Below are 57,619 nucleotides of genomic sequence, written 5' to 3'. Positions count from 1 at the left end.
CCTCGTCAAAGCACACACTGCGAATGCATGCCAGTGACTTCCAGGCTCCATACACAAAGATCGGGCAGCGGTGGAATCAATAGATTACTTAGATTTCCGAAATCGACCAAGAAGGTACATTTTCTTGGACGGGGGTACGCTCCGGTAAAGAAGACGTCCGTCTGTCCGGTAGCGGCGCCGACGGAGACGGATCCGCACCGTGTCAGACAGTCAGTGGGTCTCCCCGAGGAGGAAAAAAGGACCCTTTGTTTGTATCTCAGATTCTGACTGACGATCTTGCAAACTCGCTTTGCAACGGATGAGATTGGTCTCAGTCACTGACACCAGGTGTTTGTGGTGCCCTTGTCCTTAGTCCCTGCTTTCCGATTCATTGCTCGTGTCGGCACCGCAGACGAGGAGAAGCTACGGGGAGGTTGTATTCACTGGTGACCTGGGTTTGGCGATTTATGTTTGCTGGGTTGGAGAGAGTGATGCTGAAGCAACAAGTGAGGGAAAGAGGGAAGAAGAGGAGTAGGAAGCAATTGGAAGGTGTGTGTGTGTGTGTTTTTTTATAGTGTTTTGTGTTCTGTAGGATGTGTTGGATTTTGAATGCGTTTTTTGGCTGGTTTGATGAGATTGTTGGTCAATTGGGACAGTGCGGTGTCTCGAAAGGAGATGAGGTTGGATCGGTGTAGTTGGTGCGTTTGGAACGTTGAGTTGGGAGAAGGTAAACTAACTTCACACACATGAGCCTTGAGGGAGAAACCTTTGTGGGTGAACGCCTAGCGGATTCTGGTTTTTTTAATCCTCAGGTGGAGGTTTTGAGTGGGATGAAATTGAAGTATTAGAGATCTGTAAGATTAGATGGGATGATGGTCTGGATCGTCCCATCATGGTGCTCGAGAAATGAATTCACGGCCTTGAAGCGTTTCAGTTTGGGGGTTTTAAAGGGGGTCTATGTGAAAAGAATATCGACCACTCATGAAGCATTTTTTCTTTTGGTCGGTTTTGCAAGAATGCTCCTAGACTAGGGATATGTAATTTACCTCGTTGTGTAGCAGATCAAATGTTGGCGTCCGAATGTAGCGTGGGCATTTCTGATATGAGAATGGTTTAAAGCATGTGTTGATGTATAATCCTGTCAATACAAAAATATCGTCTCTGAATTAACATACTTAAGCCTAGTTACGAGGGTAAAGTCTTTTTCTTCAGATTTCTTCATCCTTGGGCCTCCCTGGGGCCTTTCAGAGTATGCATTTCTGGAACTTTGAGGTGTGACATGGTGTTTTCTATTCGAACAGGCGATACAGTGACCTGTAAATTAAAATGAAGCAACGATTTGCGTCCAGGGACAGGTTAGGTAGCACTCTGAGCTAATGCATTCAGAGTCATGAAGAAAAGACCGTATGGATACTCTCGTCGGAGATGGAGATCTGGAGTGTGCATGTTATTAGGTCTACCTCTCATTATCGTAGCGTTGGTGAAGCTTCAAGGCTTGGTGCAGCGCGATGTAATGGAATCCCCTCCAATTAGGGACCCTTTGAAACCAAAGCTAGCATTCCTTTTTTTGGCTCGGCATGTCATGCCTTTGGATATTCTATGGGAGCATTTCTTTGAGGTATAGCCGTTTCATTAAATTGGTTTTAGGGGAGCTGTTGGTCGAATTGGTCGATGATCGTCACAATTTTTGTTTACATCGTTGGAAATTTCTTTTCATATGTGTGGATAGTTTCGCTACTCTCTGCTAATAAGATGGGCATAGTTATGTTGCCACAATACGTGCTAGAATTTACCTGTCTGGTCATCGTGATTTGTCAACAAGTTCTTAATGGAATTCGCAGAGATCTCGAGATCACGAATTCAATATATACATTCATGCAAGACCTGGATTTTCTTACACCGAAGAAAATACTCAGTGCAGCTCGTTTATCAATCGTCAGCTGAATAACTCTATCCAGGTACGAACCGTAATATAATCTCTGCTGATGTACATGGTTTTGTATACGGAATTTGGAACTCATCTGCATTCGAGGTAGGAAATCAATTCTAGATACTTGCTTATCTTTTTACTAGCTTATGTTAACCGTTGTCTGGCTCGTTCCCGAGTTAGGTTTCTGTGTGCCACTAATGGTCTGCATTGAAGTTTTGTAATTCGCAAGCAATGGTTTGGCAGGTAGTATGGGGAGAGGCGACCATGATACAGGCAGAGCGACTGTTGATAGCAGAAGCTTTAAAGAACCCCTTGAACGAGCGCTTCTTCCTTCTCTCTGACAGGTTGCTGTAATCATCTTTGATGCTTTCATGTGTGTTTGGAATTTAGACGATTTCAACCATCTAACCACACAAAATCGTTGCCAGAGAAAACGTGCCCGCTGTACACTAGCATGCGACGAAGCGTTGAATATAATACATATCGAACCGTGTTGAAAGCGGTGTCGGAAACCTTGATCGCGATGTTTTAGGTGTTGATACGAAGGCTCTTGGTTTGAGCTCTGGGTTCAGTAGTATGTGGGTTTGTAATTACTACATAGTCGATGATTGGTGCTTGATCTTTTCTAGGAAAGTAGCTCACCCTGTAGCAGGCAGTGGATTGTGAATGGAGCGACTCCCGAGAAGTCGAATAAGATGGAGTCTTTCAAAAGTAATACACTAGGAAAATAAGTCTGATTTGAGGTCTCGACTAATGCTGGAAATTATTCAATGTTTGGTGCAGCTGCATACCACTTTACAATTTTGACTACGTCTACAATTATGTGATGGCGTCTCAAAAAAGCTTTGTGGACAGGTAATCTGATGGTTCGCTCTCAATCTGGGTCCCTTGTCAAATCTTTAACCAAAGTGCTGTTTTGTCCTCGATTCAGTCATACACGGCTCAAGTTCAGTAAGTGATGTTGACTGGGATGGGGAACAGTTTTGTTGATTACTCCGACGAGCAGTACAACATCAACATGGAGTCGGTTATCCCACATGAGAATTGGCGTAAAGGATCTCAGGTATCAAAAACTTTTTAAAGAAATTTGATTCTAGTGTCCGAAGCAATCTGTCGTGCTTGCACTTCACTCTTTCGACACGTAGAGCTTAACAAGCAGCTGGCTTCCAAGTAGCTAGTCAGGTAGTTTGATTGGAGTAATGTGAGCATGTTTCTTCTTTTAGCAGGTTTGTTGATATAGATTGTTGGTGTGGTTTAGAATCGGTGTCAAATAGACTGAAGAAAACCTGTTTGGTATTCGAAGTATTTATATATTCTGTTGGTCTAGACTCAATTTATTTTAATCTACCTTCAAGATTTCTTGTTGAATAGCTGCCTTTTCATTTCATCTTGTATCATTACGTTTGTTTATTTTATGGATGATGAATTCGTTGATGCATGCAGTGGTTTGTTTTGACTCGAAAGCATGCTGAAGCTGTAGTAGCAGATTCCACGGTGTTTCAAATGTTTAACCAGCATTGCAAGGTTTTGTCCTTCTTACATTACTGTGTTATTTTATGCACTCTTGGTATCATCTGTCTTTCCTCTATAGTCTTCTAAGCCTGAACAGTTATTTATTTATTTATTTATTTATTTGCTATTGTCGTGGCTTAGTTTGTTTTAGGGCCAACTGTACAAACGTGATCACTTGCAGTGATAGTGAGTTATCACAATATTATCGCCGCTGTGGCAGCGGGTTTAAGAGTGGATAAATGGTTGGCTGGATGCAGAAAGTGGTTCTACCAGACAATTGGGTGGATGATCCTTCGGTAAGACCCTGCTCACAGATATTTACTAATGGTTAAGCAGTTGAAACTGTGGCTTACAATGCACTTTCTAGTCTCTTTGAGAATGTCTTCAAGTTCGCTGACAATTATCTGTTTTCCTCTCATAGCTAAACGCGACAAAGAAGCCTCACAACTGTATACCCGACGAGCATTATATTCAGACTCTTTTTGCGGTGAGTGTTCCTGTCTTTCTCTGGGCATCTGGGTAGCTTTTATGTTTCTTACGGAACCAGTTCTCTTATTGTGTGGCTTACAGCAAGCCATTGAGCCCGTGGAGGACTGTGCATGAGAAGACTAGAGTTGCTAGGAGTTTTAAAGAAATCTTTTTAATAAACCCATATTTACCTCGCAACAGTTTGTCACATTGTACGGCACATGAGGAGTGTGATTTTCCTGTGTTTATGCTTTGTTTATCAGCACAACGATTTTCTTGCCAAGTACGTACGTGAAGTATGATTGTTGGAGGAAAAATTTCTGGGTTTAGATGGAAGGTTTGGAAGCGGAAACAGAACGGCGTACGTTAACTTTCAGCAAATGGGAGAATCATGTGAAAGACGTGGGCCGAGAAGGATGGCATCCTGTTACTTACAATTTTCAAGATTCTACCCTTGAGGCCATTAGAAGTATTCAGGTATGTGGCTCAGTCATACATCAGTTCAAATTCTCATCACCCTTGAAGCCTCTTGAAGCTAGATCGGTTTTGAAAACATTTCGGAGACGAGAATTTTGTGTCGTCACTCACCCTAGTGGTGAGCGAAGCCTCACTGGGGTCCTGTAAATGCAGGCTTTACGTAGCATCCGGTACGAAACCGAGTCACGAACAGAGTGGTGCAAAGCAGGAGGCGAAGACAAGCCTTGCTTTCTGTTTGCTAGAAAGTTTACACGGGCTGCTGGATTTCGCCTTCTGGACCTAGTTTCTAGCTATGAAAAAGGACTAGCATCCTGAGCGCTTCAGGCTGCACACAAGTGCGTCCAAACTTGTGTCGTAGCTTCCTAATTCAAACGCTATTTAGGATGGGGCCCAGTTGGAAGATGTGCAACCTTGGGACAGTGAACTCTTCTTTTCCACTCAATACCTTCACAGGAACAAGGTGCTTCATTCCCTGATGTTGGTTGCCTATCTTATAGACAGAACCTTGTGGCTTTGAACATCCTGCACAGCTTCAGGATCTGTAGCTGCTTGGACTTGACAATTTTGTGCAGGAATGGTTCATTCATGTCTGATACAGCGTACACCTTTTTGGGTATCTGATCAACTTTGGGTGCACTGCAGCCATTCATGTATCTGCTTTGGCAAGGAAAATGAAATGCATACAAGATTTTCATCTTCTATTGTAAGAGGTTGACTCGACATCTGATGTTATTAAATTTCAGAATATCCTTGCAATTTCTGTTCATTTGAGAGCTCAATTACTTATCTCCGTCTCATCTTAGCGTCCTAATTTTCAACAACTATACAGAAATAAGGTGGTCTATTGCATGCTTTGAAAAGCTATTTGACCTGGTCACATAATTGATTTGTATGGCAGACTGCTCAACTATGTCAATGCTTTGTTAATACAATAGTGCTGTAATGAATACAATTTTATAAACCACTTTCTTGTGTACATGTGATGTATAGAATTACAATGTAAGAAACAGATCAAAGACTTGATATATATATATATATATATATATTTTTTGTCGAAGATGCTGTCAAGGATATTGTTTGACATTTCAATGTAGAAATCACTACTTATGTACTAATCGAAAAATATATAAATTTCAAAAAAGGAATCAAAGATAAGAATCAAATGGCTTAAAACTTACAAATGTTTATACTTCATATAAAAAGGTAAAAGTTTGTTCTCCAAGCTTCCACCAATTAGTTACTTTTAGAAGAATATTCTAAAAATATATTCTAAAAGTAGTAATAATAATCATATTTAAAATATATATATATATATATATATATATATATTGTAAGTTTTTATTGAAAGTTATTAGTATATAACTTATAAAAATCACATACATGTCTTCAGATTATTTGTAAAGTATTCTGCATTTTGATCAAATCTGAGTTAATTTTGATCAAACCGTAACTTAACAACTTTGTTAAAGTAAATAAAAGACATGAAAAAAAGAAAAAAAATAACAATCTCTTATAAAATTGATATAATTATTTTACTTATATTTCAATTAAATAGAAACTACCGCATCCAAAATTTCTTTGAAAAAGCATTATATATATTGTTAAGAATATTTTCAAAACATTTCAAAAAAAAAGAAAAAAAGAAAACTCTAATGATGGATTTACATGATCATCACTTTCAGATATTCATTTTCAGATACCTTTATTCACCTAACCCATACAATTCATAAACTATATTTTTTTAGAGAATCAAGGAACATAATGGGAAACCAAACCCACTACAATGGGGGCAACAAAGCATGTGTTGGGAACACAAATCCAAGTGCCCGAAATTGTCTGCCCCAAAAAAGTAAAAGGTAAGAGGGGACCGTGTTCCCATGGGCCGATCAGTCGGAGTTGTCCCACGAAGCTTGCAGCTCAAGCCTTTCTTTCGCAATGCCCCCGAATGAAAGCGTCCAGTTCGAATTTGCAACATTTGCCGAGTGCGGGAGATCGTTGTGCACAAGTTAGTTAGTTGACATTGTGCCCAGCAAGCTCAATTTCTCACTTGTAGTCCTTGTCGTCGTTGGATGCATGAATCAAGCCGGTTTTGCTCACATTGCCCCTGTGTGTGGAGCACAGTTTTGGGCCATGGAGCTGTAGGAGAATTCCTTGCATCGTTTCTCTGGGTTTTTCTGAGTTGTTTGGGCCTTTTGGGTGGGAGAAGGATGTTGCGAATCCGGGCTTAGATTTTAGGGTTTTTGGATGTTGCGCGCATTAGCCAGCGTTGTGAGAGTGACAATGCCTCCGCGACATGCTGTGGAGTATGCCAAGTCGGAACGGTCTCAGTGCAAGTCGTGTGGCGAGAGAATCGCTAAAGGTGTCGTTCGCCTCGCTTCCATCACCTGGGTTAAAGGATACAGCACTCCCCATTGGTACGCTCTCATGGTTCTTGCCTCTGTGAATTGCAAAAACTTGTTCTACTTTTTTTTTTGTTTTTTTTCCCCCCTTTCCCCTGTGTTATTGCTCTTTGTGGTTTAATTGGAATCTCAATCACGGTGATTTTAGCGACGCATCTTGCGTATCCTGCTTGCATCCCTTGTCAAGATTTTTTTGTGTGGTATTTCGTGAATGAGGCTTGAGCCAAACATGGGTGTTGCACCTTTTTGCTGGGGTTAGTTCCATACTCGATCAAGGGAATGATTTTTTGTGTGTGTGTATGTGTTGAATTACGTATTTCTATTCGTCCTGAATTTGTGAATTTATGCATGTCATTTAATTCGATTACACTCGGATGATAGTGTTTTCATCTGTTCAAACGTGGTGATGCACGTTTTTGGCTTGTATTCGAGTGACCAGGCTCGTGCAAAACTTATTTACTTATTTTTTTATTTATCTTCCTGTCAAATTTCATTTTAGCGATGATTGCTTCATGCGGATTTGACCAAGAAGTGAAAACGTCATGTCACTCTTCTTCGGTCACCGTTTATCATATAAGCTGTTTGTTTTATGTAGGAGCACAATGTTTCTACTAAACGGCTTGAGATCCTATTGAGGCACATCAGTTGCGTACCCTGTGAAGTTGGTCCTGTGGGTATAAGCATTTGACTTGTGTTGTGGAACATGTTTGGGAGTACAGGCATCACCCTGATTGTTATCTGGCCACTAAGAGCAATGCAGCATTAGTGGCATTGGCTGTGGATGAGAACAAGCTAGATGGATTTCCTACTCTGAAAGTGAGCATTATCTATTTCCTTTTCATCTTGTATGCATCTCCTCTTTTCGACTTGAAGTGAAGACACGTCGTGGTTCTGGTTGTGAGAGCAGCCCAACGTTTAGTATGGTTGATTTAGATCTTTTCCAAGTTTCAAATCTTAGGTTTTAGGCGTGGTCAACATATAGCTAAAAGTGTGCAAGGGGAGGATGATTGAATTCTCAAGAACAAGCACATGTGTTGTAATGCAGGCCTCAGATCAAGCTGCGTTGAAAGCTTTGACTGGACCTGTTGATGTTGAAGAAACCCGTGATGGAGAGCCTTCTGAAAGCAGAAGCATTAAGAGCATGAAAGATTCATCGGGCTCTGCTTTGGAAGTGTCTGTGCAAGGGGAAACATCTCAGGTGATGATTTTGCTTCCGTTTCCTACTGGATTCACGAGGATCTGAACTTTTCCCATAAACACTTGGAATTTCTGGATAGCTGAAATCACATGATTGGGAGTAACGTACCCCAACATAGTCATCATGTCGAGCAGATATTGTGGATTGTAATTTTAAAAACGACTCTTTAGACAGGAAATTTAGAGCTGACATTGGAAGGTTGCATCTGGGATACCGGCTTCAAGTGTTGTAACTCTGAAGCCGGACACTATGTGTACAATTTTACTTTATGAAGAGTGCTGAAATTCTATGCAACACGTGATATGAATCAGGCCGTCACTGGGAGTCCCGACAGGAAGAGAAAAGTGTCTCCAGGTATTGCAGCAAAAATGAATCAAATTGAGAAAGAGCAGGTACTATTTTTACTGTGTTTGTCTTGTTTCATATGGTGACTTTCAAAATGCTTTTAGTTAATTCTAGAGGAAATTCCTGAAATCGCCAAAAAGAGGTTTCATCACCGTCGTGAAGTTTTGCATACGTAGGCTCTGAACGGTTACCACTGTCGAGGAGTAGGTCTTGGCTTTACAATTTTTAAACGCTACTTGCTTAGGTGTTGACTTGAAACTGCCGTGCTTTTGAGCTACAAATATTCTCACAGTATTGTCTAAAAGTTCATTTTCGTCCGATGAAATAGTTTCAGTCTGCTATTAAGTGTAGAAACTTGTATCTCGAGAATTTGGGATCGGTTTTGCGGGTCGACTTTGCTATATTGCATCGCATCCTTTCTTGCCTAGTGTACAATTGTGTATACTAATCATCTAGAAAGAACGACTTTTACTTTCGAATAAATTATAATTGATTGGTTCTCTTCGAATCAACCATGGTGTTCTGTAGATCCTACGCTACGATCGAAAGAAATGGGAGACTATTCTTAATGGATTTAGTCCATCCAAGCTTGCAAATGTTTACAAGGCACAAATTTCCCTTTGATTTCTTATCTTCTTTGAATTGCAAGTTCTTGCTTATAGAAGTTACTTTGAAATGTTTAACCTAAGGCTCATTGTTTTCTTATTGTATCTTGAAATTCAAACCCTGTTTGCATCATCTTACATTTCTAATCATAGTATTTTTCTGGGGCCCTAGATACCGGAACTGATCTTTAAATTTTGATTGATTGCAACAGGATGCAAAGCTACCGCTTGGTTGGAAGTCCTTCTCTTCTGTTATTCTCCATGAGGTAAGCTATTTCTTCAATCATGTCAGTGTTGTGCAAAACATTTGGAAGCTGACATTGTGCTCATAGATAGAAGAGGTTGCTTCCGAACTTGGTCCTAATAGTATTTTGCATCTTCTAAGTTTTTATTCGCCCCGCCCATGGTTCCATCTGTTGGATTGGTTTGGATGTCAGGCGGAAGGTTTGCAGCCATCTGAGAAGATAGCGGCATTTGACTTTGATGGGTGTCTCGCTAATACACATGTTCGCAGGTGCGTCTTTCGGTCGTAATTTAGTTAATGAACAATATTCTCCTATCATGCAAGCATCCATCGTGTTGATAATACTTAGACTGGTAGCCTCAGCGTAACACTGTTATTTTCTCTGGGGTCCGCCTACTTTCCATGGTTGTTTTCTGGTTGTGTTTTTACCAGCAAGGTTTAATTTTTATCATACCGATTGCTTCAGTAGTGATGGTTCATTGTTTGGCTCAAAGAATGTACTGACATATTTCTTTTGGTTCTTTTATAGGTCAGGAGCTGATGCTTGGAAACTTATGTACCCTTCAATACCGAAGATACTTCAGGGCTACCATCGTGACGGTTATAAGCTAGTGTGTGATTAAGATTCAATATGAAGGAAATTCAACCCTGCTACAGTATAAAGAAATGTTTTTACCGTTTGCAAAATTTCTTTGTTGATACTTTGTGCTAATCACTTTTAAAATCGGTCTCGTTCATACATTTTTCAGGTTGTTTTTACAAATGAGTCTAATATTGAGCGATGGACCAAATCACGACAGAAAGCTGTAGACTCCAAAGTCGGTCGCCTGGAAGCTTTCATCAATGTTGTAGAAGTCCCCATGCACGTAAGATGTTTTCAAGAGGCGTGTTCCTTGGCACTGAAATACTCTTCATGTCTTTGTTTTACAATGAATTCCAACTGTGCAATCTCTTTTGGAAAGATAAAAGATTTTGCATAATGAACCCCATTAGGTGGTTATATTCTTTTATGAATAAGAAACAGTTCCATTTTCGAAAGAGCGAAACGATCATTAGATTAATATGTATATACTTGGATCGCAGGTGTTTATATCATGTGGTAAAGAGGGGAGTGGGGATGCTTGCCGAAAGCCCTCGCCAGGTATGTGGCACCTTCTAGAACGTCACCTGAATGGTGGAGTACCAATCAACAAAGAAAGGTTTCCTTCCTTATCTCCCTTCAGTCATAAGCCCTGCTTTTGTGTCAGTGTAATATAAAATTTTGTTTTCTTCGTTCGAAGGTGTCTGCCATGTTTTCACTATAGCTATTATAGTTCTGCAACCATCCTGCATTCAGGCTCAAAGCAGTGATCAATAAACATTACCGAGCTTATCAAGCTCCAGTCTACTCATTTGAATTATGTTTTTTATTGCACGGTGGCAGTTCCTTTTACGTTGGAGATGCTGCAGGACGCAAAAGTGATCACAGTGCGGCTGACTTAGGTTTCGCCCAGGTTAGCCCGCCTTAAGCCATCCTTTTTTAAGTATTGTGGCTATTGAAGATACGCATCTCACTGTACGTCAGTTCTTTCGCTGCGGTGGGGTGTGCATGCTACTTAAACTCGTACCCCCTATTAGACATAAGAATGTGTGAATCACTTCCGTGAAACATCGTGATTCACGCTTGTTTCACATTCGGTGCAGTTTTCATGTTTTAGTCATTCTGCCTGCATTTCATCGCCAAACATTGTTGGTTTCTTAATCGACCTGCCGTTCATTTGAGTTGACGTTAGGTTGTTGGTGAGTGCAGGCAGTGGGCTTGAAGTTTTATGTACCAGAGGAGGTGTTTGAATGAGGTCCTTGAATGCGGTGATCATTCGCTAGGTGCCGGATCATGATCTATATTTCTTTTATAATTTTAGTTTTAACATATATATATATATATATATTATAATATTTTTTTAGTTAATTCTTATTCAAATTACTAATCTCGATAAATTAGTATTTTAATCTGTTTTTTTAATCAATGCAAATATTTTAAAAATTTAGATTTGTTGTTGTTGTTGTTTTTTTTTTTTCAAAATCGAATTTGTATCAACTTCATGTCTTGTATTTATAATTGAATTTTATTAGAAAATAATAATTATATTGTCAATAATTTTATTTTATATAGAATCTTACATGTTTAAATTTGTATAATCATTTCCATTAATACATATTACCACAAGAAGAATATTATTACAAGTAGTATAGTTTTTATTTTTATTATTTTGAGTTAAAACAAGCAAAGTATTGTTCCATGTATATTTATCTAACAAGTATCTTTAAATATACATGTACACTCATAAAAATTAAAGAAAATTAGTGATTAATACAACTAATCCTATTATAACTTCTATACTTCATTTGTATTCTAGCTATTGTTCCAGTTCAGAAATGTTCTGTAATTCATAAGCATTTATAATATATATATATATATATTTTATACATATGTAATGAATCTATTGCTTATGTTAAAAGAGAAAAGAAGAACAAGCATCTTAGAGCCTTAAAAAGTTCATGTACACTCTATTCACTTCATAATAAACTTCATAGAATATCTTTTTAGACATAATCAAAACAAAAGTAAAATTTGCCAAATGAGGATAGTAAATTGTGAACATTCTCTTAACATTCTATTATTGCTGCAAACTTGGTGTTTCTAATTGTTTAGCTTTGCGATATGGAAGGGATATGGTATAATTAGAAAAATGCCAACTTCTACTACACAATAATTGTACATGTGAAGGATGTAGATGTTACATCTTATGGTATTTCAAGTTTTTGATGCCTTGCACATTTGTTATGTCAATCCAAGTGGAATTTTATAGCAATGGTGTGTATAATGGATGATTGACCATCCTTAAAATATCCAACTTATATAGCAAGTAAAGACAATGTGATGCAGTTCATACAACTCATTCATGCACTTCTTTTGCTTCCAAAGTATTTTCTTATCTTGTTGCTATGGAAGGAGCTTTTATCAAAAGAAGGAAAGCTTGGCCTATATGAAGACTAAGATAGAGGATATATTTGTGAGAAGAAAATAGATTCAAAAGATGCAAGTTGTTGGAAAGTGGTTTTCAATTCTTAAAAGTATTTAGGACATTTAAAATGTGTTATAAGTATATTTTATTTATTTAATTTAGAAAGTGGAGTTGTAACATTTCAATTGGCATGAGCTTTTTCATTCGAATGCTTTGGTCATAGATAAATTAGTCAATAAAGCTTTGGATGTAATAATTAGCTTGAATATTATAAATAAATATTTTACTAAATAAAATAAAATAAAATAAAATATTTATTTATCAATTTTTTGTATATATAAAATAAGTGGCAAATACAACTTTATATGTATATAATTTAGATGTTAAATAATTAAAGATATTCCAACTATATACCAAATACACATCAAATTTTAAGGTCATCAAATCCATTTTATAATTATATTAAATTTGAGCTTTATAATATATCAAGTATAGTCAAAGATATAAGGTGGCCTAATTTATTTGACAATAATATCAAATTGAAACACTAAAAAAATATATAATGTAGTCAAAGGCATAAAGTTATTTAATCCATTTGATTAATTTTTTAGCAATTATATTAACTTAGGAGAATAAGATATAAAAAGATATAATAAAAGATATATAATTGTTTAGCTCATAAAATAATAATTTTAAGCTTAAATACTAGAATGTACCAAGTGTATTTAAAGATATAAGATTATTTAATTTATTTAGCAATAATATTTGATTAGAGTACCAACATATATTTAATATAGTCAAATTTGTAAGATTACACAATTAATTTGGCAATGATGTCAATTTTGAGTACTTGAAAGTATTAAGACTAGTCAAAGATATAAGATTGTTTAGTTCATTTGGTAATAATGTCAAGCTTAAGCACCTAGATATATCAAATATAGTCAATAATGTAAGGTTGCCAAATTCATTTGGCAATGTTATTAAGCTTAAGCATTTAGATATATTAAATATAATCAAAGATATAAGGTTGCCTTAGTGACTTGGTAATAATGTTAAGTTTGAGTACTTAAATATATCAAGTGTAGTTAAAGATGTAAGTTTGCTTAGTTTATTTGGTAATGATGTCAAGCTTGAGTACTCAGATATGTTAAGTATAGTCAAAGATGTAATATTTTTAAGTTCATTTGGCAATGATGTCAAGCTTGAGCACTCAGGTATATTAAATATAATCAAAGATATAAGACTACATAGTTCATTTGGCAATAATTTCAACCTTGAGCAAGAAGATATATCAAATGTAATCAATAATATAAGGTTGCTTAATTCAATGATGTCAAGTTTGTGCAATAGAATATTTTAAATGTAGTAAAAGATATAAGGTTGCCTAATTCATTTAGCAATGATGTCAAGCTTGAGCAAAAAGATATATCAAGTATAGTCAAAGATGTAATATTGTCTAATTCATTTGGCAATGATATCAAGTTTGAGTATGAAGATATATAAAAAATGGTCAAAGATATAAAATGATATAGTTTATTTAGTAATAATATAAAGCTATGATATAGAAATATCTCAGATGTTCTTAAAGTTATAAGGTTGTCCAGATTGTTTGGCAATGATGTCAATCTTTTGCACTAAGATATTTTAAGCATAGTCAAAAATGTAAGATTGCCTAATTCACTTGATAATAATATTAAGCTATTGCATCCAAATATATCAATTATAATTAATGTTGTAAGATTGCTTAATTTATTTAATAAGGATGTCAAGCTTAATCAATGAAATATTCTAAATACAATAAAAGATATAAGCTTGACTAATTTATTTCATAATGATGTCAAATTTAAATAATGAAATATATCAAATATAGTCAAAGATGTAAGATTGCTTAGTTTATTTAGCAATGATATCAAGCTTGAGTATTTAGATATATTAAGTATAATCAAAGATACAAAATTATTTAATTCACTTAGCAATGATGTCAAGCTTGAGTACTTAGATATATTAAGTTTAGTCAAAGTTGTAAGGTTGCCTAATTCATTTGGCAATGATGTCAAGCTTGAGCACTCAAATATATTAAGTGTAGTAAAAGATATAAGTTTGTGTAATTCATTTGGTAATAATATTAATCTTAAGCACAAAGATATTTTAAGTATAGTCAAAGACGTAAGGTTATCTGATTTATTTAGAAATGGTATTGAGTTTAAGCATCCAAATATTTTAAGTGTTGTCAAAGATGGAAGGTTGCTTAATTCATTTGGCAATGATGTCAAGCTTTTGCACCAAGATATATTAAGCTTAATGAAAGATATAAGGTTACTTAATTTATTTGATAATAATATGAAGTTTGTATAATAGAATATTTTAAGCATAGTGAAAGATATAAGGTTGTCTAGTTCATTTGGCAATGATGTGAAACTTATAGACTTAAATATATTAATTATAGTCAAAGATGTAGGATTGCCTAGTTCATTTGGCAATGATGTCAAGCTTTTGTACCAAGATATATCAAGCATATTCAAAGATGTAAGGTTGTTTAGTTCATTTGGTAATGATATCAAACTCAAGCAATTAGATATTTTAAGTTTAGTCAAAGTTGTTAGATTATGTGATATAATAGAAATAAGTATCATTAATGGTTGTTGTCCTAAATTAAGCATAGTTAAAGTTTTGAGATTTTCAAATACATTTGAAAGTGAGTTGAAGCTTAAATACTCAAATAAGCCAAATATGATAAAAGAAGTATAGTTGTTAATTCTATTTAGCAATGATGTTAGTCCTATGTACTAAAATAAATCAAGTGCCATCAAAGATGTTAGGTTGTTCAATTCAATTGGCAATGGTATTATTTTTATACATCCAAATAAATTCAATGTATGCAAAGACATAAAGTTTCACATTTCTTTTGGTAATAATATCAATTTTAAGCACAAAGACATATCAATTATAGCCAAAGATGTAAGATTGCTTAGCTCATTTGACAATGATGTCAAGTTTATACACCCTGATATATCATGTATAGTCAAAGATATAAGATTGCTTAATTCATTTGGTAATGATGTCAAGCTTTGGTATTGATATATATATTTAATACTTTTAAAGTAGTAATTCTTTCTAATCATTTTGGTATTACTTTTAAATGCAAACATTCTTTAATATTAAGATTTATTAATGATAACATACTTTGCATTTTATTTAATAATATAAGTAAGTTTATACATTCTTGTATGTCATGGTCCAATAATATAGTAATTTATAAATAGATTCTAAAAACTTTTCTAGAAAATCACAATTTTTTATAACCAAGACATTCAAATTCTTGCAATTTGTCTAAATCTCTTTTATATTTAACATTTGTCGTACTTTTTCAAATGAGCTTTTGTAGAATCGTCTTGAATTTGATATGATCAGTATAAGATATTTTAATTTAAAACATTTTTTTATCAATAAATTTAAAGTTCTAAATGATTCATTAAATTCACATAAATATTTTTCATTAATATCATAGCTCAATAATCAAATAGAAGAAAAACAATTACTTTCAACTTTGTCAAGTATATTGTTGTTTTGATTAGTATAAATTAGTCCTTCGAATTATTTAATAACACCATACAAATAAATAAATAATTTTAAAAAATATATTTTTAAAATATTAAGTATATAAAATCTTTTTTTTAATAATATTGTTGCAAAAAAATAAAAATATATAATAAAATATTATCTCATTATTGTCAAAAATAGCATCTTTTATCCTTAAATATTTATTATTATAAAACTTTTTGGTCTTATAAGTGCCATTTAAATAAGAATAATATATAGTATCTGATTTGATGATTTGTGAATTGGTTGTATATTCATATTTCAAATTTGCATATGAATATATTCTTCTTGAACTTCAACAATCTTGCAACCCATACCTTGTAGTTGATCATGCATTCTTAAAAACTCTTTCTTTATCTATCTTCACTAATGACTTTTGAATCAATGTATCTAATATAAAATCTTCTTTTGATTTTTTTTTTTTTTAGTCCATATTTGTAATGTTCTTTCTTTCAACATATTTTATAGATATACATCATTACTAAATATATGTATATATATATATATATATATATATATATACATATATATCCAAAAATATATTCTTTTCAACATCTTTTAAATTGTCAAAGATTATTCTTAAAATATTCCAAATCTTATAGTTACTATGATCCTTATTTCTATCTAAATATCTTCTTCTTTTTAATCTTTGTAAGGCTTGCTTCTAATATCTTATCCTATTCTATCTCCTTAAAAATGCATCCATCACTTTTAAATTCAAAGCCAAGCCATTACATGCTTTTACAATTTTTTTGCATATGTTAAATAGTTCACTACCTAACTTTTCTTGATATCTACATGAATAAGTGCTGAAAAATTCTAAACTTAAAACTTCATTAAGATCTTCTATATTTATTTTGTAAATCATCATAGAACATTTTTCCATTGATTTCTAACTTCAAGTTATTATAATCAATATGCTACCATTACTAGTACATAAAACATCCATAGGTATAACTTCAATTTAATTTTGATCCTTCACATTATTTAGGATTAATTGATCTTCTTTTTAATAAATAATAATTTTAACATTTCTTGTGCTTCATTTAGATTTTTTGATTTTTTTTCAACTTTAAATTATCCTAATATGTTGTAAGAAACTAAATATATTATAATAAATAATCATCATTATGACATATTTAATTTGTATATAAATAATATTAAAATAATCAAATTAATTCTATACTTTCTATATATAAATATTCAAGAGAGCTTTATCATTGGTGATGTATAGTATGTTTATTTTGGATATATGTTTTGGTTCATGTTGTTCCAACTTCCATCAAAAGATGGTAGTTTAACTAAAAATTGTCCAATTAAAATCTTCTTATTCGATATGATGAATTTTTTACAAATATTTGCAAAGTTTAGGCAATATGAAGGATTCTCATTCCAACACTCTTGAATGAACTTGTTCAATTCATGACAATTTGAAAGAAGCTTTGGTCTTTCATCTCTTTGCATTCTTTCCAATATCTCTTTCATAGAATAAATACTAACAAATGGATCTTTTTTTGAAAGAATCTAAGAACAAACTATTGCAAATGAAAAGAAATTTGATTTAAAAAGACACATCTTTGTTCTTTAAATTTTTTTTCTTAGTGCCTTTGAAACCATGTATTGTATACTACCATAGGCATATCTATTTTCACTAAATTTTGGATGTCTTCCAACATTCACCTTAGACATGCCAAAATCTATCAACTTTATTATAGCATGTTGAATAAGATTGTTTATTATTTTATTCTTGATAATATTGACTTATATATTATTAGACTTTAGATCTTGATGTGCAATTTTCATGTTATACAAGTGACATATGCCTTTTATAATTTGACAAATAATATCAATATTAAATATAAGTGACATTGATTTTATTTCTTTCAACATATGATTCAAACTTATATGTTTCAATTCTATTTCCAAATATAATTCTTGATTTGTATCATATTGTTTAAGTATTTTTCTAATTTTATTATTTTCAGGATTTATAGAAAAGAAATATTTGATTATGTTGGGATGGTTGAAACTAGCTAGAATGATTATTTCTTTGATAAAAGCAACATCCAACTTTTTAGTTGCATACAAAAGCCCCTACTAATTAGATTTATAAACTTTTCCAAAATTTCCTTCACCTAAGAATTGCATGATTTGCAAAGGTTTCATATTCATTGAAAGTTCTATTATGTCTAATTCTTCATCTTCTATGCGGCACAAATTCTTCAATCTTTGTAATAAATAATTTGCTAATTCAAACTATGTAAAGTTATTATTTCCAATTGCATGATTCAACTTGTCACATAAGCTTTTATCATCACCTTTTACTTCATCAAAGGTAGCAAAATCAAAGATAGTAGATGAAAAGCCTTAAAATTTGTTTAGATTATTCTTCAAAATTATATCGCTTACTATATCATAGCAATACTTCAAATTTCTAAGCAATTCTTAAAAAATCTCTTTATTCTTCACTTTGAAGATAGCTACTTGGCACCAATTACATTTTCTATAATTCTTTATCAATAAATAAGTTTTCTTTACTATAAGAAACAATTCACAAAATATAAGTCCACACTTCAAACCATTGTTGCTATGAGTTATTAGATGTTGAAAGACATCCATAACAAGATGAAGTTTCTTGCAAATACTTGTATATTGATTTTTATTGAATATATCTTTTTTTTTCAACAAATTCTTTATCTCTCCAACATAGATTTCACATTATTTTCAAATGTCTTTATTAATCTCTTGCATTTTTGTAGAAGTTCTAAAGTTTTAAATATGACTATCATATTGGTTCAAAAATCTTAAAAACACTTGTCTTTGAAAATCCCTCAAAAACCTCCAAACCATTAGCAAATACTTAGTAAATAATTTCCAAAAATTTACTATATTGTAATATAGTCGCAAGCACAAGTATCCAAATTTTTCTTTACAACTATACAACCAATACAATACATTAGCTCTAATTTATGTCTTTATTGTTCATACCTGCAAATTCTAATAAGGAGAACTAAATTCTCTTGTTATAAAATTTGGAATGATATGAATTATTTACTTTCAATATTCTTAACAATGATTTAAGACTTCAATCCTAATTTACAATAATTGCATTCTTCAAAGCACTCATCAAACATTCTTTATAATCTTAGTCTATTATATATTTTTCTAATTTTTTATTATAGTATCTATCTCTTATGTCATGTAACAATTCCAAAGTAATAAATCAATCATATAATTACATAGCTAAATAACTAATATGAATCCATGATCTTTGAAATTATATTCACAAAGTTAATACCTAATACAATTATAAAAAGATAACATTAGCCAAAAATTATCACAATATGATATTGTACAAACCAAAAGTCCTATCCATATTAATCTATACAATGATAATCTAACAAACATATTTTTCTTTACATACAATTCTTACAGTAATAATACTATTTTTTCTAGAATCTATAAGCTAAAATAAACCCCCATAGTAGTAGTTTATTCTAATTTACCACTATTAGTTCTTTAAGTATTCTATTAATTTGATCTTAATGCTTAAGTTCTAATAAATCCCTTCTTAATCTCTCTAGGTAAGTATATTGAACACAAGAACATTCATACACTATACATACCACATAAAAACTCAAAAATTCTCATGTCTTACAGAAATTAATTCTAGATTTTTACTAATTTTTTTATCTCTTATTTAAGTTTTTACCAAAGATTCCTTAAAACTTGTTGAAATACCTCCATTTAATACTAGAACAATCCACAACCAACCATGCATACAATATAAATTAATCATAAGCTTCCAATCCTTCCATAATTTATTTTTACAAACCTTCAATTAATTTCCATCGAAAGACAACTTGCAAATGAGTTTTCATCCGGGAATGATTTTTCATCCACGAATGACAACTCATACACGCAACTATCTCATCCACTTTTATTTCATCCATTCAAAAGTTCATCCGTGATTAAAATTCATCCAATTGGATTTCCGTCAAACTTTTACCTAACCTAGTTCAATTCTAACCTGGATTCATTTAGCTCCTAAACTCCATCCAAGTAGGTTGCCTTCACCTTGTGAGTCTTTCCGAAGACTGATGGACCTCGAAGATGTATGAGCAACAATTCTAGTCCACCACGAGGAACACTCCCTGTCAATGGTTGCAGTCCAATCCTCTGAAACAACAATGATTTGTTGTCTTTAAGTGTAGAAGTATATATTAGTCTGTAATCTTCCCACTCAACCATCCTGCTCGGAGTCCTTCCTGTACTTCGGAGAGAGGGCAACCAATCCTCACGTTTACTCCAAGGCAGCGTGGATTGGAGCTTGGTCGACTTTTACCACAATGCAAGTGTCGACGGTGACCACTGACTAGTTCTACGGCTATCCTAATATTCGACGGGGAACATGTGATCTCTAACCCTCAGGGACTTTCTGTTAGCGAGGGCACACAGAATCTAACTAACTCCTTGACATGAGCAGCTCACATGTAGGATTCACAGCATCCCTACGAGGATCTTCTCATTCAAAGGATGAGATCGGTAAATGTCTAGACTCTAGATTCTCGCCACTGCTTCACGTACAAGGTATCGACAACGAGGAGGGTAGACAATCGACTAAGCTAACCATTTAGGCCTTGGTCGATCCACTTCACCCCTGCACCGATCGCTCACTGCTTCCAGCGATGAGCACAACGGCATTGGAAACTCCAAAAATTAAATAAGAACACTTAAGAAACAAAACGAAAACCGCAGTTCTGTCCGTCTTCGGCTTACACCACGCTAGTAACAAGGCACGCCTTTAAATTCGAATTCTTTGACGTCCACCAGGTTCACTCGATCAATGCCTTGGCTGCAGAGGCTTTAATCAGAACCACTGATCGTCGCTCCAAACAAAGCGAGTCCACCAATTCATTCAAAAAAAAAAAGAAAAAAAAAAAAAAAACAACAACAACAACAACCCTGACGCGCTGATCACAGTCAACAACAAAACTTACAATCTAGATAACATCAAGGAAGAACTAGGGCGAGGAGGATGAGGAAGACGACGACGGCGAAGCATCTGATGCGGACCCAGAGGAGGAGGAAGTTGACGACGAAGGAATCTGATGCAATGCGGACCCAAAGGAGGAGGAGGAAGACATATTCTGAATTTACACATTGAGGCCTTGCTGCATTATTTCTCCAGTAGTCAAATTTTCTGCCAGAGACGTCAACCTCTGTAGAAATGTTCTACTTGACAATCCCTTGGAGAATGTTGCATCAGCAAGGCCTCTGGCAAAGCCAAGGCAATAAATATCACACCCAATAAGTGAGAAAATCTATCACTGTCGCTTCTCTGCTTGGCATGACACAACATACTTGGGCAGTATTTCCAGGACTGCTACATCAAGGGCATCGCCTACTTCATCTTCGGCAATGCTGAGACGATCCTAGAGCATAATTATATGAATTACAAATCTGATGGATCCATCAACGCGCCGTCCTGCAGGAGCCTCGGCAAACTCCGTTAAGCAGGACGCATAGCAAAACAAGATGGAACTGACAAGAACAGACAAAACAGGTATCCACATGCTGCACCCATCTGGGCCAAAAGAAAAAGTCTGTGTGGCCTTCATCCATTTGCATTTGTCAACCTTAATTCAGTCATGTAAATTGTTGTGGTAAGAAAATGGTGTGCCTTGTATGAATCATCAAAATCAATGAATATTGTTTTACCAAATAATATCCATTTATATGTGTTTTTCCATCTACCCACCTATTTACCTTTTTTAAAGTTTAATTGTATTCATTCATCTCTTTTTGTTGGAACATTTAAGTCTTGACTTTTCAAGGTTTGTGGTTGAATCAAAATTAAATCTTTAGATTTAACTTAAGATATAAAATTGAAAATTAAAATTTGAGAATTTAAAATTGGAATTATAAGAATTTGAGAATTATTGAAAAAAATAATTTTTGACATATGCTTTCAAAATCATGTTTATATTTTAGAATTTAAATCTCTTAAATTAATATAGAAATTAATTTTAATTTCAATAATTTTTAAAGTTTATATATATATATATATATAAATGCAAATTATTCTAATTTTTTTAAAATTGTGCTATCTTTATATTCAAGTGTTTTTTTTTTAGATTTACTTATGAAGTTATATTTTTGTTATCAATAAATCACATTATGAATCCACAAACAATTTAAACATAAATCATCCAAAATCTCATACATATATATATATATATATATATATATAGCCACCACTATGATTTATTAATTTAGATAATTTCACTAAAAATCAGGTTTTGGAACATCTGAGTTAAAAACATGCAATTGTTTCAATTTACTGTACTATAAGGTGTTTTCTTATTAAACTATATTACAATTAGTAATCTATAATAAAAATAAATTTTTTTTTTAGACAACAAGCTTTTTATATAAGAAAAAAAAGATCATACAATGGACTTAAAGGCTTATTATCTATTTATTTGATTAGGTAATTGTATTCAATATATTACTTTTAATAGAAGTTATAAAACTTATTAATTTGTATTATCTTCAACTAAAATGACATTGATAAAATATATTACAATTGATTTTTTAAGATATTGGGTTTTTTATATAATTTATCAGTTTATTGTAGTATTATAAATAAAATACCATTTTTCTTAAATTAAAATATTATTAAAATTAAATAAAATAATCTTTAATGTAGAAAAAGTATTTTTTTGTCATTAGATAGGAAAAAATTTGAATATTATATAATTATAGAAATATAATAATAATTATAAATTTATGAAATTATATTAAATTATTATACATTATCAAGATTATTATGATTTAACAAAAATAAATAATTTTAAAATTTTATTTAAAATTATGCCAAGTTATAACAATAATACATTGTACATTCATAAATTATATTTTTAGTATTGTAATAATATCTCTTTTATTAAAATTAAATCCTTTGAATAATACATCAGGTTCTTTTAAGATTTTAATGTAACTTCAATTTAAGATTTTCATATAAATATTAAATTTGAAGTAATTTAATAAATTTAGAGATATATATTTAATCATATGTACATTAAACCATATGCCTTCATTTTTTTTAAATATTCTTATAACCAAAAATATCTTCATAGGATATATATATATATATATATATCTTTCTATTTTTGGATTCTATCAATTACTTAATATTACAACATTCTATCATCATCAAATTTACTATGATAATATTATTACTAATTTAATGAAATCATTAATACTTACTAGTAGCTATAAAAGCACCATTCTTAATCACAATTCTTAACACCAATGTATTCCAAATTACCACATTTTATGACCTTTTGGAATCTTCTACAAATTTCTAGAACCTTTTAGATACTTATAGAATCTTCCATAATCTTTTAGAAAGTTCCATAGGCTTCTAGAAGCCTCTTTAGACTTCTAGAAACTTCCATATAAAGTACCATAAACTTTTGTAATCTTTATTATAGTATAAATATGAATCTTTGGAACCACCTTTGTTATTAATCTCATTCTTTTTCTTTATGCTTGACATATTTCTTTGTCAAATTCTCGTGTCCTTGACAATTCCTTGAACAACTATAAGATCTATTTTCTACTCTCTCTAAGGCAACATTACCTTTGCTCTTCTTTATTTTCAAAAATCTTATAGCCAAATTGCTTCTGAACTTGGCTATAGTAGAGCTACAATCTCTAGGCTAGTAAAAAAGATCACTTTTAATAGAAAGAACCTTAAATTAGATAGACCAAAGAAGCTCATTGTAGTAGATGAAGAGCAATCATTTTTCAAATTAACATTAGAAAGGCTGAAAATATTATTGAGGTTACTAAAAACCTTAATAATATTATCGGTAATCTTGTATCAATCCAAACCATTCGAAATGTTTTAAAGAAATGGAATATAAAAGTTGTGGTAAACAAAAAAAAAAAACCACTACTATCTATTTACTATTGGAAACAATGCTTGAATTTTTCTCTGGAATATAAGAAATTAACTATGGAGGATTGGAAGAAGATTATTTCATCAGATAAGACCAAAATCAACAGATTTAGGTTAGATGGTAGAAAGTGGATGTAAAAACAAAAAGTCAGTTTTCGCTTAACAATAAGATCCAAAAAATAGTTAAGCATGGGGGTGGAAGAATAATGGAATGAGGTTATATAGAATGCAATAGAGTTTGGAAGATGGCAGAAGTTGAGGGAAAGATTGATGCCAAACAATTTGTGAAAATTCTTAAAAAAAACCTACTTCCTAGCATTGAAGAATCTCACATTTATAAAGAAGAGGTGATTTTTTAACAAGATAACGACCCCATGCATAACTCAAAACTAACATGGAAGTGGTTTAATCATCATAGGATTAAAGTAGTAGATTGGCGTGCTTAGTCTTCTAATCTTAATTCCATTGAACATCTTTGAGAGCACCTCAAACGCTAGCTCAATACCTAGAAGATAAAACCAAAAGAAGCTTGAGAGTTATAGGAAAGAATAGCTATAGAATGAAATAATATTGAAGTAGTTTTGTACCAAAAGTTAATAGAAAGTACGCTTAGGAGGTTGGAAGCAGTTATTAAGGCCAAAGGAGGTCCTACAAAGTATTGATATATAATTGGATATCACATTCAAAAAAATATTTTTATACTATTTCAAATTGAATTGGTCATAACTCTACAACTATCCAATGGATTTTTTTCAACCTAGACTCATTTAGTAGCCATAAAAGAGTACTTTATTTTCTATACAAACCACATGTCATTATTCACTACAATTCATCTGTATTACACTATTCTTTCTAAAATATGTCAATATTGAAACAATTTTTTGAGTCACTATATATATATATATATATATATATATATATTGTATTAGTTAAATCGAATTATAATAAAATTGTAATTTCTTACATATAAATTTAATAAATTTCATGCATTTTTTTAATAAAAAATAGCTTTAAAAATTCTTATTACATAAAATATATTTTTTTATATTAATTTTATTTTAATTTTTTTAATCAATTTCAAAAATACATTAAAAAAATTTAAATTATTTTTTATTATTTTTTATATTTTTAGAATAGATAATTTACTTTAAATATATTAATTTTTTTATATTTATAAAATATATCATTAATTAAATTCTACAAAATAGCTAAAGTATTATAAGGCAAATAGGTGTAAAATTATATTTCGATATTTTTACTTAGTTTAGAATTTATATTTTGTTTTTAAGTTTAGAATAAACTTAAGATTTACTTTTATATAAAATTTAACTTATTTAGATCAATTAATAAGCAAAAATATCTATGATAAAGAATTAGTATTTTTATTATCAATATATTGAGGCTACAAAAATCTTTATACAATAGAAATAATCTATGAATTATTCTTTAAATATTTATATATCTTTAAAGAATCTTAATTTTTTTTTAATTTATTACTAAAAGCCTTAAAATTTTTTTTGCAATAGTTTATAAACTAATCCAAATTTTAATTGAATTTTATCTTAAATATAAATTGTGTAATTGTATGAATATTAAAAAATAATAATATCTATATTTTTTTATTCAAATAAATGATGAAAACTATTATATTATTTTTAAAATCTAGTAGTAGCTTAAAATAAGTGATAGATAGCAGTTGCATAAATAAAACAATGTTATAGAAGTAACATAATGCTTTTGTAATTTAATAAAAATTATTACTAAGAAAAATATATAATATTGATCTTTTTTCTTTTAAATTATTATTTAAACTTATTTGCATCAATTCAATTACTAAAAAAAATTCTCCAATTCTTGGATTTAATTTAAGAAATTTATTACTTCTAAAAGTATCATCTTTTATTGCTCCAAAACAATTTATAATATTAAAAAAGTAAAATTGAGCTAAGATACCAACTCTTTTGTCAAAGTATTCATTCTATATAACATCTAGTCATTTTATAGCACAAAAAAATCTCAACCACTTAGATTTAAAAATTTCTCTATAAAATCCTTTATCAACACATTTTAAAAGTTATAAGCTTTTGACATCATGTAATGGCTCCAAAGAATTTGTCTTTCCACCTTCTACATAATTTGAGTCTTTTTAGTTTTTGTAATGAATATTTTTTTAATTTATATTTTTTATAAGAAATATCTCTAATTATATTATTTAATATTTTATGTAAAATCTTATCATTATCTTCAACTTCTTTAAATGTAACAACATTGAAACTAATATGTGTATTCACTTCAAAGTTATTTGAATAATAATTTAAAAGAACAACATATGTTATATCATCACAATCATTTAAATCTAAAATTAATTCTAAAATTACTTCTTTATTTTTCAACTAAAAGATAGTTGCATGACACTAATGATTTTTTCCACAATTTCTTATCAATGCATAAATTTTATCTATTATAATATAGAATTTAGTAAATAAAGTCTTTCCTTCAAAATAATTTTTGTTGTTGGTCATTAAATTTTTTAAAAAATTATAACATATAAAATATTTTGCAAAGATTTATTCATTAATTTTTAATAAAACCTCTATTTTTTCAAAGTAGATTTGAAAATAACCTAAAATATGTTTGATATCAACATCTTTAGTTTGTGATGCTACTTCAATATCTTCAATAGGATTGTTGCATCATAGCAAAAAATAAGAACTTTTTGTTGTACAACCAATAAAAGTCCACCATATCATTGATATGTATTTTATAAATATTTCCATAAGATTGACCATCATGGATTCTTTAAAAGTACCTAATGTTTATTTGATAGTTAAAAATATAATATATTATCATAATAACAATTTGTATCCTTTTTACATCAATAAATTATTAAATTTTTTTCAATCAAACTAAAATAATAGTAGTACAATTTGAAACCACTAAAAACATTACAATTACTATTTTTATTTATGAATTCAATTTTTATCTGTTTGTCATGTCAAAAAAATATAACCATCAACATATCATATTTTTAATAATAATAATAATAATAATAATAATTCATATTTTAGATAATTGTATAACCTTTATTTAAATACATGTAATTAATATTCTAATTTTATCTAAAATATTAAAAATATTATCATTCTAATTAGATAAAAAATATTCTATTAAATAATATCATTTTTACTTATCTCTAATAAAAATATAAAATAATAAAAATACATGGCAATAACATTTAAACAGTCACTTAAATTTAATTATTACTTTAAGGATTTTTATTTGATACATTTGTTTCCAATTGTATCTACAATATATTATATAATAACAATTTAATTATGATTCTTGAATAAAATAATATATATAGTTTTAAGATTTGAATTCCAATTTGTAGTTCCACAAGTTCCAAAAGACCTAATAATACAACATTTTTTTCTAAAAAAAAAAAAAGAAAAAAAGAAGAAAATGCAATAGACAAATTTTCTTTAACAAGAAGCTTTATCCACACTATTATAAAGATTTAGTCTTCTTTTGCTTTAATTTAATATATTCTCATTTTATTTGAATTAAAATATGTCAAATTTATAATTCTTTTATGATAATAAGAGAAAATCTTAAACTATAGAGATTATAACTTCACGACCTTTTCTAGTTCCATCTTTAATTTAAACCTTCCACTTGGCTTAAATAATAAGCAATACTAAGTAAAATCTTAATAAATCAACACACTAGTCTATAATATAACAACCATTTTTCATAAATTCTATCTTTCACCAAAAGATGCAACATTGAGTTACAACAATATGCATATTTACTTTTTAAGACCTTCTAAACATTACCATCTAAGCAAAGAGATTGTTCCATTAAAAGAGCATAAAAAAAAAATCTCCTAAGAATCATGACTAAAGCAAGCATATTAAACTTAAGAAGCTTTATGCTCTTCTTGGATATTCATTAAAAATAAAAAAAATTAATAATAATGAAAACTTAAAAAAAAATAAAAATAAAAATACTCAATGTCATAGATATATACAATTAGTAAGATAAGAAGTCTTAGATTGAGGATAAATGTAGGTTGATTTAATAATATCTTATGGAAAAACTTCTAAGAAACTTCATAGACACAAATTTAATTTTAGATGTGTTTGTAGTTGATTGATAGGTTAAAAACTTAGCCAACAAATTAACTACATGTTACACATGTTAGTAGCTTCTAGTACAAGTTTAATATATAGTATACATATAAAAAACTTGTCTTATAAGTTAGACATGTGTCTTGCAAGTTGGACATGTGTCAAAGGTCCTCTAGGACATTGCCATATAGCTCCTAATTAGATAGTGTATACAGAGGTAAGAATGAAGCCTTCTTCATTTTTATCAATGCCTTTCTAGTCCTTAGTCTTATTTCAAGACTTTCTAATCTTCTTAATTTTTGTCAATAGTTATTCTAATTTTAATATTATATTAGTTTTAAATAAATATCTATTCTTTTTGAATGATACAAGAGTATATTGAGTTTTTTTTTGAGATTCATGTCTTTAATATTCTAAAAATAGATAAATTTGATACCTTACATATATAAAAATATTTAAAAATAAATATTCTTATCTTGTTCTATTTCAAAGTGCAATCCACCGAACTATAATTTGTATAAGAATAGATAAATATCTTCTACGAGAATAATAAACAATTGATGATAGTTGTGTATATATGCATCAATAAAGAACAATAACACAAATGTGTGCAAGTTAAGCCATGAAGGAAAGTAATGATTGTTAAAAAAGAGTAATAAGATAAGTGACTAATTTTTCTTCAAATGAGATCTGATATGGCTGCATTTGTTTTCTTTGCTTATTGTGAAGTAGAACCATGTCCATGCTTTATCAAATTACTCATTCTTATTAATTGTGCTTTATATCTTCATTTTGTGCTCCACTCCATCACATCATTTAAATGCATATATTGATTATTTAAACTTTGATGTTATAAGTATTGTAGAAATTTTTCTATAATTTAGTTCAATTAATAGTTTTTTTTTTTTTTTTTTTTTTTTTATCATAGTTTATTAAAAAAATTATAAATGTATTTAGATTATTTTTTTTGCATGCTTTAAATGGATAAATTTAATATAAATAAAAAAAAGTATCTTAATATGATGACTTATATACTTTTATATATGTTTTCAAGAAAATCATTTTATTAGCTTAGATGTCTTATTTATACATCATAAAGAGAAATGTATTCATCATTTAATTGGTATGAAAAATGACCATTTTTGTATTAATTGGTATTGATATCTTAATTAATAAAAAATCAATGATATTTCTAGTTTGAGTTATTCAAAATGAGAAAACAATCCCCAGTATTTCTGAATTGTTCAGCAGGTTGCACCTCGAAGAAACCAACCTCAAATTACTGCAAGGAACAACCCAAGAGGAAGTACTTGTAATGAGAATTCGTAACATTATCAGAGGACGATTCTCCAACACCGGTCGGGGAACTTATCAAAACTTTCAAAGAAGAAATGGCATTCGAGCAAGCTACACAAGCTCAGATCTGTGTAACTGATGCGGAGAATCGGGGCACTTCGCAAAGGTATGCACTGCCCCGGCACCTCTTCCTTCAAACTTCCAAAAATCATATACACCATTTTCAGGAAGATCTAACGAAGGCAACCTAGTATATGACACGTTGGGAGAGGATCTATCTTTCTCAGACGAAAGCATTGAAGCGGCCCTGGCAGCTCGGGCAGTGGACACAAATCAAAACCATGAGTGGGTGCTTGACTCTAGCGCATCTCGCCATTTCGCGAACAATCCGGACATGTTTACCAATTTAGAACAAGACAGATCACATAGCATTGTGACATCGGCTTCGGGCCACGACCATGTGATACAAGTCAGAGGAAGTGTTGAGATTCCGATGCCGAATGGTGAAATACAGACGATTAAGGATGTTCGTTATGTGTCAGGGCTCAATGAGAATCTGTTATCAATAGGACAGATAACGGATTCTGGAAATCTTGTTTTATTCACTAAATCAATGTGCTTGGTACTAACGTTGAAAAAGCCATGAAAAACCGTCGCAGTAGGTAGTAGGGATCCGAAGACAGGGTTGTACAAGTTCTCCTCTTTCGCCAACAGTTTGGAAGCCCACAACATTGAAGCCCCTCTTTTTACCGGGGAGATATCAAGTGAAACCCATTCAGTGATCACGAACGCAATGTCATCTCAAACAGCAGGAGAAGAAAACAACCGAGACACCGCCAGATTATGGCATAGGCGTCTCGGCCATTTAAATTACGACACGCTCGCCCACATGAGCAAGCAATCTGATGAGATGCCAACACTTCCGCCTGTGAAGGAAATCTGCGAGACTTGTTAGACTAGTTAGCATACTAGACTTGCAATTCCGAAGGTTGCAGAATATAGATCATTCATTCAGATCTCTGCGGCTCTTTACCGAAACCTTCCATGGGAGGAGTACTCTACTTTCGAACATTCACGGATGACTACAGCCGGAAGACATGGATTTATTTTCTAAAAAATAAGAGCGAAACACTCGAAAAATTCGGTGTGTTTAAAAATCAAACAGGCCTTCGGATCAGCACTCTCCGCTCCGACAATGGAGGGGAGTACCGATCTCTCCACTTCACTAGGTTTTGTGAAAAATATGGGATCAAGCGGCAGTTCTCTGCTCTGCAAACACCGTAACAGAATGGCGTTGCGGAGAGAAAGAACAAAGCTATATTGGAAAAGATCCGCTGTTGCTATTCGCAGCAAAGGTGTCTCTTGATCTTTGGGCGGAAGCCGCGAAAACCCCGGTCTACATCATGAACAGATCACCCACTAGATCCAACTTCGGCACGTCACCGGATGAGATTTTCTTCAAAATCAAGCCAAGCATCTCACATCTGCGAAAGTTTGGGTGCCTAGCACACATCCACATCGACAAGACTCATCGAAATAAGTTGCAACCGAACGCCAAACTCACAGTGTTTCTCGGCTATGACGAATCGGCCAAAGCCCACAGGGTGCTTGATCCAGAGACTCAAAAAGTCACAGTAACAAGGTATGTCACATTCGACGAATCCCGCCATCTCATCACAACATCAAAAAACACTGAACATCAAGACATAACAGCGACGATGCACATCATACCCGAGGAACGGGTTCCTTCATCGGTGGCACTCACCATCCCCAATGTGCCCAACTCCACTGCAGGAACAAACGAGACATTCCCCGCAGAAGTAAGAATCTCATCAGAAAATCCGACTCTAGAACCTGACCAACTTCAGATTCAACAACCTATATGTCCCCACGAGAAATCAAAAGATATGACCCCTAACGACTGTACTATTGAATAGACAACCTCGCACCGGGTGCCGACTTCGACGCCGCCCCTCAGCTCCCAAGAAACTTGCGCGCCTCCACATTCGCACCATGACAGCGTCCAACCAAATGATCCAGAAACGCTGAATTGCAAACTAGAACCATTCACTAGTCGTCGCAAGACAACATCGGCCTGGTGGGATGATTACTACGTCGGAAGCGCCACCATTCTCCTTAAGCCCGAATCATTCACCGAGGCAGCAGGTCTGCAGTAAGATCTAGTCTGCAGTACTGACTCTTTTGCCCTACGTCAATGACCTTCTCTTCACCAGTAGCTGCCCAGATTGGATCCAGAACTTTAGATCTCAACTCGAGACTCACTTCAGATGTCATCACTTGGGGAGGGACCGGGAGTTGTATACCTCGCATCAGAATTTCAAACAGTGGAAGATGGCAGATTCATTTCCTAAAATTGCTACATAGAACAGTGCCTCGACACCTTCAGCCTAAGCGATAGCCAGCCAGTATCAACACCAATGATTGACAAACCGAGACTCATGCTTGACACAGGAGAAGATGAAGTCGATCCAACCTTAAATCGAAAGCATGTAGGAAAGCTGATCCAACTCACCCACACCCGCTACGACATCAGCCTAGCGGTAGGTATATGCAGCTGGTTTATGCAACGACCCCAAACCTCTCACCTGAAGGGAGTCAAAAGAATCTGGAGATATCTGAGCGGAACAAGGGATCACGGAATATTGTTCGTGAAAGGGGAGAAATCAACACTCACGGGTCACGTAGACTCAGATTATGCAGGTGACATTGAAAAATGGTAGATCCACAACTAGATTTATTTTTCAACTCGGGAGCAGCCCGATCACATGGCACTCAAAGCGTCAACCAACCGTCGCACTACCTGGCACAGAAGCCGAATACCACTCATTGTCGGATGCAACGAGGGAATCGGTCTAGATCAACTCACTACTAGAGAAACCTACAGTTACTACTGTGATAACGAAAGCGCCATCAAATTGGTTCACAACCCCGTATTTCACCAGCGTACGAAACACATATCGGCGCACTACCACTACTCGAGAGAGAAAATCGAAAGCAAGGAAATCCAGGTTTTTTCCAACGGTCACACAAACAACTTGCTGATTTGCTCATAAAACCAGTAGACAAAAGTTTATTTGAAAAATTCAGATCTAAATTACACTTGGTAAGTGCCAAGCTAGTAGGCGCCTCACCATTAGAACAGCTAGTCTCGTAGAACTCTAGCAGTAAACATTACTAGGAGCAGTCAGATTCAAGTTCTAGAACAAAAATTCTCCGCCTCCTCCCTGTTTCAAGAGGATTTGAATTCCGCTCCACAGGACCCTTTCATCTCCCTTTCGCATTCTCTCCAAGAAACGTACACTCCAGGACGATATCCTCGACGGACGGCATAGAACTTTGAATGTTGACAAACCAAAGGCTTCCTCTCACGAACAGCGGCAAAGGGGTTCTGAGATTCAGAAGACGTTCCAGCAAAATTCTCCGACGGAATCTCCTCCAAACCCTCAGATCTAGGAAAAATTAGTCGCTCCTAAACAATCGCAAGAATAAAACCGACATGGCCCATACAGCAACAAGGAAAATTCTACTTAAAGAACCATCTCAAAAAACTTGTGAGTTATCCAGCGTGGTCCCTCCATTGACATAGAAGAATAGTCCCGCACAGGCACTGAGGGAGGGTGTTGATAAAAGCAGCCCCTGTGGCATCATAGTCTCATTTGTAGGCAACCTACCTTTCCAGGTTCTGTTCGTTATCTCGACATTGGCGGTTACTGTTTCATTAGTACTTAAGATGATCGAACTGTTCATGTTTCTTCAGTGAAGTAAAGGGCTAGTATTTTCCTTTGTTAATAAGTTCTACATATTTAACAAAGAAGGAGGGCTTGGCCTACATGAAGACAGAGATGGAGGATATATTGATGAGAAGAGAATAGATTTAATGGATGCAAGTTGTTGGAAAGTTGTTTAGGACATTCAAAACGTGTTAGAAGTTTACTTTACTTGTCCAGATTGGACAGTGGAGTACTGTCATCTCGATTGGCATCAGCTTTCTCTTTCCAGTACTTTGGTCTTTGATGAATTAGCAGATAAAGCTTCAAACGCAATGATCAGCAGGCGCTTGTTCTCACAAGCAGATGCAGTGAGTGAGTGGAGAGATTGCAGATATGAAGCTGACAGACGATGGGTTCTGGACTAAAACTAGATTGGATAAATTCTTGTGGTCACGAAGACTCTCAGGTTTTTAATCCGTTTGTGTTGAAGAATGATCCGAAGGAAATACAACCCGCTTTACCTTAACTTGCCGTGAGCAAGGACATGAGATGCCGAACACTAGGATTTGTTTCCCTTCGAATCAGATATGGAGTCGGATTATGTCTCTGAAACTTGCTTCATGAGTTTACCCGACCTGGATTAGAAGGATTGGAAAAGTACACAAACAGATGAATCGTGTACTCATGACAATGAACAAGCTTTTTGTGCAGGAAACAGCAGCAGGACATTGCTATTAGAAAAGATTTACATCTGAATGTCAAGTCGAACAAGCAGCAAAGATTCAAAGCGGAGTAGAATCACTTCGGATCCATAGCAGAGATTATAATGACCTTCAATGTAAGTTGCGTCTAGTTTGATAATCTCTGCATTTGTAGCCCAGCGGCGACTCGAACATGGACATCAAAGCTACTTAAGTCCAGATGGACTGAACACTCAACGTCGGCGACATCTGACGTTGTCGACGAGGCAGCTCGTCATTATTCATACTTCTGGAGAAGGCTGATTAGAAATTGCCATTCAGAGAGCCGCAAGAAATCTTCTCAGTTATTGGTATATGCTCCTCATTCTTGGCATCGTCACGTCGGATAAAAGTAGTTCGACATTAGTATGAGGGAGTGTAACAATGGGAACACAATGCTCACAGAACTTGCAAGCTGCTTGTCCGCATGTAAATGGAGGCTAATTCATAAAGGTTTCACATTATATCGGTGGTTCATTTCAGAAAGCAAAGAACCAAGGAGCGACTGAGAAAGGGCTCATAAGTGGCTGCCTCACAGACCTGGTAGCTTACATTACGCTTATTTGGAATCACTTGCTTAACTGTCATCGTCCGCAGGTGACGAGAATGATTTGTTTGTTAAGATCTGGTGCGAGTTGTGCTCGAAGAATCATGCTCACAATCCCGATGCATTGAAATTCCAACTTATACAATTAGTTGGTATCCTCACCCAAAGTAAGTAAGGATTGAATATCGATCGTCAATAGGAAAGACAAATGTGCGCCAGAGGAAAAAAAGTCGTTTTCTTCTCAACTGTATGAACATCAGGCAGCTTCTCAATTTTTCTAATACATCTGTTAGATAGCGTAATCGATAACTGCAGGGGCAATAGGCTTGTGCATGCGGTCTCATTTCGTACTGCTGACTCCAACATTTCACATGGTTTGCTATAGAAATCCTACACTTCCGTCTCTAATTGAACCCAATGTACACAGAGAGAAAGGAGAAGAGAGGGAACTCTGCATACGAACCTCATTTTTGCAGACTCTGCGATGATTTCCGTATCTTCAGAAAATTCGCTACAGCGTAGAAACTTGTTCATTTTAAGCCAGTTAGGTTTTGAACTTGCTTATCTGGACTGCCTGACGAGAGTGAGTCAAGCAACGTGATTCTTCACATCCTTAACGTGACGTCGTTTGAGTTTTAGATGTTCACTTCCACACATGTGAAGGCTGTTTCTGTGGAAATTGCTCACCTAACTAACGCCAGTGGAAGTGTCGATGCTTGAGTCAATCAATCTTTAAAAAAAAAACACATTGTCTGGGCGAATACAAGGAATTAGGGCAAGCTGATCCGAGTTCGGCACAGATTGCTACTTTCTGGAGAGTTTGAGCTCAGGATAGAGAAAGAGAGCGAGAAACCTCGCCAAATCCATCACAGCAGTTCAGGAACTTAAAAGATTATCCAAAATAGCTCTGCTCGTTGATATTGCAATAGGATTTATAGTGCATGGAGTGCAGTTATGCCTATTCACTGCAACAACTTTATGTGCCCTCAGACGTGCCAACTATATCACGTACGCATTTCCTTAAACCCTCAGCCCACCATACCGCATCCTTGACGGTTTTACAACAATGAACCCTGTGATTCATATTCTGCAGCATCCATGGCGAGAGAATCCAGAATGTGAGCTTCAAGCAATTATTCGACTTGTCCATGAGGCTGGGGGAATCCATTGTCAATGCGGTACGCACACTTTTACTACCTCCGAGATTCCCACCGCAATATCCCTACCCTTTCATGTTGTAAAACTGTCGGCAAAGTTGGTGAATCCCTAAATCTCGTAAACACAGTGTCCACGTTCGTTGCACTCACATCGCATTAAACTTGGCTTGCATCCGCTGCCTCTAACAAAAAAGCTGCTGTTACAGACCGTGGAATTCATGGAAATCTTCCCTTCAGATCGGGCACCCAACCCTGTTCCAGATCCTCCAACCGGCTGAGGTAAAACCTTCCACCCACACCCTCTCAACCAGCGCCGAGAACAACATCCACACAGTTTGAAACAGTCCGGATATGGCAAGGAAGCTTATTTAAGACGATGCTGCTGCCTCATTCCCTGCTAAGAGGCCAATTATGTGTTGCATTAAGCATGCAACACTTTACATTGCTAATCAGAGAGCAGGCACAGAATTTGACAACGAGCGGGATCTCTTTACAAGGAGAAGTGAAATCTCCGCACATCATGAACAGAAAACAATTTATTGTGCAAGTTGTAGAGTGGGTGATTGAAATAGTGCAGTTGTGAGGTACTGAGGAAGTGGGTGGTTCAGATACCAGAGAGAAAGGAAAGGTTTAAAAAGATTTGTTTATTTATTCATTTAACTTGTAGGCAAGATCTTACCTTCACCTATCATTATCAATAAATACTCATGTGCGAGATAACACTTTGTTAAGGGAAAAGCTTGGTCCAGGTTGTGTAGAGCCGGTGTCAGCCTTCATATTTAGCTTGCAAAATTCCCTTTTGGCTGATTCCTTATTCCTTCTTTTTTTGGTTATTCTTTTCATGTCAATGTGGGTCAAGTCAGGCAGGCTTGAAATAGCCTCCCACAAGGGTTCTAAAGGATGCTTCCATGAGCTTTCTGCTGACGTAGTCAAAAACGGTCACCAAACCGCCATCCATGTGCAAACAAACTGTTTCCAAGCCCGTTTCTAAATGTATAATTCGTCTTCAGAGTGGAGGAGGGTGGTGACTAGTATACAGTTTTAGGGTTTTAATTGATTTTGTTCAATGGGAGGGCGTTAAATTAGGGGAATGGGCAGGAGGTTGAATTCCAAAGAATCTTACAGGGAAAGAAAGGCTTTCTCTAAGTTTTTGTTCTTTTGCAGAAAATATTATCTAAAAGGAGGAGGAACGTTTTTCTTTTTCTTTTTTTCTTTTTTTCTTTCTGAAGATATATTTTTTTGGATATTTCACTTTTGTAAAGAAGAAAGTATTGGAGCCATGGTGTGCAATATTTGTGCTTTATGACCCATTCATTCCGACTTTTGAATTCTTGATTGCAAGTAATTTATGAAGCATGCATAAAGTATCTTAGTACAAGCATAATTTATTCAAAAGAAATTGAATACGATTAGGTCTATTTCTCTTCTTTAATTTCTATTTTTCTTTGCATGCTTAATTACATTTCTATGAAAACAGTGCATGAATTTATTAATATGATGGAATATGGACAAATGTTTGTATGCAATGAACATAAATAATATTGAAAATCTTATTTTTTTGGATTTGAAAAATAAAGATGCGTGTTACTTAATATATAATCCTTAAGTTTTTTAGTTAATTTCTTAAATTTTACTTTTAAGTTAATTTTTTTTAGTTTTTTAAAACTAATTCGGAATGTGCTTTATGACCCATTCATTCTGTACTATAAACTTTGTATCGAATCATCAATAATTCGAATTGGATAAAGAAGCTATGGAAATTTATTATTATATTTAAATATAAAATAATCACATATATTTAGAAATATATATATATATATATATATATATTATAATGCTAATGCCTCCATGCCACTTTAATATTGACTTGCTTTGAAGTATGTATTGTTTGAAATTAGAAAATAAATAATAATAAAAAAATACCTTAATATTTATAAATTTACATATTTTTAATATATACATAAAAGCCATATTATTTTTTAAAAAATTATTCTTTAACCTATATCATCATTATGGTACAAAATAAATTAAAATAAGTATTATTCCAATATCAAAATTTGTAATAAATTTAATAATTTTAAAAAGAAAACAAAAAAAACCTTCTAAAAATACTAAAAACATATTTTATGAAACAACTTATCATAGACACACATATTTATTCCAATAATTATCTATATGATTAGATAAAAATATGTAAAAGTAGATTAATTTCATAATATCTTCTAAAAAAGCTTCCTATAAGCTTCATAGATACAATTTTGACTTTACATGTATTTGCAATTGTTTGTAGGTTAAAAACTTGGTCAATAAATTAACTACATATCACACATGTTGATAGCTTGTAGAACAAGCTAACTATGTGGTGCACATATAAAAAAAACTTACAGTGCAAATTAGGATATGCTTTACAAAATTAATATATGTTGGAGGTCTTATAGAATTTCGCTATATGACTTCTAATTAGATAGTATATATGGAGGCAAGAGTGAATTCTTTTGCTCTTGTCAATGCCTTTTTAATCCTTAGTCTTGTTTTAAGACTTTTTGGTCTTTTTATTTTTGGCAATAGTCATTCTAATTCAATATATTACCATTTTTAAAGGATTTTTTAGTCTTTGCAAGTGACACAAGAATATATTGATATTTTCTTTCTTCAACATTCATATCATTGATAGTTTGACAAGAGTGCTAACTTATTATTCCTATCTTGTTTTAGAAGTGAGTAGATTACTTTGCTTCTAATATTATATTTTAAAAGTAATAGACTATCTACCTTAAAACAAACAATTTAGTTTTTTAGCATTGATTTTTATTTAAAGAATATAGATCATTCCTATTTATAGAAATTTTTATTTAATATTAGAGGTTATATATTATCTTCTTTTAATTTGACTTATAGATTTATTAAATTATTTAAAATAAAAGAAAAAATCATAAATACTATACTTAGTAGAAAAAAAAAAGATTTGTAACTTTTGTAGATTTTCATGAGCTTATCAATACTCTTAGGGTAGAAATTTCATGTATCACCAATGCCAACCACAGAAGCACTATTCCTACACATATGGAAGAAGTCCAAAGTCTATGCTAATAAGTTGTATACTTGAAAGAAGCAAGTAGATGAGCCTCACAATCAAATTCAAGAAGTCTTACTTTTGCATACACAAAGGAGGCAAGAATTAATATGACCAAGAAGTTTGATAGAATAAGATCTAAATTTCAAGGATTTTTGCAATAAATTAAGTACTATTTAAAATTACATTCTTTCTAATACTCCAATAGATTTATTCAAGTTGGATTCATATGTGTACTTCTATCAAGAAGTATTCTTTTTTGCTTTGTACTTCTGATGGAAAAAGATTCACAACTATCTCATAATTTGAATTCATTTTTAAAAGTATTGATAGCTATATTTAGAAAAAATGATTGAAAAAGGATAGTAGAGATGAAGCTTATACTATTATGATGAGGATTATATTCAGCAACCACATATATTGCAAAATACAAAAATCTTGCTTGTGATGTGGATTGGAATGACAAAGTCCTTATCAATTAGTTTTGATATGAATTGAAAAATAATGTCAATGATTTATTATTCACAATGTTGAGAACAAGTTCATTTAAGTAATTTATTGCTCAAGCCATTGCATGCAACAAACAATTCTTTGAAAGATGTCAAGAATAGAGATTTGATTGAAGAAGTAAAAGTCAAGCCTTAGCAACACCTTCTAAAATTTTAGAAGCTTACTTATCTATGCCAAAGCCTATGTAAATTGACCCAATATATTTTAAACTTCTTACTAAGTCAAAAAAGATTCATTGCTATTAAGAAGGTTTGTGCCTATATTATGAAAAATCAAAGCATACTACGTAACATTATACAAAGAAGCAACGTAATTACAAAATAAAGAGTATGATTTCCAAAGAAGACAATGTTTTAGAAAACAAGTTTTTCCAATTACAATAGAGATTGTGCGACTGAATTCTTATGTAATTTCTAGTAAAGGTCCTATTCTCTCTTCACATCTTTTATCTTGTTTCACAATAAAAGTTTATTTAGGACTAAAAAATCACAAAGTCTTAGACTTATAAGATTTAGAAGCCTTAGCTTGTATTATAAATAAAGACTTTGTCAAAAAATAAGATATATCTTTTTTTAAAAAAACCAAATATGTACATGTATAATTAATAGATGGTTGTTTGTTGTCTTCTTTAGATGTTATACAAAAAAATTGTTCCTTTAGAAGTAGCAACTAGTGGTTATAATAATTTAATAACATTTAATCTGATTAAATTTTCTTCTAATCCAATTATTTTAGAAATATCATGGTTAAAAAAAATAAAACTCTTATATAGACTAGATTTCTTGCAAACATGATTTTTTCTATAATTTAGCCAAAGATTTTGCTAGGCAAATAAAAATTCATAAGACAAATACATCCAATCCATTATTGATAAGTGCAAAAACTTTCATGCATGCTACAAAAGAAGGGTCAATTTTTGCTATAAAAATCATACCTATTATTAATAGAAAAAAGATTTTAAGTGATATTTCAAACTAATATTAAGATTATCAAGACATTTTTGAAAAGAAAAATATAGATATTCTTTCAAAGCATTGTCTTTATGCTTTTTCCATCAATCTTCAAAAAAGAGCTCAACTACTATCACAAACATATATACTTACTATAATAATTATCTATAAAATTAGAAAGAAATAGATAAAAATAAATAAAAGTAGATTAATTCCATAATATCTTTTAGAAAAGCTTTCTAAAAGCATCATAAATATAATTTTGACTTTATAAGTGTTTAAAGTTTATTTTTAGGTTAAAAACTTGAACAACAAGTTAGCTACATATTACACGTATAAGTAGCTTGTATAATAAGTTAACTATGTGGTGCACACATAAAAAACTTTCTATGCAATTTAAAACATGTGGCTTGCAAAGTCAACATATATTGGAGGTTCTATAGAATATCGCAATATAATTCTTATATGGATAGTATATATAGAGACAAGAATGAAGTCTTCTTCACTCTTATCAATTCCTTTCTTGCTTCTAGTCTAGTTTCAAGAGTCTCTATTTTTCTTGTCTTTTAGCAATAGCCATTCTAATTTTTTTTAATATACATACTTCTTTATTTCTATTTTTTCATACTTCTTTAATAAAGTCTCATTTTTTTATTTGCTTTCATTGAATTCTTATCCTTGACAATTTGAAAAGAGTATAATTATAATATCAAAGCTTTGTCTTTTTTTTATTAAGAGTAGATTAATTCTTTTTCTTGATATGACATTAGTATATTAGAAGTTGTGGATTACCTTCTTTTAAACTGATGTTATCCATAGTATTTTCTTTTTTCTCAAGTCATCTTTTTTATTTGTCTTAAAAAGTATTAGATTATTTTTATTTTTATTTTTATTTTTTTTAAATATTATCATTGCAAAGCTTTTTTAAAATGAAGAGTACAATGGTACAAATGCAAGAACAATAAAAGAGATTAATACTTATAATACATCAACTCAATTTACCACCATAAGAAATAACAGGAATGGCAGAGAACAAAGACATAGAGATGATTGGAGTTGCTTCAATATTTGCACTAAATCATATCTTTTTTCTTATGAATGAACACCCTTCTAGTGCTAGAAAATCAAGGGTTTCACTACCCAAGAAGTTTGATGGCACAAGATCTAAGTTTTGAGGGTTTATTAATTAAGTACAACTTGTGATTGAACTTCAACTCAAAAGCTATTTAACTCTGGGATTACAAGTTAAATTCATTAGTAAACTTCTTTCAAGTTCAACATTATCATTGTTTTCATTTTTTCTTGAAAAATAAGATCCAATATTGGATAAACTTGAGGCTTTTTTGGTAGAATTTTAATCCATTTATAAAAAACATGATGTAATTTGTATTGCAACCAATAAAATCTTCATTTTGCAACTAGAAAATTGATCAATAATATTATATACTTCACAATTTTGACAACTTGCAACTAATATCAAGTAGAATGATATTGCATTTGTTAGCCAATTTTTTTTTGGATTATAATATGAGGTAATAAAATTGATGCTCAACTTACCTGATTCTTAAACATAAAATCAAGCAATTGACTTTGTTGTGAAGTATCACAATCAATTTTTTGAATTTCGATTTGAAAGTTGCAAAAATACACCTCAATGTTATTATAATTTAATAGCAATACCAATGTTTCTTCAATACATACATTTGGAAGTAGAAGATATGTAAATTGATGTGGTACATTTTGAATCTCTTATTAAGCAACAAAAGACTCATTGTCACCAAAAAGAATTATGCTTGTATTTTGGAGAATCTAAACACATTGTTCAATATTTTTTAAAGAAGCAATACAACTACAAAATGAAAAGTACAACTGTCAAAGAATATAATATGTTAGAAAATAAGTTTATCAAGCTATAATAGGAACTGTTGTTGTATTATAACATGACTATATGGTAAAAGATAATAATATGGATTTTAATATAGAAGAGCCAAATTAAAAGATAAAGTAAAAAAATATAGATAAAAGATGGGAAGATAATAAAATTTTAATAGTATTGTTGTATTTTTAAAAAAGTAGCTTCTATTTACTTTGTGGGGCCATAAATAAGGCAAAGTAAGGAAGATTGGAAAAAAAGAAGATATTGATATATGTAGGAGGGAATATAGAATTGATTTTAGTAGAATTTATCTCAAAAAGAACAAAAATTGATATCTGGAGAAGACTGGTTACCAACCAGGGTCGAAATCAGATCCTAAGGTACAAAACCAAGCCTCTACAATGATTCTAAGATTTTTTTGTTGATCGGAGAAGGAGATTTGAGAAGAGACTTGATATTGTTTCTATATACAAAGATTTTGAGATTTTTAGGTGGATAATGACTCTGTAAGAGCTTTGTAGAGTCAATGTATTTTCAATGTCTCTAGGTTTTTGGAAAATAAAATAGAGTTAAAGTTTTGGGCGATTTCAAAAGCTTTATAATAGATCTATAGGTTAAATTTTTTAGGTTTATAGGTATAGTTGTGCTTAATGTGTACTATAAATTTAGATTTGATTGAATAGATAGATTGAGAAGGATAAAGGTATTTAGAGATTATGGTCTCAAAATTTAGGGTTTTGAAGACTAGTGAGATTTTCATAGATATTTGTCAATCCACTAATTAGATTGAGGCAAATGTTTCTCACAAAGGTAGTCAGTTTGATTTTTAATAAGTATATAAAGTTTAGAAGCAAAGTAATAGTTCAATCAGGAGTAATTAGCTCCAAGAGTTTGACATCAAGGTCAAAGAAGGAGGCCAGCTGACACTCAAGCATATTTTTGAGATTATCATCTATTTGGTAAATTTTAATTCTTTTCAATTTTTTTTGCACTTGTTTTCAACTTAATTGTTAAAAAATGTGCATAATTTGAATTAAAATCAACGATTTATTCATTAATAATTGAGATTTAAATCTGCTGTAGGAATTACTTGAGATTGACTAGGATTTGGTTAAATGGTTTGATTTGGGATTAGGATTAGGATTTTGGATTGATTTAAGGTTTGATTAGATTTAGGATTTAACTAGGATTTTTTTTAGGATTTGATTAGATTTATTTAGGATATGATCAGGATTGATTTAGAATTCTTTAGAATATCTTTAAGATTTTTTAGGATTTCTTTAGAATTCTTTTAGGATTCTTTAAAGATCTTCAAGGTTTTTTTAGGATTTCTTTAGGATTTTTTTTAGGTTTCTTTAGGATTTACTTGTATTTTCTTTTATAATTTATTTTAATTATAAATAAATAAAATAAAAACAAATAAAATAAAATAGAATAAAAATAATAATAATTGGCCTTAATTAATGTTTAATTATATTTTTAAAGCTTCTATAGCAACTTATATACAATTTTAATGGAATAGTTAGGACTTGTTGTAAATTCTTTTTAATCTTCCACAACCAGATGCTCAGTACATTCTCAAGCAAGATTTCACATAATATGACACCATGTGGCTAGAATCTTATACAATACCTAGTGAAGGTCCTATTCTTTCTTCAAAATAGTTTCTTTATTTTACATTAAATATTATTTTAGGATCAAAATATCACAAAGCCTCTATCTTATTAGATTCAAGAGCCTCAACATGTTTTTTAGATGAAGGATTTGCTATAAGTCATATCATATGTTTAGTAAAGAAAACTAAACTTATTTATATAAAAGTCATAGATAGTCATCTATTATCTTCAAAAAATATTACTCATAAAATCCTTCCTATAGAAATAACAATTAATAGTCATAGTAGCTTTGTAATATTTAATATTATTAGATCTCTTTTTAATCTAGTCATTTTAAATTTATCATGGGTAAAGAAATATAATCCTAAAGTAGATTAGATTTCTTGTAGTCTTGATTTTTTTGCATGTATAACTAAGAGTAAATTTAATTAAATAAGAATTCATAATTCTAGTACAATTAAATCTGTATTTGTAGGTGCAAGAGCTTTCTTATATACTTCCAAAGAAGAATTATCTTGTATCATTTATGTCACAGATGTTTCTAATGGTTGAAGGACTTTAAGTGGTATTCCAAGCCAATATCAAGATTTTCAAGATGTATTTGAGATGAAGAATGGAGATACTTTTTTGGAACATTATTCCTATGATTATTCAATTGACCTTCAAGAAGGAGCTCAATCCCTATTTAGATCAATCTATACTTTATCACAAAATGAGTTGGCTGAATTCAAAGAGTATACTAAAGAGATTTTTGCCAAGAATTTCATACGCCATTTCAAATCTCTAATAAGAGTTCTAATTTTATTTGTGAAGAAAAAAAATGGATCATTGCGAATATGTATTAATTATCAAGGGCTCAATAAAATTACCATCAAAAACAAATATCTTCTACCTTTGATATGTAAAGTTTTTTATCAATTGAATTAAATTAAGATCTATACAAAAATAGATCTACGAGGAGTACACAATCTCTTACACATTATAAAAAGAGATAAATAGAAGACTATATTTTAAACTAGGTATGGATATTTTGAATACAATATCATGTCTTTTGGACTTGCAAATGCACCCGCAACTTTCCAATATCTAATGAATGATGTGTTTCAAGAGTTTTTAAATGATTTTGTTGTTTGTTACCTAAAATACATCTTAATCTATTCTAAGAATATAAAAAAAAAATGATTTTTATATTTGTGATATATTACAAAAACTAAAAGATGGGACGTTCTATACCAAGAAAAAAAAGTGAATATTTCAAATTACTCAAGTCAACTTCTTAGGATATATTATTTCAAATGATGGACTTATGATAGATTTTAAGAAATTTCAAACAATTATAGGTTGGAAGATCTCAAAAATGATAAGAGATGTTTAATGCTTTTTAGAATTTTTCAACTACTATTGGATCTTTTTTAAGGACTTCTCTCAAGTTACAACTCTACTTACAAGATTGACTTATAAAGTCAAACTTCAATGGAATTAGGAAATAGAAGTAGTATTTGAAGCTTTGAAAAAAGCCTTTATTTTTGTACCAATCTTGTATTGCGTTGACTTTTCTAAGATATTTTTTATGAAAATAAACACATCAGATATTGCATTAAATATTATATTGTTACAAATAGAAAAAAAAGTTAAACTTCACTTAGTAGATTTTTATTCAATAAAATTTTTAGTAGCAAAGATTAACTATGAGATTCATGACAAAGAACTTTTTATAATTATAAATTTATTTCAAGAATAATACCTTAATCTAGAGGGCATTTTTATTCTAGTTACTATTTATATAAATCATAAGAATCTTGGATATTTTAGATAAGTATGTATCTTGAATCATTGCCAAGGTAATTAGAGCATGTCTTTATGAAGATTTGATTTTAAGTTCATTTATCAATCCAAAAATCAATAAGATTTGTCAAATACCTTTTCTAAATATTCTTATCTTATACCAAACAAAAAAGATGCATCTTTTTATCAATAAAGAATGAGTTTTTTGTAGCCAAAGGATTTTCACCTTTGAGTAATAAAATCAACATTAATTTTTAATTCAACTTTTGTCAACATATTCAATTAAGAATGTTCTTTGATTTTTTTATTCATGATATTATAAATTCTTTTTCTAAGCCTCTTAATGCTTTTAAGTTTGAGTTCAAAAACAACCTATTTTATTTTGAAGGATGCTTATATATTCTAAAAAAAATAAGACAATTATGTATTCTTCCAACACGTCATGACTTTCCAATGGCAAGACATTTTGGATATAACAAGACTTTGGAGCTTATATCTAGAGATTTTTGGTGGCCACAAATGTAGAAGGCAATAAAAAACTTTATCTAATTATATGACATTTATTCAAAGTCAAAAACTTCTCATTATTGATCCTCCACACTTCTCCAACAATTTTGCATATCCAAACAACCATGGTCTTTTATTTCAATGTATTTTATCATGGATCTTCTAGTCTCAAGTTTATATGATTTTATATTTGTGATAGTAGATAGTTTTACTAAGATGGAAGATTTTGTACTATATACAAAATCTATTACTATCATGGATTATCCAAAGATATAATATTAGATAAGAAGTCTAAATTTGTATCAAGATTTTAAAGAATCTTTTTCAAGATTTTGAAGATAGATATAAAGTTATCTTTGTCTTTTCATCCTCAAATCAATGAATGAATAGAGTGTGTTAAACAAGTTTTGAAGTACGTTTACATGTTCTTTAAGTACTTATGACTTTCCATTAGTCAAACATTTTGGATACAATAAGACTTTGGACCTTATATTTAGAGATTTTTGGTGGCACCAAATGTGAAAGACAATGAAAGACTTTGTCCAATCATATTACATTTATTTAAGGTCAAAAATTCCTTCTCATTCAGCCTATGGACTTATTCAACCATTGCCTATATTCGAACGACTATGGTCTTCTATTTCTTTGGATTTTATTACAAAACTTCTAGTCATACGTTTGTATGATTTTATATTTATAATAAAATGATTAGACAACTCTTTTACTATTAATAAACTTTGCATATAATAGGTGATATTCTTCTATCTACCAAACGACTTATTTATTAATTATAGTTATCATCTATACTTTGATACATTTGACTTTTCAAGAGTTGATATTCTTATGACAAAAGATTTGGTAAATTATTTATCAAAGCTACATGCAATAATGAAGGCATGATTAAAAGAAGTTCAAGAATGATAAAAGAGAAATGTAAATGCCTATCACAAGAAACAACCATAATTCAACCTAAGTGATAAGGTATGATTACTTTGTTGTAATATCAAGTCTACTTGCCTTTGTGACAAATTGGACTATTATAAGCTTAGATTTTTTTCTATTTGTAAATAAATAAATTTAATTTCTTATTGATTATACTTATTGAAGTCAATAAAGATCCATTATATATTCAATATGTCTCTTCTTGAATCATAGAAGACGATGAATATACCAAGAAAAAAAATAGATGCCACCTCTTCTTATAGAAGTAGATAATAATGAAGAATTTGAGGTAGAAGAAGTCTGAGACTCAAAGTAGCACTGTCAAGGACAAGAACTTGATAAAGACAAATAAACAAGGGAGACTTCTCTTAAAGAAAGATGACAAAATAGAAATAACTCAATATGTATATTAAGAAAGAAACTGAAATGGCTATTACCAAAAGACTAGAAAACTAGAAATCCTTGAAACTGAACTAGAAGTAAGAAAGGAGTTGACAAGAGTGAAGAAGGCTTCACTCTTGTCTCTATATATACTATCTAACTAGGAATTACATGGCGATGTTTTATAGGACCTCCAATATGTGTTGACTTTGTAGGATATATGCCTTGACTTACAAGGCAAGTTTTTCTACAAGTAGGCCACATAGGTAGCTTGGTCTTCAAGCTAACAAAATGTATGGTACATGGCCAACTTGTTGACCACGTTTCTAATCCTAAAAGCCAATTAAAGATGCCTATAAAGTCAAAGAGGCATCTATGAAGCTTTTAGGAAGCTTCTATAGCAAATATTATAGAATTAAGTTACTTTTACCTACTTTTATTTACTTCTATTTATTTATACATATAATTATTGGCTTACATGCGTATGTACATGATATTACCCTCTTTTCTAGGGACGAGTTCCACGAGGAGTAGTCATCATATGTTGAGGAAATCTATAATGCAATGAATTATATTCGCCACATATTGTGATCTTTGTTCTCTTTGAAGATGATTGATAGGGCCTCTCAACCATAAATAGTGTCCCATACCAGGGCAAAAAGACCACCCAATTATTTGATTGTTGTTGAGGCCTTCATGACTTCCTTCCAATGAAATATTTGGAACACCATTAGGAGTTGTTCCTACCTCTAGTAAAATCACCAAACATCGGGAGTCCCTTCTAAAGTCGTGATACCAAACGCATTCTATCTCACCATTTACTCGAGGAAAAACATGTCGTTCTTGAAGATCTTCATCTCGATTGCGTCATCTTAAAGGTTGTGACAATTGTAATATCTTGTTCGACAACTTAGCAAACGAGGCTCTTAAGTCAAATCCACTAGTTGTTGGTTCCCCATCTCCTCAGCATCACAACTACAAAGAAGCTACAAACAAGGATTGAAAGTAGAATGTTATCTTGTCTAGATCTTTTTTCTTTTATAAAGAAGGTTTTTCATCTTGATTTTGATCGATGTTGTCAATGAAAAGCTTCCATCACCTTTGTTGCATTTGCAAGATTCTTTATTGGCTCCCATGTGTGTTCACTAATATCATATCTGTGCCAATAGATAAGATATTCCAATTTATTTTGGCGATGCCTTGAATCTAAGACTTCTTCCACTTTGAATTCTTCATTATTGTCTACTTCTATAGGAGGAAGTGGAGCTTGACTTCTTCTTAGTATGTCCACTATTTTGTATGGTTCAAGAAGAGACATGTGGAATACTGGATGGATTTTCATTCACTCCAGTAGGTACAAATAATATGAAACTGGATTGATTTGTACAGAAATAGAAAATGGTCTAAGCCTTCGATAGTCTAAATTTTCACAAAAATGAGTGGTCTTGATATTGCGACAAAGTAACCATACCTTATCATCCATGTGGAATGGTAGTTATTCCTTTCGATAGACATCTGCATTGATCTTTTGTTATTCATGAGCTTTTTTTAACTACGCCTTCATCATTGCATGTAGCTCTGACAAATGAATTGCCAAATCTTTTGTCGCAAGATTATCAACTTTTGAAAAATCAAAAGTATCAAGTCCTGGATGATAACCATAATTGGCAAAAAAAAGGTATTTATTTTGTAGAAAAATGTATGGTGTTATTGTAAGGAAATTCTGCCAATGGCAAAAGAGTTGTCCAATCATCTTATTGGTAGTTGATGATACATCTTTAATATTGCTCCAAAACTTGATTAATATGTACCATTTTTCCATCATTTTGAGGATGGATTGTCGAAGATAGTTTTATATCCATTTTTAGAATCTTAAAAAAGAATCTACTAAAATTTTGATACAAATTGAGTTCCCCTATCTGATATAATATCCTTGGATAATCCATGATAGCAATAGATATTGTCAAAAAAAAACTTAGCTGTTTCTTTACTTATGATGGATTTTGTACATAGTACAAAATGTGCCATCTTGGTAAAATAATCTACTATCACAAATATAGAGTCATAAGAACTTGAGATTGAAAGATCCGTGATGAAATCTATAGAAACAAAAGACCATGATTGTTCTAGAATGAGTAATGGCTGAAGAAGTCCATAAGGTCGATGACAAGGAGTTTTTGATCTTGAGTAAATATCACAAGATTGTACAATATCTTTGATTGCTTTCCACATTTGGGGCCACCAAAAGTCCCTAAATATTAGTTCCAAAATTTTATTGTACCCAAAATGTGCTGCTGCTAGAAAGTCATGATGAGCTAGAAGAACACATAATCGAGCTTCACCTTTTGGAACATATAGGCGTCCCTTGAAATATAATAGATTGTTCTTGAATTCAAACTTGGAAGTATCATGAGACTTTGAAGGATTTTCTTTAATATCACGAATAAAAGGATCAGAAGACATACTTGACTAAACTTGCTTAATGAAAGTTGAATCAATAATTAGTGTTGATTTCATTGCTTGAAGATGAAGATGCTTTGGCTTCAAGAGAATTATTCGTTGTTGATCAAAAGTCACATCTCTTTTTTTTGATACAAGGTAAGATCGTCTAGAGAGTGCATCTGATAAACCTTGTTGTTTTTCTGGTTGATAAGTGATCTTGAATTCAAATCTTGACAAAGACATACTCGAACGGACTTGGCAAGAATTCAAAACACATGTTGACATAAAATAATCAATATTCTTGTGATCCATATATATGGTGAGAAGATTAGAAGCACTTTTTAGATAATGGCACCATTCTTGAAACAAATCCATGATTGCAAGAAGTTCTTTGTCATAGATTTCGTAGTTGATCTCGGTTACTGAAAATTTTCTGGAATGAAAAGTTATAGGATGAAGTTTATCATCTATTCCTATTTGTGACAATACGACATCCAAAGCAAAGTCTGATGCATCTGTTTCCATCAAAAATGGCTTAGAAAAATCAATATGATATAAGATTGGTGCAAAAATAAAAGCTGTTTACAAAGCTCAAATGCTACTTCTGCTTCTTGATTCCATTGAAGTTTGTCTTTACAAATCAAACATATAAGTGGAGCTGCAACTTGAGAGAAGTCTTTGATAAAGATTCGATAGTAGTTGACAAATTCCAAAATGCATTGGACATCTCTTACCGATTTTGGAATCTTCCAATCTATAATAGTTTAAACTTTCTTACAATCCATCATAAGTCCATCATTTGAAATGATGTATTCTAAGAAGTCGACTTGAGTAGTGTGAAATATAGACTTTTCTATCTAGGCATAGAGTTTTGCATCTCTTAGTTTTTGTAACACATGACAAACATGAAGTTCATGTTCTTCTATGTTCTTATGTCATTTATGCCACACCTCTTTTTATTGGTGGAAAGACTTCAAGTGGCATTCCAAGCCAATATCAAGATTTTTAAGATGTATTTGAAAAGAAAAAATGTGGATACTCTTTTGGAACATCATTCCTATGACTGCTCAATTGACCTTCAACAAGGAGCACAACTACCATTTGGACCAATCTACAATTTATCTCAAAATGAGTTAGCTAAATTCAACAAATATATTAAAGAAAATCTGGCCAAGAACTTCATACGCCATTCTAAATCTCCACCAAGAGCTCCAATTTTATTTGTGAAGAAAAAAGATGGATCATTGCGGATGTGTATTGATTATCGAGGACTCAACAAAATCACCATCAAGGACAGGTATCTGCTACCTTTGATATCTGGACTCCTTGATCAGTTGAATCAAGCTAAGATCTATATAAAAATAGATCTATGAGGAGCATACAATCTAGTATCCATCAAAGAAGAAGATGAATGGAAGATTACATTTTGAATAAACTACTATGACCATTAGTTGCTATTTCTATAGTAAGGATTTCATGAGTAACATCTCCTAAAGACAAAATCTTTAGAATCTAGCAAGGAAGAGGCTTTAAAATGTTTAGGTCCTAAAATAATATTTATTATAAAATATAGAGAGGGTTCTGAGGAGAGAATAGGACCTTTACTAGGTATTGTACAAGGTTCCACCCGCATGGTCTCTATTGTAGCTAGACAAATTCGTTTTTCGACATGCTATCTTCTTTGATCGCTTTACTCCTCATTTTATGGTTGCATGGCTTCTTTGGACAATATTGAGAAGTGTGCTTAGATTCTCTATAATATAAGCACAATCCTCTTAAACGACAACGAATCTTTTCTTGCTCAGTAAGAGGTTTGAAACGTACCGCATCAATTTGTATATCCTCTACTTCCAAATATATGTATTAAAGAGATATTGGTGTTGCCATTGAATTATAGTAACGTTGAGGTCTACTTGTATAGTTCTCAGATTGGAATTCAAAAAGACGATTGTCGTATTTCACAACAAAGTCAATTATTTGACTCAATGTTTGATGATCAGATAAGTTAAGCATTAATTTTTTTACCTCATATTGTAATCCGTAGAGAAATTGGCTAACAAGTCCGGTAACATCTCACTTGATATCAATTGCAAGTTGTCAAAACTGTGAAGCGTACAATATTACTAATTGATTGCCTTGTCGCAAAATATGGATCTTGTTGGTTGCAACACTAATTGCATCATATTCTTCATATATAAATCAAAACTCTACCAAAAAAGCCTCTACATTATCTAATATTGGATCTCGTCATTCAAGAAAAGATGAAAACCATGATAATGCTGAACTTGAAAGAAGCGTACCAATGAATCTAACTTACGATCTTGGAGTTGAATAGCTTTGGGATTGAAGTTCAATCACAAGTTGTACTTTATTGATAAATCCTCTAAATTTTGATCTGGTGCCATCAAACTTCTCGGATAGCACAATTCTAGGTTCTCTAACACTAGAAGGGCGTTCCACCATAAGAGAAGGGACATGATTTGGTGCAGATGTTGAAGGAGCTCCAATCATTTCTATATCTTCACTTTCTGCCAATCTTGTTGTTCCTTGTAGTATTAAATTGAGTTGATGCATTGCAAGCATTAACTCCCTCAATTGTTCTTGCATTTGTGCCATTGCACACTTCATTTCAAGAAGTTCTACCATGATATCACTTAGAAAAAAGATGTCTAATATTACTCAAGATAAATAGAAGAGAGGACTTGAGAACAAAGAAAATACTAAGGATAATATCAATTTAGTAGAGGGTAATCCGCAACTTCTAATACGCTTATGTCTTATCAAGAGAAAGGGGTAATCCACTCTTAATCAAGATTAAACAAAGCTCTAATATTGTAAGTGTACTCTTATCAATCTATCAAGGATAAGATCTTAATAAAAATAAATAAACAAGTGAGACTTCTTTTAAAGAAAGATGACAAAATAGAAATAACTCAATATGTATATTAAGAAAGAAATTCGAATGGCTATTGCCAAAAGATTAGAAAACTAGAGACTCGAGAAATTGGACTAGAAGTAAGAAAAGAGTTGACAAGACTGAAGAAAGCTTCACTCTTGTCTCTATATATACTATCTAACTAGATGCTATATGGCGATGTTCTATAGGACCTCCAATATGTGTTGACTTTGTAGGTTATATGCCTTGACTTACAAGGCAAGTTTTTCTATGTGTGGGCTACATAATTAACTTGGTCTTCAAGCTAACAACATGTATGGTACATGGCCAACTTATTGACTACGTTTCTAATCCAAAAAGTCAATTAAAAACACTTAGAAAGTCAAAGCAGCATCTTTAAAGCTTCTAAGAAGCTTCCATAACAAATATTATCGAATTAAGTCACTTTTATCTACTTTTACTTACTTCTATCTATTTATACATATAATTATTGGCTTACATGCGTATGTCCGTGACAATCATATAGGATATTGTTATATTGTCATGATGTAATTCAACTAATGAATGAAAGAGAAAAGAAAATATTATATTATAGAAGGTTTTACTTTAAAAAATTATAAAAAATTATCTTAATATAAAGATAATAGTCAAAAGATTGTAAAACTAAAGGATACTATTGCTGTCTCTTTATGAAATAGACTTCTATTTATTTTGCAGGGCCATGAATACGACAAAATAAAGTAGATTGGAAAATAAAATAATATATATATATATATATATATATATATAAGAAGAAGTTAAGAATAGTTTTTAGCAAAATTTATCTTAAGAAGGTAAGAATTGATACCTAAAGAGGACTAATTGTCAACTTATGTCGAAATCAGATCCTGAGGGACAAAACCATACACCTACAGTGATTCTAGGATTCTTTGTTAGATTAGAGAATGGAATTTGAGAGAAAACATGTAAAAAAAATTTGGAGCATTGATTTTATGTCAATTGAGTTAATATTTAGTTTTTGGGAGATTTTCAAAGTTAGTGATTTTTTTGGTTGGATTAGATTTTGAACAATAAAATTATGTTTATAAAATTGAAGATTTCCTTAGTTTTGTGGTATGTATATAAGTGAATTTTGGGCAGTATGTTGGTGTTCTAGTAATTATTGTGTACTCAAATTTTGAGATCAATCAAATAGTTAGATCAAAAAATATAAAGATTTTTGTAGGTTGAAGTCTTAGAAATTGGAATTTGAAGGTCATTGAATATTTTTAAGATCTTTAGTAATCTATTAATTGGATTGAAGTTATTTATTTTATTTTTTTTTTAGAAACTAGACTTTACTTCCAATAATTAAGATGTATTTTAGAAACAATGCAACAGTTCAAGAAGGAGATATTGGCACTCAAAGTTCAATATTTAGATTGGAGTAGGAGGCCAACCAACACTCAAGTGGAATTCAGATTTGATCTTCTATTTGATAAAAGGACCTTCTTCAAATTTTGTGTATTTGTTGCCAACTTAATTATTGAGAGGTGTGTAAAATCTTAAGTAAGATTAAAAATATAATCAATAGATATTGAGGTTCTAAATTGCCTTAGGATTAAGTTAATTTAATTAGGATTTGGTTTAAGGTTTAATAATTGATTAGAATTTAGGATTTATTTAGAGTTTAGGATTAGTTAGGATTTAGTTAGGATTTGATTTAGGATTTAATTAAACACTATTAGGATTTTAACTACAGTTAAATTAAAATTTGGTTGAAATTTATTTAAGATATATTTTGGATTTTATTCTAATATTTCTTTTGAATTTCTTTAAAATTTGTTCATTCTTCTTTTGTAATTTTTTTGACGTTTCTTTTGATTTGATTAAAATTTGATTAGCATTGTTAAGATTTAATTGGAGTTATTTAAGATTTTATTAGAATTGAAATCTTATTACAATTTTCTTTCTATCTTCTACAGCAAGGTGCTTGGTGCATTCTCAAGTAAAGCTTTACATAATATGACAATATTATTCCTAGTTAAGAGTATATATGGAGGCAAGAGTGAAGCCTTCTTCACTCTTGTTAATGTCTTTCAAATCTTTAGTCTTATTTCAAGACTTTCTAGTCTTCTTATCTTTGGCAATAGCTATTCTAGTTTAATATTATATCATCCTTGATTGATTTTCTAGTCTTTTTGAGTGATTCAAGAGTGTATTGAGGTTTTCTTTCTTCAAAATTCATATTCTTCCTAGTTGCCCTTGATTCCATATTCATAACTCATAGTTGACACTTCCAATAAATATATTCACCATTTTTAACTTTTCCCCCATAGGATTGTTTCTCCTAATTACAAGCACACTCAATACCCTCAAACTAACCTAAATCATAATTTACATGAATACCAATTTCTAACCAATTTCAAGTATTCATCTTCCTATGTACAAAGGATGTGGTAGATTCCTTGGTGGCAACTAGTCACCTTCATATTCAATTCAATTCAATCATTGTTTTCTCTGTATTCCAAGGGTAGTAGGTCGCTTCTTGCTTGTAGAACGCTCACAAAAGCAAACAAACAAAGAGTCAGAGAATGGATCATTGCCGCAGAAGGGAGCAGAAGAATACACACACAAACAGATAAAAATATTTATCCATTTATCCTGCATGCGAATGCTCTCAAAAGGTGCTGCTGCTGCTGCGGGGCCCAGGGGTCGACGCGCGCGCACCGCGGCATCGCCTTCGGAAGCGCGTCACTCGACCGAGTTTTTCTCCATTAATGTGTTGCGCCTTGTCCCCGGATGCATCGCGAAACGGGCACAATTTCTAGACAGACCCCGACCTGCTAGAACCCACAATTCCTGCCCTAAGAGGACCCAACTGCCATCCGTCGGGAGGGGACCAGGATCGCTGAAAAAGTTCGCATCATGGTCCAGTCGCTAGTCCCACCACAACGCCAGCAGCTCCGTCGCCACTGCACGCGCTCTTGCCAGGTTGCTCGTTTGCCCCTATCCGTCTTCGAACCACCACGGTTTCTATAAATTCCAGAACATCCTTGCATTGCTGGAAACGCCGCTAAATTTGCACCACCTGGAGATGTGCCTAGTGAATAGCATCTTGTCGCAACTGCGCGAGCGATTGTGAGATTTGTGTGTTTTGAGACTTGAGGGGTATTTACGCCGGAGGTGTTTAAGAGCTGAGTTTGCGAGTGGTGATTTTATTTTGGTTTTTTGTTATTTTAGTTTATTTGCTGAAGGATTTGGCAGGGGAGGCTGTTTTTTGTGAAGTGCTGAGAAGATGTCGTCGTTTGCGTTGGAGGATTTTGTGGGAAATGGTGTGCTGCGGGACCAGATGGAGAGTTTGATGGCGGATGGGTGGGACGATGTTCCTACCCTGAAAGTGATGAGTAGAGAGGATATGGATCTACTTCAGCTCAGCCAGATGCAGCGGGTACGGTGATGAGTCTTCCCTTGAAGTTCAAGTTTATATGTTGAAATTCTACCTCCTCGAGGTGAAGTGAGAGTTCTTAGGGCAGTCTGGTTGGTGAAATCGGCCTTGTACTTTTTAAGTAGGGGATATGGAGTGTTTTTGAGGCTTTGTAAGGTGTCCACTTTGGGCGTCACTCAGCTACTAGAGAGAGATTCGCAACAGTCTGTTACAGTTACGCACGCACTCAATCGAGTGAATTAGGATTAGAAATTTCTGCGAGGATCAATTTCGCGCTCCTTGATCGACAAATCTCGCTACTCCCTGACTTTGGCAGATGAAGTGGCCACATCGTTAGATTTCCATTTCGACAGCTGAAAACTTCCTTGGATTTGCTGATTTTATATCTCCAATCTTGTATAGATTCCCAGCAGCGCATCAGGACACTTCGCGAAAGTTTTTCAACTTGAAATTCGTAAACCTCAGGACTTACGTAAGCATGACTTGTAAAGGAACGCGCTGTTATGGAATTTATGAGAGGGCGACTCTGAGTGCCTTCCCTAAAAAGTATCTCGAAGTTCTTCCATCGAAGTAATCGCGGAGAATTGTCTCCGAGTGCAGACTGAGCTGCTTTCCAAAGAAAATCACACTGAATCGAAAACGTTTGCTCATTCGTATCATCTGAACCCTATTCTATGGCGGTGTGCAGGACGCTTTGGAACTGCGTACTTACCTCCATGATAAACTGCTCATGGAATATGCCGATACGTTGGAGGCCTCCGGGAAGAATTTGCAGGAGCTTCTGAAAAGCAGTCCTTCCGAGCTGTCTAGCGAGTACAAGATGAAGAGAGGTCATGTGGCAAGGTTCTTGGACAGGGGTAGTGCTTGCGGTATTCAGGTGCCCAACGATCTCGTCATTCCTGCACGGAAGGCCACCGCCGCTCATCACGGGGGAGCCTCTCTGTCCCCTCCGAGATCCATGTCGGTGTCACCACCCAGACAGAGACGCTCTGAATCCAGCAATGCCAGCTATGCAGATTCGAGAGCTTCCCCACCTGAGGAACAACCAGGTAATACCCTCGCGGCCATATCCTTTTCTGGTTTTAGTGCTCATCATGCTCTGAATTGTTTCGAATTCTTTCTGAATGAGGTGTGAAAATTTCTGCAGAGCACAAGCCACCCGTGATAGTTAGACCTATGACTTCACAGGCACCTCCGGCCAGCCACGCGATTTTCTCAGCCCCAAAGGTGGAGCCCCGGCTTTGCGGATTAGTGAAGCTGGGAGTGATGAAGGAGGAAGTGACACCTCTCTCGGCCCTGGAGAATATTATGATCCAGAAGCTGGCGCCGCAGCATAGCAAGGGTGTCAATCCCTTCAAAGGAAAAGAGCCCATTCAGTTGGCTGCTCCGTTCAAGGCTTCTCAGTTGTGGGCCGAGAAGCCCACCCTCATTCTGTGCCTACGCCGTCCAGGGTAAGCATGACTCCTCCTGCTACTCATCTGGAACGACGAAATCTGAGTTTTGAAGCTAGTCTCCGGAATAACTTTAGTTCTCAGAAGCGGAAATTGACCTACCATTGTCAAACGACGCAGGTGCGTGATGTGCCGCGCCGAAGCTCACCAATTGTATGCCAGGAAGCCCATTTTTGATGCGATGGGCATCCAATTGGTGGTCGTGCTCAACGAACACATCGACGCCGAAGTGCGGCAGTTCTGGCCCCGCTACTGGGGTGGCATGGTGGTGGCTGACACCCACCGGGACTTCTTCAAGGCGCTTGGACAAGGAGAGCTTCCCAAGGAAGGATTCGTCACAGGGTTCCTCCTCAACAGCATTGCCAAAGCCAACTACAAGCGAGCCAAAGCCACTGGGGTTGAAGGCAACTATGCCGGCGAGGGCACCATCA

At 32.5% G+C, this 57,619-nt stretch overlaps 3 protein-coding genes and 2 long non-coding RNA genes across 30 annotated transcripts in view; 4 read left to right on the top strand and 1 right to left on the bottom strand.

The window, feature by feature from the left end:
- The first annotated feature begins 260 nt into the window (after positions 1-260).
- Positions 261-5,073, top strand: LOC112283075 (glycosyltransferase BC10). Of its 19 annotated transcripts, none has more exons than XM_024521349.3 (12): positions 261-528; positions 636-706; positions 1,281-1,597; positions 1,821-1,937; positions 2,153-2,253; positions 2,693-2,764; positions 2,891-2,972; positions 3,353-3,433; positions 3,679-3,717; positions 3,843-3,908; positions 4,220-4,366; positions 4,520-5,073. In XM_024521349.3, the coding sequence occupies exons 3-12, from the start codon at positions 1,370-1,372 to the stop codon at positions 4,679-4,681; spliced, it is 1,095 nt and encodes a 364-aa protein (XP_024377117.1). In that variant the 5' UTR covers positions 261-528; positions 636-706; positions 1,281-1,369; the 3' UTR covers positions 4,682-5,073. The 19 variants fall into 19 exon arrangements, 13 of the variants coding, with proteins under 13 accessions (XP_024377117.1, XP_024377122.1, XP_024377128.1 ...); XM_024521351.3 differs by having other exon boundaries at positions 334-528; positions 1,329-1,597; XM_090251300.1 differs by having other exon boundaries at positions 350-412; positions 1,329-1,597.
- Positions 5,074-6,255: 1,182 nt separating this feature from the next.
- Positions 6,256-11,184, top strand: LOC112283208 (polynucleotide 3'-phosphatase ZDP). 2 transcript variants are annotated; one of them, XM_024521644.3, is made up of 12 exons: positions 6,256-6,780; positions 7,485-7,581; positions 7,811-7,963; positions 8,275-8,355; positions 8,837-8,914; positions 9,126-9,179; positions 9,351-9,427; positions 9,687-9,768; positions 9,907-10,023; positions 10,241-10,356; positions 10,581-10,650; positions 10,947-11,184. In XM_024521644.3, the coding sequence occupies exons 1-12, from the start codon at positions 6,611-6,613 to the stop codon at positions 10,989-10,991; spliced, it is 1,140 nt and encodes a 379-aa protein (XP_024377412.1). In that variant the 5' UTR covers positions 6,256-6,610; the 3' UTR covers positions 10,992-11,184. The 2 variants fall into 2 exon arrangements, with proteins under 2 accessions (XP_024377412.1, XP_024377414.1); XM_024521646.3 differs by having other exon boundaries at positions 6,295-6,780; positions 10,241-10,298.
- Positions 11,185-29,972: 18,788 nt separating this feature from the next.
- LOC149989160 (uncharacterized) lies at positions 29,973-34,775 on the bottom strand. 6 transcript variants are annotated; one of them, XR_016503350.1, is made up of 4 exons: positions 33,720-34,665; positions 31,100-33,523; positions 30,889-30,945; positions 29,973-30,659 (listed from the first exon to the last, which is right to left on the bottom strand). It is a non-coding gene; the product is annotated as an uncharacterized LOC149989160 (long non-coding RNA). The 6 variants fall into 6 exon arrangements; XR_016503351.1 differs by having other exon boundaries at positions 29,973-33,523; positions 33,720-34,420; positions 34,639-34,775; XR_016503355.1 differs by having other exon boundaries at positions 29,973-33,523; positions 33,720-34,461; positions 34,639-34,712.
- Positions 34,776-34,848: 73 nt separating this feature from the next.
- LOC149989159 (uncharacterized) lies at positions 34,849-36,052 on the top strand. The gene is made up of 3 exons (XR_016503349.1): positions 34,849-35,183; positions 35,269-35,353; positions 35,539-36,052. It is a non-coding gene; the product is annotated as an uncharacterized LOC149989159 (long non-coding RNA).
- A 19,024-nt stretch (positions 36,053-55,076) lies between these two features.
- LOC112284087 (uncharacterized) overlaps positions 55,077-57,619 on the top strand; it is a 3,101-nt gene continuing 558 nt past the window's right edge. The window contains exons 1-5 of one of the 2 annotated variants that reach the window (XM_024523612.3): positions 55,077-55,283; positions 55,578-55,740; positions 56,426-56,786; positions 56,885-57,188; positions 57,309-57,619. The exon at positions 57,309-57,619 is cut by the window's right edge and continues 119 nt beyond it. In XM_024523612.3, the coding sequence (XP_024379380.1) occupies positions 55,588-55,740; positions 56,426-56,786; positions 56,885-57,188; positions 57,309-57,619 (1,129 nt within the window). In that variant the 5' untranslated portion in view covers positions 55,077-55,283; positions 55,578-55,587. Of the gene's footprint in view, positions 55,284-55,367; positions 55,741-56,425; positions 56,787-56,884; positions 57,189-57,308 lie in introns of those variants that run through there. The other variant, XM_090251297.1, reaches the window with a different exon arrangement.

Source organism: Physcomitrium patens, chromosome 6 (assembly GCF_059467195.1).
Source record: "Physcomitrium patens ecotype Gransden chromosome 6, ASM5946719v1, whole genome shotgun sequence".
Classification (NCBI taxonomy): Eukaryota; Viridiplantae; Streptophyta; class Bryopsida; order Funariales; family Funariaceae; genus Physcomitrium; species Physcomitrium patens.
This window is presented reverse-complemented; position numbering and strand designations above follow the sequence as displayed.

Coding starts and splice junctions, on each gene's coding strand:
- LOC112283208 (XM_024521644.3), top strand. CDS start 6,611: ATGTTGCGCGCATTAGCCAGCGTTGTGAGAGTGACAATGCCTCCGCGA. Junction 8,356..8,836: donor ATCAAATTGAGAAAGAGCAG/GTACTATTTTTA, acceptor GGTGTTCTGTAG/ATCCTACGCTACGATCGAAA. Junction 8,915..9,125: donor AGCTTGCAAATGTTTACAAG/GCACAAATTTCC, acceptor TGATTGCAACAG/GATGCAAAGCTACCGCTTGG.
- LOC112283075 (XM_024521349.3), top strand. CDS start 1,370: ATGAAGAAAAGACCGTATGGATACTCTCGTCGGAGATGGAGATCTGGA. Junction 2,765..2,890: donor CAAAAAAGCTTTGTGGACAG/GTAATCTGATGG, acceptor GATGGGGAACAG/TTTTGTTGATTACTCCGACG. Junction 2,973..3,352: donor ATTGGCGTAAAGGATCTCAG/GTATCAAAAACT, acceptor TGATGCATGCAG/TGGTTTGTTTTGACTCGAAA.